Below are 60,725 nucleotides of genomic sequence, written 5' to 3'. Positions count from 1 at the left end.
GTAAGGGAGCATCTCCTGACACATATCAGACAAGGAACTGTGCTGTAGAACTGGTGCCAGATGAGTGAGGTGTGGTGTCTGCCCTCTAGAAGCTTCCAGGGTAGAAGGAGCCGTCAGGTATATAAAAGAATTAATAACAAGAAAACAGTAACAACACCTCTGTGACAGTTAGCTAACACAGAGTTTGTGCCACTCTTTGTTTCCAGACTGCACGTTACCACAGTGGTTACTTGGACAACCCTGTAATTTAAATAAATACCGATCCCTGTTCACAGTTAAGGACGGAAGCACAGGCAGGTTCTGCATTGATGCAGCCAGCCTTGATGTTGCATACAGGAAGATGCCAGAAAAATGGGCAGGGCTGGCACAGGGGCCATCACCACCACTTGGGAAACAGTTCTCATTGTGTGTGCATGGGGAGCCACTGAAGGACATGTAACTCATGTAGGCAGTATAAAGATGAGCAGAAAGAAAGCTTAAATTGTGTGAAAACCTCCGTGTGAAGATAAAATATCACATTAATGGACCAAGTGCTTTGTTGTCTGCTCATCCAGGCTCCTCTCTGTGCAATATCTCTAACCTTGGACCTTGCTGGTTCCCATGAAATAATCACAAATTAAACCATGATAGGCTATGCCCTGTATTTGAACCTTTATAAAGTAGGGCTCCACTGAGGAACTCCATTTAAGCTCCATTTCTCCATAAAAATGCCAAAGCTGTTAGAAAATAAATGAAAACAAATGTGTCACAAAATATTAAGTATATTAGTGAAAGAAGTTTGTGGAAACTGCATTGTAAATGTTTGTTTGGGGGTGTTTTTCTATGTTTTTACATCTGAAGCATCGTCGAGCTTAGCTGGTAATCTCCATTCAACTCATTCAATAAACATTTCTGGAGCATCTTCTGTTCTGTTCAGCTCTGTGCTAGTGCTGGCTGGGCCTTCCTCAGGAAATTGGTACTGGTGGTCTACAGCTGCAACCTCTTACCTGTTTTGTGTGGCCTGTGAAGCTAACGAGGGTTTTTACAGTTTTAAATGGTTTTTAAAAGTTCATAACAACAACAACAAAAAATAATTTAAAAAAAAGTTCATAACACTTGAAAGTTACATGAAATTCAAATTTCAGTGTTCGTAAGTTGTTTTATTGGGACGCAGCCATACTCACTTGGCAACAGGCTGCAAGCCAGGGACTCTTCCTCTCTGTCCCTTGACAGAAAGAGTTTGCAGCCCCCAGAACTGGTGATAACAACACATGTTCTTCACTGCTTGAAGGATGTTTAAACTATGCTGAAATTTAGAGTTATTTCAAAAAATTCCCTTGCCACTAGATGAGACTAAAGGGAAGCCTTGGAAATGATTGTGTGCATGCATGCTCAGTCATGTCTGACTCTTTGTGACCCTGTGAACTGTAGCCTGCCAGGCTTCTGTCCATGGGATTCTCCAGGCAAGAGTACTGGGATGGGCTGCCATGTCCTCCTCCAGGGAATCCTCCCCACCCAGGGATCAAACCTATGGCTCCTTTGTCTCCTGCATTGCAGGTGATTTTTTTTACTGCTGAGCCCTGGATAATATCCACAATAAGTTCGTCACTGTGCCCCTGCCTTCCCATTTGAAGAGGATCATAATTACTGTGTTACTGAAAATAGAATTCTGACAATCCTACCACATCTGCAGGAAATAATCCTGGCTGCTTTCCTATTGATGACTGCAGTAATGAGTTCTACATCAATCAGTTTGGTCCTCACTGAAAAAGCTGCATTTTAGGAAGCTGGACAGAGGGAGGCACATGTAGGTTGAGCATCTCATACACATACACATACTGCACTTGTGAGGGATTTTTCTTTTTATTTTAATAAAACAAAAATGGACTTACATTGGACATATTAATTTTTAACCTACCTGTTTTTAACTTTGATGACAATGTTTCCCTACATTTTTAAGTATTCATTACACACAACCACATGTGTTCTTTTTAACCTATAGCATTCTATAATGTTAGTATATTACAAATCTATTGTTAGATTTATCTTTCTATAGTCTCTGCTGTCATAAACAATGCTGCCTGTATATCTTTGTTATGATTTATTTTTTTCCAATTTCTAAAAGTGTACCCTATTTGATTTTGCTAGTTTACTAGCAACTTAACAGAGACTCTTCCTCTTTTTTTGCCTGGCTGAGGGCACATCTCAGCAGAGATGTCCTTTTCTCTCAGAGGCCTTTGTAGATCTTCCTCCAAAGTCAGATACCCAGTCATTCTGTCAGACACCCTCCTCTTTTCTTTCATTGTACACATATCATCTTGTGGTTGTGTAAATAAATCTGTGTTCATTTATTCAGGACCTGTCTTTCTCATTGGCCTGTGATCTCCACAAGGGCAGGGCCCATGTCTGCTTTGTTTACAGTTAGAAAACATAGCACTTAGTATACAGGCTGGCACATGGAAGGTAGTCAATAAATCCAGAATGAATGAATGAATGACTGTCTATTCACCATCCTCCAACATCTGGACTCCATGTCAAGTCACATAGTATGGAATGATGCAAAAGGCTGGGCTTACTGAAATTATCATTCAATACGCACCTCAGCTAGCTGGGGGTCAGTATCCTGTGTTTTCATAGACTGAGTTTCCTCAGGGCTCCCCAGCTCACATGGTGACAGCAATCACTGATGACTATGACATCCCTTCTTTACTTATATGGCGGGCAATATTCCACTTATCAGCTGTAGTGTGAAAGGATGGTGTTGAAGACCATCCAGAGGCGAGAAGACCCAAAAGAAGGCAAAAGGCTAAAAAAGAGGGAAGGGTGAGCACTTTAACCAGAGCAAAGGCAATGCAGATGTGCTTTCTACTAGAGATGCTCAGGAGTACAGTGTCCCAGGTGTTACAGTGGAGGAAACTGAGAAGGATGAATCTAGGATAGAGCTCTTCTTTTTGCACTGGCCAACTAACCAATTTTATCCAACAGGCCAGAGGTGGTAGTGAAACAGGAGTCCTAAAGAAAACCTGAATTCAGCTTTTAATGAGTAGATCGTGAGGCATGAGCAGGACATCCAGGTGGAAAGCTGTCCACTAGGGCTGTCAGAAGCCTATGGTTTTTGATCAGGACCTGCAAGAGATAAACTTGTTATGTCACTAGCATGAAGGAGAAATGACAAATCTAGGGAATAACATCTATAACACTGAATGTGAAACCAGTGTCAGCTTTACAGTTTTAAAGCGTCTGCCTGTAGTGCGGGAGACCCGGGTTCGATCCCTGGACTGGGAAGATCCCCTGGAGAAGGAAATGGCAACCCACTCCAGTACTCTTGCCTGGAAAATTCATTGGGCTGAGGAGCTTGGTAGGCTACAGTCCATGGGGTCGCAGAGTCGGACATGAATGAGAGACTTCACAGGTCCCTTATTTTGGACCAGGGAATGAACTCTCTTCATTTCCCAAGAGGTTCAGGAAGGACCAGCGTGCCGGGGCTTTGCGTTTCAGCTGCTGGAGGGGCAGTCCCACCCTCCAGACCGGAGAAGACCCCGTGCTTTTCCAGTTTCACTTCCCTGGAAACTCTGGACTCCCCTCCACTGTTCCGCTCCAGGGTCTCTAGCTCAGGTTCCCTCTCAACTTCGAGGGTCCGCAGCTTCCACCACGCCCCACGGCTCGGCGTTCTCCTTGACGTCATCAAAGCGCGCCCCATTCCTGTTTCTCCTGCCGGCCCGGCCAAGCCTCGAGACTCAGCACTGCACCTCCGTCACCACAGCGCACCCTACCACCCAATTGTTCCTGAGGTCTCGACCGCGCCTTGAGGCTCGCGCAGAGCTTGGACGTCAACACAGCGCACCACACAGCCTGGCGCTGCTCTTTGACGTCTTAATCGCGCGCCCTCCCGCCCTTCAGGTGTTGGAGCTCCGCGCGCGGGCTGCGCTCCATCCCCACGGCTGGAACGTGCGCTGTCTGTTGCCTCTCCTTTCGGTCATGTTCCCGGCAGTCTCCTCTCCGCGGACTCCGGGGACTGGGACTCGAAGAGGCCCCCTGGGCGGAGTCGGGCCGGGCTCCACGCCCCGGGCGACCAGCAGGAAGGGTCTGACTCTGGGTTCTTCTCTCAGCTCCCCCGTGCTCTTCTCTCCGACCGGCCGTCGGAGCTCCCTGAGCTCGCGGTGAGTAGTCATTCTGGGTTGGGTTCGGCGACTCACAGGCTCACGGCCCTCCAGAAGCCACGGAACCAGTGGCGGCTAGGGACACCAGAGTGTTGGGAAAATAGACATCCGTCACCCTTGCACCCTTGCGTGTGATTATTTCAGCCTCGCTTTGATTAATTCATCAACTGAATTAATCACAAAGTGTGTGCTTCACACACTTTGCATGGATTTACCTTTGTGTAGAGGTAGAGTAAGCTCCGGGAGTTGGTGATGGACAGGGAAGCCTGGCGTGCTGCAGTCCATGGGGGTGGCAAAGAGTCGGGTACGACTGAGAGACTGAACTGAACTGAACTGAACTGAGAGGGGAAAGGGGGCTTCCCAGGTGGCTCAGTGGGAGAGAGTCTGCCTGCCACGCAGGAGACGCGAGTTCGATCCCTGAGTCAGGAAGATCCCCTGGAGAGGAAATGACAACCCACTCCAGTTTTCTTGCCTGGAGAATTCCATGGACCGAGGAGCGTGGGGGGCCACAGTCCATGGGGTTGCAGAGTCGAGCACGACTTAGCAGCTAAACAACAACAGAGGTGTTGAATTCGAATCTGGTGATTAGAATCAGGTGGTTACCTGCCTTGTTCCTATTACCCCTGTCATCTAGTGTAGGTCACACATGATCTCTTCATCTGCGGAATGGCAGTAATGAACCTAATCTGAGCCTGCCAAAGGAGTCGAAATGAAATGCCACGATGCAGATGTAAAGTGATGGTGGCAATGAAGGCCTCAACCCTGTAGAATCATTATATTTGCCTAACATACTAACTCCCTGTTAACATCTGCTGATTGATAATTAAAGGGATTTTAGCTACAGAGGTTAACCCTGCAGCTAAATTAATAGGGAAGAGACTTTCCATAAGCAACGAAATAAGAATAGTTGTTATGTTACCAAATAAAAGTGTGGCACACCAGTGCACGTCACTTGTGAGACCGTACTCTACATCTCCCCTTTCATAGTTAATCTAGAAAAGAAGCACGTATGTTTCTTGAGTGGTTCCCTTTGAATTCATCTATCAAAATGAATTTGCCTCTGTAAGAAAATGGTAATATTGAGTCTTGAACTTATATTTAAAATTTATGTATAGAAAATTGCAATATTTTAAAGGAGAAATGATTTTTAAAGAATACCTTGTATTCCTTGACTTTTGCAATTTGTAAAGTGCTCTTCAAATGGTGATCTTGTGATTGTTTTCTACTCCTTTTGACAAAAGTCAGTGAATAAGAGTCATACTTTGTTTTCATCTTTTTATTTTAATTTCTTCTTTTGGTGATCAGCTCACAGAAAAACCTTTGTTATATTCAGTCAGAAATAATGCTGTCAACCACTCTGTATGTGCACTCATTTAATGATAAGAGAATCCTATAAGAGAATAACTTTCATGTTGATATATTTATACTTTTTCTGAATATTAAGAAGAAGGTGAGAAGGAAATATAATCTCTACTGCTGTATCTGTTATTGAAGAAGAGGTAACAGCAAATACTCATGACCCTACTTAATTTCTTGATTTTGATTGTATTTCTGGTAAAATATCATATTTCTAGATTTGACGAGAACGTAAAGATAATGTAACCCAATGTCTGTAAAACTTTTTTGACCATAGACTATGATAAACTGTACTCTGTATTTTGTTTTTCAAAAATGTTGAGTGAGAAACCCTCAAATTTGAGAAACCCTCAAAGTGACCTATAATTTGAAAAACACTGATATAGTCCAACCTTCTTATTTCACAGTTAAGGAAACAGAATTGTAAAGAGTTTAAGTGACTGGATCATGCATCTAATTACTGAAGCATGAGAATCGAAGCCAGATTCTGTTAGTTTTTTTTTTTAATGTAAAATACATTTACACAGTATACATGAACCAGAGTTTTTCACTGTTAAGCTTCATCTTTTTGTTTATCAAAGATTTTCTCTTCATTGTGAAAAAATATATATAACATTATAATGAATAATGGAAAAATTTTAAGCTATGAGTAAAATAATATGGTCTCATTTCTTTAGAGGAACACCTACGCGAATATTACCACACCATTGCATAACTGAGTCTGTGAATTATGATGTGAAAACATTTGGATCTTCTCTCCCTGTTAAAGTCATTGAAGCCTTAACATTGACTGAAGGTGGGTGTCATTTTTCATTTGTCTCTATTAGCAATTCAAATGAAGCCTAGGTCTGGCATGAAGATAGAAATTTGTGCTTTCTCTTGCCAGGCTGGTAAAGAATCCATCTGTAATGCAGGAGACCCCGGTTCGATTCCTGAGTTGGGAATATCTGCTGGAGAAGGGATAGGCTACCCATTCCAGTATTCTTGGGCTTCCCTTGTGGCTTTGCTGGTAAAGAATCTGCCTGCAATGCAGGAGACATGGGTTCAATCCCTGGGTTGGGGAGATTCCCTGGAGAAATGAACGGCCACCCACTCCAGTATTCTGACCTGGAGAATTCCATGCACTGTATAGTCTATGGGGTCGCAAAGATCAGACATGACTGAGCGACTTTCACTGTACTTCACTGGTGTGCCTTCACTTCCTTGGGGAGAAATAGGTGACTTACTTGGTTTTTCATTGTGTTTGAGAAATATAACAAATATGGGAAGCAGAATGAGCTCATTTTAGCACAATGAAGTATTTATGGTTGTACATACTGTGTATGCAAAACTCAGTCCAATTTCAAAAGTTGTTTGAGTATATGAAGTTTAGCTTTTTAAAAAAATCCAAAAACTACTGCCTTACATTATTGGGTTTAATAATGCAATAGAATGAAGTCTTACCTCCATTTTGGATCTGTGTAGTACCCCAGAAGCTGTATGCATAATTTTTTTCTTAACCTTTCATGCTCATTTTTATTTTCCCTTTTCCTTCTCACATAAGAACTTTTTCACCCACCAATTTTCTTATAGCTGTAAAGTCATTTGATGTTGGTCAGGTACCATTTTATCCCCTAAAACTTTGGTGGCATCAAAATATGACAGTTAACCAGTGTTAAACCTATAAAATATTTATATAGCTCAGCACTTTAAGCATTAGACACTTGGCAATTAAACCACATAACAATTGGACAAGACCCTTGTCCTACATGTTCAGAATCAGGTGTTCACAGCCCCTATCTGGTGCAGCCCCTGTCTGGTGATTGTACATGATTCAGAAGGCAGCAGAGGCAACAGGCAAGTTACTTTGAAGGGCGTGGAATACCATGATCGGAAGAACATGATGTTGGTACTCCAGGGTCGTGTACCACTCCACCTTTCTCCAGGGTAGTCTCGATGATTCTGGAATGGCAGGTCTGGCTGATACAGAATAAAGACGACAACACAACATTTACCCTGTGGAGATATCCCAACTCCTACTATGCATGTATGGTGATCTTGAATGCAACTCATCTTGAAAACTTGTCATGATCATTCTGGGTTTTTAGGTTGGGTGATGCATCAATCTGGCACTCAACTGTTAACTTCTTTTATGTCATCCTTATTACCAAAGATGAACTAGAGAGAGCTCACCTAGTGGCTGTAGATCACTCCCATGCAGTTTTTTCCTGTAACATGAAAAATATTTTATATCTACCTTTCCACTGGGAAGATAAGTTAATAGAACTGCTGGGCTTTCATTCTTTGCAATATATTCTATCCTTGGTTCTCATTGAGGCTTTAATATAATCATTCTGTTCATTTTCACAAGAGTACAAAGGTTTCCTGTGTTGTGGCCAAACTTGGCATCATCCACATCTCTGCATGCTTCAAGTAAGGCAAAAGGAAACTGACATGCAGTATAATCTGGACCTTTCGGCTCAGAAAAGTTTCCATTGTTACATTTTGTGAGATTCTGTTCTTCTAAGCCATAGGGCTTTAGAAGTTTCTTAAGGTCATCAGTGTACCTTTTATAGGACTCTGGATTAGACATGCTGAATGAAAATCCAATACCATCACTAGTTTTGGAAAAACCATTTAAGTCCTGAACTTGGAATCTGGTCATGATCTTTTGGAATCTCATTGTTCAGAGTCTGAAGTATAGCCCGCATTATGAATGAAGAGAGTGCAGCCAGGAACCCATAAAAGAGTAGGTGGAAGAGCAAGATCAAACCCCAGCTCTTAGCAGTGCACCCCAGTAACTCTCTGGTGGTCAGGTTGTAGATGAAGACCTTCCACTTGGCCAGACTCTGTTTGAAGGACTTCTTGTCTGTCTTTGTCATGGTGTGTGCTGACCGCACGAGGAGTGGCGGCACGGAGGTAGAAGAGGCAAGAAGGGTGGAGGTTTGTCCTGGTTTGAGCAGCAGCAGAAGGCAGTGTGTCCAAGGGATCCTCCTCGCTGTGCTGAGCACTCAGGCCGACTGCTCTGCACCGTGCCGGGCTGGGCTGCCGCGCTGGCCAAATTTATGTTATCAGTTTTGTGCACCATTGGAAGATTCTCTTGGCAGAAAATTATTATTTTCATTTATTTTAAAACACTTGTTTATTTTTGACTATGCTGGGTCTTCATTGCTGCTCCCAGGCTTTCTTTAGCAGCGAGCAGAGGCTACTCTCCAGTTGAAGTGCATGGGCTTCTCATTGCAGTGGCCTCTCTCATTGCAGAGCACAAGCTTTAGGGCATGCTAGCTTCAGTAGTTGTGGAGCATGGGCTCCAGAGTGCAGTCAAAGAGGTGACCCATGGGCTTAGTTGCCCTGCAGCATGTGGGATCTTCCAGAACCAGGGATGGAACCTGTGTCCTTACATTGCAAGGCAGATTCTTAACCAGTGGACCACCAGGGATGCCCCACTGGTAGAGAATTAAAGTGGAAGTGTGGAAGGTGTGGTCAACACGAACTTCAGAAAGATGCCATTAAAGATGAGAAGTTGGGGTGACTCTAAGAGCAAAGTTCAGAGCATCCTTTGATTTCCTGGAACAGTGTTTTTCAAACTGCAGGTAGTGACTGAAATCACTTTAGTGGTTCATGACCAGCATTTTTTTAAAAAATGAAGTAAAGTAGATTCAGAATGTCAGAGTGTATCTCATTTTGTTTTATTTAAATTGTGTATGACTGCATCATGCTGTAAAATGTATTTCATACTGTGAATGACAGTCAAAAAAGTTTAAAGTACTCCATTCCATAAAAAGGAATATTTCTCATCAACTTGAACTAGCACATTTTACCAGTAAGTCCATGGGAGCTTCAGATACAGTTATTTTCAGACAACTAAACTTCTACTAACCTCTGTCATGCATTGTTCCTGGTTTAAATATATATTTTCTTTTCCCTTCTAAAAATTTCAGTTTAAATTGCATTTAAGCCTTTGACACACTCCTGGTTCATGTCATCAGATCATGTTAATAGCAAATAGTACACAGGCTTAGAGGAGAGACTATCTAGAAATCAGGATGTGAAAACTGAAGACTGTGTAAACTTGAGACGATCTCATCCTCACATGGAAATTTCCAAGCCCTAATCAGTTGGTGTACTGAGTCAGGGTCCTCAAGGGTTCACCAGTGGAAGATTTGAAGCTGCCACAGTGCTTTTAGGGAAAGAAAGTACCAGTCAGATATTCCAGTTCAGCAAAAAGCCCACACTCAACCTAGGTATGATTTGATATTTATATTTCAGCTTGTACTTTATTGGTGCCTTTTATTTTGCTCCTCTACCCTGTCTTCAAATGAAGAGCAAAGCTCATATTGATTAAATTTCTAGGGCTGTTAATGCATTTACACAGGTTTAACAGCAACACTTAGAGCAGCAATAGAGTAGTCTTCCCTTAGCCACAGGCATACATTCCAGGACCCCCAGGGGTTGGCTGAAACAGAATAGCACTGAACCCTGTATATACTATGTTTTTCCTCTACATGCCTGTCTGTGATTAAGTTTAATTTGTCAGTTAGGCACAGTAAGAGAATAGCCACAGTGCTGCATTACTTCTCTCTGCTTTGTGGCCTCGTTTAGTAAAACAAGGTTACTTGAACACAAGGACTGCAACACCAAGACAGTTGCTCTGATAACTTAGACTACTACTAAGTGGGTAATGGATGGGTGGTGGGCACAGCGTCCGTACACTGGACAAAGGAATGATTCACGTCCCCATCAGGACAGCGGGACACTGCAAGGTTTCATCACAAACTTGGAAGTGTTATTTCCAGACTTTTCCATGTAATATCTCAGGCCCCAGTGGACTGCAAATAACTGAAGCAACAGGTGAAGCCGAGGAAACCTAAGCCCTTTAGGTTAGCATATAATAAAGTAATTCATCACATTCAAAGAGCTCTTGTTTGAAAATCTTATTCTTTTGCAGGAACATGATTTTTCCTTGAAATGTTTTATGTATTTAATGAGGGGGTTTATTATTTGTGTTGCTTTATCAAAATAAAATTATGAATGTTGCTAAATATTATAAAAAGTGAGATAAGTTTGTAACAAAAAATAAGAAATATTAAACCTAAGACCAGAACATAGTATTTACCTTTCAATATATTTATAAGAGTGGTTGTCAAAGTTAAATGGATCTCTTATTTTGGATATTAAGAACTCTTGAATTATTCAAGAGTATTTTTTGTTGTGAGTTAATCTTGTGTGTGTGGTGGTTACTTTTTTGGGTGAAGAGTATGGCAGTGAGGAGGATTTTGATATGAGACATTTTCTCAGTTTTAATTCATACTGTAAGATTAATTGCATACCTTGTTTTTTTCTTTAGTTGATGATCAGCTGACTGTTCACATAGATGAAGGTGGATGGGCTTGTCTGGTCTGCAAAGAGAAACTCATTATTTGGAAGATTGCTCTGTCCCCTATCACTAAGGTAATGATTCTTTAAAGAGCTGGAGGGAGAGAGAGGAGGAGATTCCTAATTGACTCTTAATTTTTACCCTAACTTTTTAGAGTTGTTGGAAATCTGTAATTTCAATTGACTCAAGCATTATAGATTTGCATTTTTATAGTGATATGAAATACCAAGCATGAATACACATTTGTGTATTGGGAAAAAGGTTTCTCTCCTTATCATGATTTTAAACAAGATATATTTTATTTACATTTAATAAAGTTAGAAACATTGGCATTTTTCATGAATGTCATGCTAGTCCCTCTGTGCAGTGAAGTCTAAGACTAAATGCCATCCACATAAACTAATGTACTAAGTCTCTAAGAGGATAGGAATGTGTTGCACTGAATCTACTGAACCATGTGTAAGAAAATAGGAAAAAATTATACCAATTTTTATAATGCTAATTTAACTCTTCATTGTCAGCTTCTCACATGGGGACTTTAATTTGATGTTCGCTGCTGTACTCTCAGCAGCCTCTTTCTGTCCACTCCAGGTCAGGCATCCTCTCTTGCAATACTCGTGCACACTGGGACTGAGGCTCCAGCTTCCCTAAACTCTTCGTGCCTACTGGCCTCTGTACACCTGCTGTCTAGGAGACCATGACTGTGGTTAGGAGCACAGGTGAGGGAGAGGTCCTGTGGTGGGCATCCTGAGTTAGCAGAGGAAGCCTGATTCTGGCTGAGTCTCAGAAATATTTTCTAGGTGACTTGGAATACATACTCTAGTCATGCCAATTTTCAATGTCAACTCAACACAAGATTAGACTGGGAAAATTCCATAGGAAGTATACACAGCTCTTTCAACCAATAGACTTTTTTTTTGATCTAGGAAGAGATTGGAGTAGTTTGTGTTAAGAGTCTGGTCTAGCTGCTAAGTTTTCCTCATTCTATATCTCTTAAAATATTTTGTTTTAAAATGAGTGAAAATGATGATGGAAGCCTGATCAAAAAGATGTGAGAAGAAAGTATTTCTAGAATAGTATTTCTAGCAGTGAATTAGAATCTAAAGTATGCAGAGAAAGTGAAATCAGGTGCATGTTCAAAAATTGGATTTGAAATGAAAAATTTTTTGTTTGGATTTGTTTTACAGTTATCTGTTTGCAAAGAACTTCAGCTGCCACCTAGTGACTTCCACTGGACTGCCAACTTGGTGGCTCTCTCTTACTCCAATACCTCCGGCGAAGCACATTCCACGCAGGTGGGTGACTTAAATGCTTACTGAAGCACATTTTTTTAAGATAAGGGAGTTCTCAAGTTGGGGGGATCACCGAGTTGGGTTTTGAACCATAACTGTAAAGCTGCAGGAATCAAGACAGAATGGTGCCCCGTGGACACACGGGGCAGTGGGACAGAGCAGTGTGCACTGCAGGCCCACACAGAGATGGTGCGCTGAGCTCTGACGGGTGCGGAGGAAACTCAGTGACGCGAGGGTGGTCTTCTCAGTAAATGGTGTTGGAACCATCGACCATCTTTAGGCAGAAAAAAAATTCCTCCTAAACCTCATGTAAAGATGAACCCCCAGTGGGCCATAGGTCTAAATGTAAATTGTAAAACTAAAAACTTTTAGAAGAAAATAGGAAAAAAAATCATCATGACATGGGGTTAGTTGAAGAGTTCTTAGAAATCACCAAAAATGTGGCTCATAAAAGAAGAAAAATAGATAAATTGGACTTAATCAAAATTTAAAACTTGGCTCTGCCAAAGACCCTGAGAAGAAAATGAAGAGAGAGCTACAGATTGGTAGGAAATACTATAAATCAAACATCCAATAAAAGACTTGTATCCAGAACATAAAATGAACTCTCAAAACTTAGTAAAAAAAAAAACAACCCAATTTAAAAAGTAAGGCATAGGACTTGAACACTTTACCAAAGAGAATATAAGGATGTCAAGCCGTGAAGAGACATTCACACCGTTAGCCATTAGGGGAATGCAAATAAGTGAGATACCAGTTCACTATTACTACGATGGCTGAAATTAAAAGCACTGACACTGCCATCTGCTGGTAAGGATGTGGAGCAACTGGAACCTCATACATTGCTGACAGGCATGCAGAATGGTGCAGCCACTGATTTTCACTTTCTTAGAAAGTTAAAGTGCCCTTGCCATATGACCCAACAGTTCCATTCCTGGCTGTTTGTTTTAGAGAAACTAAAGCTTATGTTCACATACCCACACAGACACACACCCACACACACAATACACTAATGTCATAACACCTTTCTTTATGATAGCCAAAGGTGGAAACAATCTGAATATCCTTTAGCAAGTGAATGGATAAATAAACTGATTCTTCCATAGGATGAAATACTGCCCAGCAGTAAAAAGACATGAGCTATTGATCCATGAAACAACATGGGTGAATCTCAAAGGCATTGTGCTAAACGAGATAAACCATTGTCAGAAGGTTCTATTCTATATGATTTCGTTTGTTTGGCGTTCTCAGAAAGACAGAACTGTAATGATGGAAATGGGGATTGCCGGGGCGAGGGTAGGGGAGGGTGTGACCAAAGGGAAAGTGTTACGGAGCTTTGGTGCTGATGTACTGTCCTATATCCCTACTGTGGGGGGACTTGAGTCTAAAAGTGAAAGTTTTAATCACTTAGTTATATCTGACTCTTTGTGACCCCATGGACTGTAGCCGCCAGGCTCCTCTGTCCGTGGGATTCTCCAGGCAAGAATACTGGAGTGGGTTGCCATTCCCTTCTCCAGGGGATCTTCCCAACCCAGGGATTGAACTTGAGTTTCCCACATTGCAGGTAGATCCTTTACCATCTGATCCACCACGTGTTTTAAATTTCATAGGACTGTAAAAAGCAAAACATTTTGTATGATCTGAAGAGAAACCAGGGTATAAAAATTCATAGAATTATAAAACAGAAGGAGAAAATGTCAGTTTTACTGTATGATAATTTTTTAAATATGGAAAAAAGGAATTTTTTCCCCTGATTTCTGTTAATCAGTAGTACATTGCCCTGGTTTCTTATGTCAGTGTCGTCAGACTACCGCTTTGGGCTCCTTTTCTTGTGTTTGCTGAGTGTTATGATCTTGTTTCGAGGCTGTTGCTGTCATGGTTGCCACCAGAGAAGGATCTGTCCGCTATTGGCCAAGCCTTGCTAGTGAAGACACCTACACAGAGACGTTCATAGATCTGGGAGGCGATAAGACCTACAGTTTCCTAACAGCAGTACAGGTATACGATGGATATTCTTTTATATGTATTGGAGAACTGTCATTTGGCTTAGAAATCAGGTTTGAATGACTAAAAATTTGTGATTTTGAGCAGATCATACAGGTAGGGGTGGGAGGAGATCAAAAAAGAGGCAAGGAAAGAATGTAAGGATCTAGGATTTGAGCACTTACACCGAGGGAAGCCCTTCTTGTAGGACTGTGATCTGTCAGTGGAGCACAGTAGCCAGTGGTGTTTGTTTCTGTCAGAAACATATTTAGAGAGTGATTCAGCAACTTAGAGGAGGAATGATTTGCTTATACATGTTCTCCTGGTTTATCAAAGAAATAAAATCTGATTCTTGATTTGTTGAACCTACATAATGTGAACCTATAACTTAAAAATCAGAATTTAAAAAGAAACAAACATGCAATTAAAAAAATGGCTACGAAGTTTTTATGTGTAGTATTAAGTGAATGGATTCATAAATAAATGATTTTTAAAAAGTAGCACTGTTCGTTTTTTATTCTTTTAGATTTATGTTGAGGTACAGATGATTTCCCTCAAAGTGTGTCAAAGTGATTTGTGTTCATTTTCTTTTCTTAGTCTTAAATGCTTAACTGAACTAATTTCACAACATTTGTTCACAGGGAGGAAGTTTTATTTTATCCTCATCGGGGGGCCAACTAATCCGCCTGATACCTGAAAGTATAGGAAAAATTCATCAGCATATCCTGCCTCAGGGACAAGGCGTGCTTTCAGGAATTGGTCGGAAGGTTTCTTCTCTTTTGGGAATTTTATCTCCTAGTAGTGATCTCATTGTAAGTTGATACAGTAACTTTGTTTTACTAGCTTGTTTCTTAGTGAAATCAGTAATTTGGCAGACTCCTATGACGTTAGCGTTGCCTCTGTATGAACAGTGGTGTACATGAGATGAAAACTTTGATTTATCAGTGAAGCATTTTTATTATGATGATCAGATGAGTTCATACTAACCCTCTTGCATCCTCTGTAACATTGATTATTCTTAAGTTTTATAGATTATCTTATAAGTTCATTTTTTGAATTAAAACTAGGATGTAAAATTATAAATGTGTTTAAGGATTAGTTTTGCTTTCTAGACGTAACCAGAAGTGTGCTTTCCACCCCCGCGCCTCCATTTGTCTGTGTGGATGGCTCAGACCTGTGGCTGCTGGGCTCTGCCTCAGGCTCTGGAATAGTGGGTGAAGATGCTGGGAACTGACATGGGGGGCATCTGCTCTGCCAGCTGCCCTGTGTGTGTCACCTCCTGTTGTTATTGTGGTCTGTAGTGTATGGAGCTTCATGTCCAATTTGTGTTAAATAAATGAGGAAATGGCCTCAGTGAGGCTACTAAAGTTGCCCGAAGTTGAAAACTGCTCAGCGGCAGATGCATGCCCACATCTGTGTGAATTGAGAGCATGTGGCCCCGCCCCCGACTTTTTTAAGCATTGTATTTTACAGGAGGACAACTGAGTAACATTGCTGTGGTTTCAGGTGGACAGTAAAGGGACTCAGCCGACATACACAGGTGTCCGTTCTCCCCCAGACTCCCCCTGCACCCAGCCTGCCACGTGGTGCTGAGCAGAGATCCCGTGCTGTGCATTGGCCGTGTTAAACACTGCACATCCTTTGTCAGATGGTGCTCTTCCCTCTGATTTCAGGCTGCTCTCATTATCTGCTTCCTCAAGTGCTCTTTGAACCTAAACCTTAGCATGTCTAGAAAAGAATTGCTCATGTTCTCTTCTCTCCTACTGTACAAATCTCATTTTTCTTTTGAGCTGTCTATTTCTAATGGCACTGTCGCCTCTTTCAGAGACCCAGGTATAAAGTGCTGGTTGTGTCTGTGTGTGTCTACCTCTCTTTATGGAGCAGATTATTTGCCAGGTTCTCTAGATTTGAGTCATGGTGACCGGACCAGTGGAGACAATGAGGGTTTTAGTTCAGCAGTCAGGTATATGCAATTTTTAAGTTGGATTAGATGTGTTCTTCAGAAGCAAGGAAAATGAAGTGATGTAACCATATGGAACCACACACCCCTCCAGATTCCTTCTCCTGTAACACAGCTCTTGTGCTCACAAGCTATTGATACTATCTCCTTAGCTTACTTGGTTTACAAACTCACATTCAAGACTGTGCTGTGTGTGAACCTTAGTTTTGCTTCTTTCTTAGCTATAATCCACATTCCAGTTTAGCAGGACTGTGTTTTGTTCTCTAAAGAGCCTCTGACTTTCCTGCCTCCCTACTCTGCTCTTCCTGGGCCTTCTGCCTGTGAAAATAAATCCTCCTTATTCTCAAGGTCTATTTCAGGATCACTTCTTCCCTTGAATCCTAAATGAAGAATTCTGCTAGGATTACTAATCAAATAGCTATAAAATATATGATTTTTTAATTTCAGAAAAATCATCATTGACATTAGAATTTAATAATCAATAAACTTTTTTTCTCCTCTCCATACAGCTTTCAAGTGTCCTTTGGGATAGAGAGAGAGCGAGCTTTTATAGCCTGACAAGTTCAAGCATCAGTAAATGGGAATTAGATGATTCTTCAGAAAAACAAGCACATAGCTGGGATATAAATAAAGTCCTGAAGGAAAACATTATTGATGCTATCTGGGTAAGGAATAGTAACATTCATCTCTGTCATTTTTGTTTATATAAGATTGCTAGTTCCTTTAGTTGTATTTATTAGAACACATTTCAGTGTAATACACCAAGTTTAGCTGTCAGATAAGCAGAGATGGAGTATTCAATCTTTACAAATATTGGGACTCACTGGTTTACTTTATTTTTTAAATGCATACGTTATTCATTCATTAAGTTTAACTTACTGTGGATGAGGCAATTTAGTAGGTGCGGGGTATATAAAGGTGAAAAGAAATGATTCCTATACTGAAGGAGCTTACATTGTTGATATTTTCATGTAGGGATCTGAAAGTAACTATGAAGCTATTAAAGAAGGGGTCAACATTCGGTATTTGGATTTGAAGCAAAACTGGTAAGCAGTTCATTTGTCATGAAGAACATAGGTAGTTGTTTGGAAAAAACAGATTGATGATTTTTATAGAATAATAAGCACCCTTGCTATCTGTTCTTCTGATGTCTCTAACCCTGCTGCTGCTGCTAAGTTACTTCAGTCATGTCCAACTCTGTGAGACCCCGTAGATGGCAGCCCACCAGGCTCCCCCGTCCCTGGGATTCTTCAGGCAAGAACACTGGAGTGGGTTGTCATTTCCTTCTCCAATGCATGAAAGTGAAAGTGAAGTCACTCAGTCGTGTCTGACTCTTAGTGACCCCATGGACTGCAGCCCACCAGGCTCCTCCATCCATGGGATTTTCCAGAAAGAGTGGGGTGCCATTGCCTTCTCCATCTCTAACCCTAATCTTCTATTAATTCACCTTCCTGAATTTTTTTATTCTGTCTGGCAGTGCTAATTCATTTCAGAAGTGTGGGCAGTTTTCGGCCTTCTGCTGCGTGTCCCATTAGCTGTCTGCCCTTGTTAGGGATCATCTGTTCTGCTCGCATGGCCAGAGCGTCTGAGAGCTGCCTGCCCCGCTGCTGGGTGTGCACCATGCTGTTGTGTTTGCTGACTCAGTGGAGATTTTGGGGGCTCTTCTCCAGTCCTTTTTTTGTTGCTGAAGGAGCTTCAGCCTGAGTTTGTGGCTGTATTAAATCAAGGAAGGATGCATGAGGTTTTGTCCTGGCAAAGTTACAACTCAAAGTACAAGTTAGGACTCAGTCATGGTCACTCGGAGTGAATTTCCTTTTAGAACCAATGCTCTTAGTGATGCTTAAAATCTCAAGTTAGTCTGATAAAGCTACTTAATCCCATGTTACTGTTTAGCTTTAATATTCTGGTCATATAGAACTGAAAAGCCATTTATAATAGAGCTTCTGTGATAGAGTTTATAATGAGTGCAAACATATGATTTAATTCTTTAAAACACAGCTTACTGGAAGTTAGGATATTTTTTATGTGTTGTAGAGTAGTTTAGTAGAACAAATTCTACTTGTTTCTTGGCTTGAAGTTCTGCCATTTAATTTTTCTCTCATGGACTGTTGAGACTTGTCAGGATCCTTCCTTATAATTTCTGAAAAATTTGTATGTAAAATATCAAAGAAGTAAAAATAATGTATATGCTTAATTTCCAAAAACATTTTAATTAAATAGTGTATCTTGTTTTAATTTATCTTTACTGGACTTCCCTCATAAGTTTAGAACTGGTGTCAGGACGCAGCCAGCTGTGGGGAAGAGGATGTGACACTTTTTCACATGTAATTTTCAGAATGGAGACATAGGTTGAGCACAGAGACGCATGCTTAGGACTTGCTGTGCTGAGGCAGATCCAGAATGCTGCCATGCCAGCAGGACTTGGTTCTCGTGGGGCCGGTGAGATGCAGCTCTCATCCTCCTCCTCGGCCCCTCCCGCCAGTGCTCCGAACGATCCAGTCACCACTCACTATGTCTTCAAGTTCCACTGATCCTTGTAGGCTGTTCCATGTCTGGACAGGTGTCTTCTGTTTAAGAAGCATGTGTCTCCCTGATGCTTATTGCTCTTCCTTGATCAGCTGTTCAAGTTTTTACTGATTTGCAAAATTAATTATCTTTCTATCATCTTTACTACCCAGAATAGCTTCATGTTATTTTAATCATGAAGATTTTTTTTTGGTTAAGATGTCAAATGAAGCTGATCTAAGCACCACTTCCTGAGGAGTTCTTTATTAGCTGTGTCTCTGGGCCTCATTGGCACCTCTCACCCCACGGCAGTCCAGTCTGTGGAGTAACTTCAGTTGACTCACCACGGCATGGCCGTCTCTGCCTCCCTGCTGTGTTCTCTGGGGCCTCACTCACTGCCCGCTTAGCTCTCACCCAGGAGCTGTTTAGGTCACTGCCAGTATGTTCCCCTTTGGACCAGTGTCCTTGAAGTTTTCGAGGGAATTCAGGTAGAAGTGATAAGAGTTGGGAAGCTGGGGAAAGGAAACAGTGAAGAAGGAAAATGAGAGCTGTATCAGGACTACTGGATTTGAGGTGCGTGTCATCTAGTCAGTAGCTTGCTTTGTTATTTTTAGTTGTCAGTAGAGAGTGCTTGCCATCCTGTTAATATTTCTGAAACTTGAATGAAAGTTGATAAAAATGCTACTGAATGTTTTAGGAGTTGAGGTTAGAGACCATTTAATTTTTTTTTATGTTGGGGGCAACAACTTTGATAGATTTAAGAGGACCACATACATTTTTAAGATGGAAAAAAGTTTGTTTTCACATACAGCAGCTTGAATATACAGTAGCAATTCTATGATTGGTTATTAAAGATAAAACCAAAATGTTTTTCTTCTGTACAAAAGTAAACTTTAAAAAGCAGATTAGATCAGGGGTTAGCAACCTTTTCTGTAAAGGGTCCAAAACTATATTTTTAGGCTTTAGGGACCATGTGTTCTTCATTGCAGCTCTTTTACTCTACCAGTGGTAGTATTAAAGCATCCATAGACAGCACACAGACAAGTGGCCATGGCCGTCTTGCAGGACACATTCATTTACAGAAACTCACCTGTGGTCAGTTTGACCTGAGAGCTGCACTTTGCTAATCCCTATGTTTGATGATTTGTTGGTCTTTTAAAGTCAGATTTATTGAGTTATATTTTACATACAGTAAATATTTTGTATCCTTTTTAGTGTATAATTTGGTGAGTTTTGACGAGTGCATAGTCATTTAACTACAGCCACAATCAAGATACAGAACAATTCTATCACTCCGAAAATTCCTTTGTACTCCTTTGTCAGGGGCTTTCTGAGTGTCTCAGTGGTTAAAAAAAAAAAAAAAAAATCCACCTGCCAGTGCAGGAGATGCAGGAGACACGAGTTTGATCCCTGAGTTGGGAAGATCCCCTGGAGGAGGAAATGGCAAGCCACTGCAGTATTCTTGCCTGGAAAATCCCACGAACAGAGGAACCAGATGGGCTATCGTCTGTAGGGTCACAAAGAGTCAAACAGGACTGAGTATGTATGCGCACACTCCTTTTTCAACCCCATCCTTCACTTCCAGCTCCTGGCAACCATTGATGTCTTTTCTGTCCCTTAGTGTAGATGGCGTCATACAGTATAAAGCCTTTGGAGTCTGGTTTCTTTCACTTAGCATAATGAATTTGATATTCATTCAGTGGTTCCTTCCTTTTTACCACTGAGTAGCTTTACCAGGATTTGTTTACTCAGCAGTTGAAGGGATACTGAGTTGTTTCCATTTTTAGGCAATTATGAGTAAAGTCACTATAAACATTTGTACACAGGTTTTTGTGTGAAGATAAGTTTTTATTTCTCTTAGGTAAATACCTAGGACTGAGCTTGCTAGGTCATATGGTAAATGCATGTTTATCTCTTTAAGAAATTGCCAAACTGTTTTCCAAAGAGACAGTATATCTTTCTTTTTCATTGATTAGCGATGGGCTCCTAATTTTGGCAGCAGCATGGCACCTGGCCGACAGCCCCTGCCTTGTCTATTACTCTCTGATAACAGTAGAAGATAATGGCTACCAAATGTCAGATTCAGTGACTGTGGAAGTCACTCAGTATAACCCACCTTTTCAGGTAAGATTTCTGTTTATAAGCTAAATGACCAGTGACAGTAACTTGCTGAGTTTTTTCTCCCTAACAGTTGCGAGGTCAGATTCTTTGAGATATTCTTCTGTAAGGCTTAGAAATACGTTTAATTTAATTTTTAAAAAATCTCTTTATTGGGGAACTTTCTTGGTGGTCCAGTGGCTAAGACTCTGTGCTCCCAATGCAGAGGGCCCGGGTTCAATCCCTGGTCAGGGAACTAGATCCCTCATCCCGCAACTGAGAGTTTGCATGCTGTAATAAAAGATCCCACATGCCCCAACTAAAACCTGGTGCTGTCAAATGTAAATACATTTTCTAAAATAAAATCCCTTTATTTATGTATTGTTAACAGCCATGCCGTGCAACTTGCAGGGTTTTAGTCCCCTGACCATAGATTGAACTCGGGCCCTCAGCAGTTAAAGCAGAGTCCTAGTCCACACTAGACCACCAGGGAGTTCCCAGAAATACATTTTAGATAGCTAGTTTTTAGGCATTGCATTCTGTTTGCCATCTCATACTCATTCCTCTGTTCAGCCTTAGCTAAAGAGAAGTGAGAGTGGGAGCCCTTGACAGCAGCATGTTGCTCCTGCAGTAGCTCTGTGATGGGATTTCCATTTCTGTATTACTGAGTAGAAAGAAAATATTGACAATGAACTGCAGAGTGAAAAATAGGAAGAAACTTGATGGGAATTGGACTTTGGTTTTGAGTGCTGTGTATTACAGAAAAATCCTCTTTTTGCTCAAATACGGTTATATTTGTAGGTAACCGCATTATATATTTATCAAAATTCATGTGAACAGTTAAAAGGCAAGAGTTGTGGACATGAGGGGACAGGGCAGGGCTGGGTAATGAATTGAAAGAATAGCATTAAAGCATATACATTACCATATGTAAAATCAGGTAGTCAGTGGGAATTTGCTGCATACACAGGGAACGCAAATGCTCTGAGACAGCCTAAAGTGGTGGGATTGGCTGAGAGGTGGGAGGGGGCATATGTATACCTCTGACTGATTCATGTTGGTATATGGCAGAATCCAATACAATATTGTAAAGCATTCATCCTCCAATTAAAAACAAGTAAATTTTTAAAAAGACAAGCTGTCTAATTTTAAGCTTCTTGATAGCAATTGAACATTGTTTAATAACTGCTGCTATTTAGGAGAGGCTTAACTTCATTTAACCTTGTATAGTATTTAATTCTTTTGAACTTATTCTTAATACAATTTGCATAACTGACTACTGTAAGGAAATCTTAATTTGATCTTTCATTTCAAACAGAAATAAACCTTATGTGTTCTGATTATACAAGAAAAGTACACTCAGTGTTAAAAATTTTTTCAGACAATGCAAAAGGGATAAAGAAGACAATTTGAGAATTAAAAAATCATGGAATTCCACTTTTATGTTTGTAAAATTCTTTTAATAAACAAAGTACCCTTTTGAGCTTTTCCTTATTTTATGTCTTACTAAATCTTATTTCTATTTCTGTTTCTAATTTCATATATGAACAAATTAACTCAGTTTTCTTATGCTTGACATCTGGACAGTGAAGAAAGAAGCAATATTTATCAGGGATTGTTTTAAAAGTATCTCTAAATTCTAAAATAATGAACTAATTTTGTTTTCTTTCTCATGTTTGTTAATAGGCTTTTTAGTTGAAATCTTACCACCATGGAAACATTTTCAAACTTTGCTAGTTATTTGCAACTCAGCAAATGATTTCTCTAATTGATGTTTATAAACTTATGTCTGTCATGTTTTGTAAATCATGTCAGGTAATTTTCACAAGGATAATCAGTGAATTACTTTGTCATTTTTATGAGATAGTGTACAAAAGTGAATTATAAAGTCATACAAAAGTATTTTTTGTTTCAATTCTTATTAAATATAATCTTTAATTTTCAGTCTGAAGACTTGACTGTATGTCGGTTGATGGTCCCAAACTTTTCAAACCAGACTGCCTGTCTGTATACTGAAAGTGCCGTCTACATGTGCTCCACAGGAACCGGGAAGTTTTCTCTCCCTCAGGAGAAAATTGTTTTCAATGCACAAGGTGGGTCATCGGTTTTAGAAACTAGGATTAGGAACTCATTGGTCATTCTGAGAAGTTTTTGTTCTCTTTCCATAAGCTTTGCTTCAAGCATGATACTTGTGATAATTCAGCACCATACCTACAGTAGCTGAGAAACTGGGGGGGTGGTAGAGCCGAGTTTTACTATAGACAGAAAATAGTAGCATTTTCCCCAGAAGAGGCCAAGAAGGAAAGAACTGATGCTCAGAGAAGTAATTGCTTCTTCCTGGTCAGTAAGAGTGACTTATTCTGAGTTGATATTCTTTAAACAAGTTTGTTCAGACCCCTGAGTGAGAAGAGTCCCAGGCACTGGACTCATGCAATTGGGCTGTGGCAGGGGGAGCAGGGAGCCAACGATGAGTGGGAAAAACAAGCAGATAGTATTTATCTGAAGGGGCAGAGGACAAAATCGAGGTGAGCAGCAGCATGGCTCCTTGATGGTCTGGCCCCAGCCCCAGAGCCTTGACTGGTTGGGGGGGTGCTGTTACGGCTGCAGGCAAGCTTAGACCTTTTCCTTGCCCGGCCGCGGGTTCACTCGGTGAGTCAGAGTGGGGTTGACGAGCTGCTGCTCTGTGTCTTGCGGAAGGGACGGTTTTCTTGTTTGGCTCACTGTGCGCGCTGCTTTTGAGCAGCACCGTGGAGGACTCAGCCTGCCTCTGCAGATAGCAGGGAGCCCTGACTTGATGCAGAATCATAACTGGGTGCAGAGTAGGAGTAGCACGGTAAAGGGCCGTCAGCAGGCTCTTCTGCTTAGGGAAGTAGATTCAGGAGGGGATTGTGTGGTAATATGTATTTGATTGTGTATTTTCCTTTCTCTTAGGAGACAGTATTTTAGGAGCTGGTTCCTGTGGGGGTATACCTATCCTTTTTTCTAGAAACAGTGGATTGGTGTCTATTACTTCAAGGGAAAATGTGTCCATATTAGCAGAAGATCTTGAAGATTCCCTCGCATCTTCAGTTGCTGGACCAGGCAATGAGGTAACATGGTTTCATAATTATTTTTTTAAATATAGTTGATTTTGTTGTAGTTGTGTAGTTGCTAAGTCATGTCAAACTCTTTGCAACCCTATGACTCCGTAACCCTCCAGGCTCCTCTGTCCATGGGATTTCCTAGGCAAGAATACTGGAGTGGGTTGCCATTTCCTTCTCCAGAGGATCTTCTCCACCCTGGGATCAAACCCACGTCTCCTACATTGCAGGCAGATACTTTAGCACTGAGCTACCAAGGAAGCCTGTTACAAAGGATTTAAACATTTTTATTGGGCTGTTTCCCACAAATGTTTGAAAGTCATACAGTTTTGAAAGAGTTATGATGAAGACATTAGTTCTTTTATCTCTCTCGTTTCCTTTGTCCTCTTATTCAGAAGCAACTACTTTTAAATCTTTTAGGGGTTTTTTTTGTGTGTGTTTTCCTCCATATTTCTAAGTAATATGTGTATATTGCTGTCTCTCATTCATTATTTTTCATCATCTGTAGACCTCCTGTTATTGAAGATGAGGACTTGGGGTCACTTCCACGGCTCTGCCTTGCCTTTATCATTCCAATATACATTTTTTCCATTCTAATCACAATGTGAATGTTGTTTTACAGTCCAGAGTGAAGCAGTATGCTGATTATATTTCTTTCATGTGGTGTACAACTTCATGTGATGCTTGGAGTGGACTAATTGTATATTTGCTCACTTTTGTCTGATGCCGGGTTCAGTCTCCAGCACGTTCCAGCAGCTCTGTAGATGACTTTCTCTCTAGCGTTGCCCAGTCACATGCAGAGACCCTATGCCTGCTGTCTGCCTGGAACCACCTGCTCCTGTCCTCAGCATCTGCACACCGCCTGCGTTTGCCTGGTCTCCCCTTCTGTCACTTGCTGCTCTTCCCTCTGCTTTCCTTCTTTGTGTAGCTGGAACCACAGATGTAGGGGGTGGTTGAGTCTCTTTTTCTTCTTGATATTCTGGGATGATTTTTGAGGGGAGAGTGGGGTAAAAACTGTCATTTTTTTCACTGTCATCTTGAAGCTCATTATCTGTGAGATTTTTATCATTCTTTTAAGCATTAATACTATTTTGGGTAATTTCTGTTTGAAGAATATGTAAAGTATATAGACTTTTTGTTTAATTCAAAATGAAAATGATTTAGTAACAGTTTGAACAGAAAGTAACTTTTTAAAAAACTTTCATTCTTTTGTACTCATGTAGTTTTCACAATCCTGCTATGTATTCTGAAGCTATCTTACAGTATTCCATTTCTTTTAGATTTCTCTAAGTTTTTCTTTAAGCTTGAAACCAACCATTATGATTAGAAATATACTCTGTGATATAAGGGTAAACCTATCCAAAGGTTGTGTTGTGATGAAGTCCCCAAATAATTTTACTCACAATATAATTCCTGAATTATATGTACGTTTTCTGTAGGACTGTAATCATTTGATGTTTCCATAAATGTCTTAAGTATATATGTCATTGATACAGAGAATATGGCAAACAGCTTGTGTGTCTGTGTTGTTTTCCTCATAGTTTGGTCTAATTTTTTTTGCAGTAACTAAGAATATTCTTATATACCTTCAACTGTAAACTATAGTTTATTATTTTACAGAGTGTGGTTTTTGATACCTCTACCAAGAATGAAACTATTGCCCAGGAAGATAAAACCAAATTGCTCAAAGCTGCTTTTCTGCAATTCTGCAGGTATAACAAGTTTTTAAAATTATGGCTCTTTTGATGTCCAAGGACACTTTACTGACATTTGCTGCTTATTTGTTGACTAGTGGGAGTGAGTTGAAGGAATGACGCCATCACCGAGATGTTTTTCTGAGCTTAGTACTTTGACAACCTCTTGTTCTGATTTGGGTAGCCAGGGGAGGATTCCACCCAGGCTGGGAAGAACATGATGTAACACAGCCCTTGCTCTTGTTGCAACAGTGCAGCACTAGAAATTGTAGTTGTAAGGTGGCTTGTGAGCATCTGTTCTGTGTGATGTGAAGGCAGTGAAGTTGCGTACAGACTGTCATCCCAGCTGTTGTAAAGTGTTGGCCTGTTGGTCGAGTTTTGTACTGTTGCAGTTACCGCAGGACTCACTGGCTTACTTAATACAGCTCCTGGTCCTGCAGTTGGGCTGTTTGGGGTTACGCTGGGGGTGCCAGTTTTCCTGGTCCTGCCTGAGCTCGTGCATGGTCTGTGGTCAGTAGCCAGCTGTCTGGCTACACTTGCCCACATTTTGGGGCCCGGTGTCTCTTCATCTAGCAGGCTGCCCTGGCCTCTCTCAAGCCTCAGGGTTCCGGGAGCAGGAGAGAGCAAACATCGCTACGTGAGCGCTCCTCAAGTCTCCGTCTGGTCATGTTTGCTAATATCCCAGGGGCCCTGGCGAGGTCCGGGGGAGGGCGCTCACAAGAGGGTATGCACAGGGTGGGGCAGACAACTGCTCTCGCTCCGTCACACTTGCTGACTGGGTACAGTCATCTCTGCTTGTCCCCCACACACATTCTGCATGGTATGTGTCTGGTACCTTCCTTAAATGGTGTGCATTCCATTAATGTTGGAATTAACACTCAGGAACATTGTGATCCAGCCTTTGCTCTGCCCCTAGTTAGCTGTGTGAGACTGGACAGACCGCTTATCGTTTCTGGAGTTCTGGTTCAGCAGATCTTTGCTTTGAAGAGATATTCATACTGTACTGCCTCCATTTCCCTCACTCTCAGCTCATGGTCCTGTAATTCCACTCCTAGTGGTGTCTGGTGCATGGAGCCTCCCTCTCACCAAAGGGGCACACAGCTTAAAAGGGGCGGTGCGTTTACATGTTGAAAATTCTGGGCCATTGTAGTGATGGTCTATGGAACTTAGTTTCTTGTCCAGAGGAGGGCACCATTAGATCAGCTTTCGGTTTCTGTTTTTATATAATAATCTTTTAATCTTGTTTTATTGCATGGTGTTCAATCTGACTGCCAAGATTTGGATTAATACTATGATTTTATCTTGTAAAATTTTATACTTTAATTAACAATTCTGACAGTCTTGTCACATCTCAACATTTATATGGTAATAGAGTCATTGTACTAGTTTCCTATGCCTGCTGTAATAAATTGCCACAAACTAGGTGGCTTAAAGCAATAGAAATCTATTCTGTCACAGGTCTGGAGTCCTGGGGTTCAAGATCGAGGTACCAGCGGGGCCAGCTCTGAGACCCTGGGCCAGGACCGTTGCTTGCGTCTCCCTGGCTCCTGGTGGCCGCTGGTCCCTGGCTGTCTGGGCTGCCCCTGCGCCCCTCCACTTGTGGCCAGTGTCACCCGTGGCTGTCTTCCCTGTGCGCCCTTCCTCACATGTCCTGGTAACGACACCAGTCATTGGAGTTAGGGCCCACCCTAACCCAATGTGACCTCACCGTTACTCACCTGACCACATCTTCAGAAATGTTATATCCCAATAAGGTTACATGCTGAGTTTCTGAGTGTGCTTGGCTTTGGAGGAAACACCATTCTACCCAGCATAGTCATTTCTAAACGTTTTGCTGGAGAAGATGATTAAGTACAGAAGGGGTCCCTGACCTTAAGTGCTGAGAGCATTAGTAACCTTCGGACTGGTGTTATTGAGCTTCTAACACAACTGTGCCTTCTACTTATACTGTTTAGCATGAAGTACCATGAGGTGAACAAGTAATCATTTCTGGGATGGTATCAGCCAATAGTCTTTAAAAAATTAAGACTTTTCACAAATGAAATTATGATACCTTTAAAGCAGTGTTTCTCAGTCTTCTCACTATTAACCTTTGAGGCCAGATAATTTTTGTTGTGGGGCTATCCTGTGAATTGTAGAGTGTTTAGCAGCATCTCTGGCCTCTTCCCTTTTGATGCTGGTAGCATCCTTTTCCCCCAGCCTTGCGACAACCAGGATTATTTCCATAGGGCCCAAGTTGGTGGGTAGAACTTTAAACTATTGTTTAGTTTTTATGTGAAGGTAATATTACTATTTTTTTAGTATGGTTTCTTTGAAATTAATTTTCTTTTGATTTTCATTTTGCTGAACTCAGTATAAATATAAAATCTTGTTCGTGAGAATTTTAAGAAACTTCGTCTTTTGAGTAAAGCATTTCATTACTGAGTGATCTTGCTGTAGTACACTTTGTATTCCCGTAACCTGTAGCACAACTAGATTTCCAGCTTCAACCTTGCCTTTAACACTTTTTGGCAGTTCCTCTGTGTTTCTCTGATCAGCTCTGTCTCCTGTTCTGCCCAGAGACCATTTCAACCCTTTCTTCACCTCCTCTGTCCCCATCTCCTCTACCCTTCCACCCCGCCACAGCCCAGCAGTTGCTTCAGCCTCCTGTTCCACAGAGATAACAGAAGCCATTGAGACAGCTCCCTGTACTTAGCACGCACAGACTTCCCTGCATCCCAGCTCCTCTTCCTCCTTACCTCCCTGGAGAGCAGGAAGAAGTATTCTTCCTGAGGCCAGTCTCCGTCTTTGTTCTGAGTGCCACTGGGTCCTGCTTCCCTTAAGACTGTACTCTCTTAGTTAGCCTGTCCTGTATCTCTGACATGCCATTTTTTAAAAAGACCAGGTCTTTGTGTCCCCCTTTGAGCTATCAGTGCTTTTGTTTGTTCCTGTTTATAGCTAAACTATCTGAGAAGCTGTCTCCAGTTGTTATTGTCTTCCATATTTTCCTCTTTCTACTCCCTGCACAACCTTTTCTCCTTCCCAGGCTTCATTTGCTGAAGAAACACAAATCTACCTTTCTCTGGGCTGGTACGTATAATGATGAATGTTCAAAAGCAGTTATGTGTTCCACAGGCAGCTGGTTGTAACGCATCTGAAACTGCTTGCCGTCTCCAAAGATTATTCTTTCTTTCCCAGCCTATGTTCCAGCCACATTCAGTTGTTGAGACTCATCTTTACATGTCAGATCTAACCAATGGCCAGAGTTTCCCTCTTGTATCTCTTTCTCAAAGCTGTCTACTTGTCTCCTCCTCTGCTGCAGCTCCTGCTGGTGGAATTCCTATCCTCTCTTGCCTGGATAAATTTCTGCAGTAACTTCCTCTCTGGATTTTTACCCCTCATGTCTGATCTCCCATCTCCATAGCGTAGTTAGAATGATCTTTTAACACTAGAACAGATCACATTTCCTTCTGAGCTCACACTTTGTCACATTTTCTGAGACCTTCTGTACACTGTCCTTGCTGGTGTTCCTAGGAGGTCTGCCTAGGACCCCTCTTCCCTCTCTCCTCTCTGGGTGGTCGCCATTCCCCAGGCCTTCGCCTCTCTTGCCACAGGTGTGCCAGGAGCTGTCTCTGCTGCTGTGCATCCCTCCTTCAGTCCCCGAGCCTCCGCACCTTCTCCTCCGAGAAGGCCCTGCCCCCTGGCGGGTCCTGTTTCTCCTCTGTGTGCTCGCGGCCCGCTGCTAGCTTCCGTGTGTGCGCGTCACTGCCACTGTCTCACCCCTCCTGCCACCGTAGCCTTTGCGACGTCGTGGGGCGGGCTTCTGATGCTTTGTTTATTGTCCTGTCTCCAGAGCCTGCATATTGTAAATGTTCATCATATATTTGTTGAATTAAGGAATGGATGATTGTTGTCTCCCTTTTAAATAAATGTTATTAGAAGTGATAAACATTGGGCGAACATATGGGATTTTAGCTTCACAATTAACTTTCATGGTGAATTTAGTACTTTGAATTGTAATGCTTTTGTTTTCTAATTTTATTTCAGGAAAGATTTAGGTCATGCTCAAATGATAGTTGATGAGCTGTTTTGCTCTCACGCTGATTTGGACTCCGACTGTGAGCTAGACAGAGCTGTCACCCAAATCAGCGTGGACCTGCTGGACGACTACCCGGCTTCCGACCCGCGCTGGGCTGAGTCTGTGCCCGAGGGTGAGAGCATCCGAAGTGTAATGCTACAGGGAGGTCTGTTGCGACAAGAATATTCTGGTTCTTTTGTTTAAGCATTTCTCGGTGCATATTTTTTTATTTTCTGAAACCATTTAGTATTAATTCAGCATTTTGTGAAAGGTTGTAACTTTCCTTACAGCAGATTTTTAAAAGGGCTCAGTGCAGGTAGTTCCCTGGTGGTCTAGTGGTTAGAGTTCAAGAGCGTTCACTTCCATGGCCTCATTTAGCTCCTGGTCAGGAAACTGAGATCCTGCCAGCCTTGCAGCACACCCAAAATAAGGAACAGCAACAACAAAAACCCTACCTCACCTATTTTACTTACACACACACACACACATACACACACATAGAAAGGGCTCAGAACAGAGCTGCACAGAACAGAAACCGAGGAAACGTTGGAGCAAATCCTACATGTTGTCAGCATTTTATTTCTAAAAGGAAATTGCTGGCATAGGTAAACATTTGGCACTTAATAGCCCCAAATTAAATGATAATTTTAGTGTAACTCCTGAATTTGGCCAGTAGAAATTATGTTTTTCTAACAGCAGCAGTGATCAAACCTCGGCCTCTAGAAGTGGGCACGTGTTCTCCTCTCTGCCCTGGGTCGTCTCCTGATTGTTTCTCTTACCCTCCAGGCAGCATTGGGCTAGGGTGCTTCCCAAGGACCATGGAACTGTCTCAAGCTTCCTTTCTCTTCCTAATTTCCTACCTAGCAAGTAGCAATAGGCTCCTTGGAGACTTGGGAAGGAAACAGCAGTGCTCACCTTCTTTCTTTGACTGTTTTGAACTGTCAGGCTTAGAATGATACGAAGTGATGAAGCTAGTAGTAATATATTTGTGTTTTGAATAACTGTGGTGTGAATTTTATCAAAGCCCCAAAGGTTTCCTGTAAATTTTGAACCTCTTGGGTAATGTAATTAATAATTGCATGGAAAGGCTAGTTCTTCCCTTTTGTGTAGATTTTTCTCAACTTTTAGTGGCAGCAGTTGTTGTCAAGCCAGCCTGTCTTGTGTTTGTCTTGTTGTTGTTTCACCAGAAGCACCTGGGTTCAGCAACACGTCCTTGATTATTCTCCACCAGCTGGAAGACAAGATGAAAGCCCACTCTTTCCTCATGGACTTCATCCACCAAGTAAGCATCCCAGTCGCTGTGAACCCGCATGGCTGGACTCCTGACTTTGCTGTGCTTCTGTGGCTCTCTCATGGCAGCGGGAGACCCTTCCTTGCTAATTCTGAGGTGTTTCATTGGGTGGGACATGACTGCTGTTGTCCATTTTCTTTGCTGACTTAAGTAAATAATTCCAGGGCTGGTAGGAACCTGTTACTACAAGAACCAAAGCTGCATTGAAAATAAGATGAAAAGGAGAAAAATAGTATACTTTAGCAAAAATGTTCAGAGAAGGCAATGGCAACCCACTCCAGTACTCTTGCCTGGAAAATCTCATGGATAGAGGAGCCTGGTAGGCTGCAGTCGACGGGGTCGCTAAGAGTCGGACACGACTGAGCGACTTCACTTTCACACATTGGGGAAAGAAATGGCAACCCACTCCAGTGTTTTTTCCTGGAGAATCCCAGGGATGGGGGAGCCTGGTAGGCAGTCTATGTCGTCGCACACAGTCAGACACGCAGCAAAAATACTATTTTAACTTTTCTTGTTACATTTTGTGACACCCTGCTTTTCATTCAGATGTACTGTGTGCTTTTTAAAACTTAGGTTTTCCTGAGTTGATTTTGTATCATTAGACAGTGAAGACTCTGAAGGTGATGACAGGTTTTTCTAATATGTAGATGTTTAATTTTGATGTGCCATTAGCATCAAGTACTCAAAGTATCCCTTTTTTTTTAAGGGATAAGGAAATTCCCATTTATATCATGCCTAAAATTAGACAGTGTTTTTGTTGCTAGACAGAATTGTTACATAAAATCACCCATCCTTGCCTTGTTGATCAGTTGTATCCCAGGCATAATCCAGAGGAGTTAGGTTATTCCCATTTTCTGTGTTTTTCTCCCAAATTAGAAAAGCCTCTGTTAAAAAGACTGAAGCCAGTGCCGTGTAACAGAGCAGTCTGCAGCAGTAGACTGGCCTGTGTCTGGGCTGCCCAGCGTGGCAGCCTCTGTCCCCAGCAACTGCTGAGGAACTGGAATTGCTGCTGCGGCTGAGGGACTGAAGTTTTTCTTTTTAATTGACTAACATTTCAGTCACCACTTTGTTGGATAGTGGCTATCTTATTGGACAGTGTGATTCTAGACTATTCCAGAAATGTCTTGGTGGTTTCTAATCCTGCATACTGCTTCAATTTTAATGCATGGTTTGGCTCCTGTCTACTCTTATTGTTGTGACAAGACAACTTTATTTATTCATTGAGTTCTTCCTTTTTTTAGTATTTTAGGTGGGCTACAGATCAATGGGGAAAAACACATTTTCTCCTGATGTAATTGTTAAGTGTATCACTTAACTATTAATACAAAACAAACACCCCAGGATGTACTAAGCTGAAACAACTCAGTGGGTTTGACGGGTAGTCCTGCTGACTTCCCCTGGGCCCCCTCCTTGAACCACATTTGGGGTTGGCTGGCTGAGCTGGCACGTCCCCGGGTGTCTTGCCTGACTGGCAGGCGGTGCTGTCCAATCTGCTGGGGCCTCTTGGTTCCCTCCTACCTAGTTCATCCTCCTATGCCCGTGCTCTCCTCCAGGGAGCACTCTGAGGAGGTGAACTTAAGGCTGTAGACTTCAGACATCACATAGTGTCATTTCCACCAAAGTGCCATTGATTGAAATAAATCACAAGGCTAGGCCAGATGAAAGGGATTGGGGAATTGATTCTGCTTCTAGATGGGAGAAGTGGCAAGGTCATGATGCCAGAGGGTGGGCGTGTTGGGATGGGAGAGTCCGTAGCCCTCACACGCCACCCTAAGGGAACGCGTAGTTCCTGGGGGGTGAGAGCCGTGGAGCTGGAGCTGTTGCAGCATCTCTTGTCACAGCCTCCCTGGGCTCAGACCTCGTGGAGTCACACAGCTGCTGGCAGCAGTGTCTGTTGCAAAGGAATGTCTATCCAGATCTAAAAGTCCCACTCTGCCTACGCCTCTATATTTCCTTTAATATTTGGAGCTTATTTCGTTGAAAGATTTGCATTAATAATCAGGGGAAATGTACAACTACATACTTGTATCTACGGAAATAGCTTTAAATATAAACTCTCCTTCTCGAGGCAGAAATGGGCATCAAGTAAAGAGGCAGCTGATGCAGAGGGTTAGAGACCCCATCCTCCCCCTGGCTTTAGTATTCTGGAACATGAGGACTGCTGAGCTTCTAGTTCCAAAGGTCTGGAGTTGAGGGGAGTTGATTAATGTAGGTAGAAAAGAGCAATTTTATAATTCTTTGATAACCATAGACAATAATTTGGGGAGTAAGGCAGGCAGAGACAACAGTAGTTGACAGAATCTCTGGGGTCAGTGTAACCTTAGAAAATAAGCACCTATACTTCCCTGTAATGTGTGTGTGCGTGTGTGTGTAACAGCCTCAAAGACAGCAGCCGGACATCTTTCTGGGGGAGACTGGGGCCAGCCTCTCTCTGCCCAGTGTGCTTCTGGTGGAGATACGACCGCATCCTCCTGTGTTTTACTTTGAATGCTCTCTAAGAACACGTGTTCGTCTTTCCACAAGGTCGGCCTCTTTAGACGCCTCGGCACTTTTCCAGTGAGAGGGACGCCGATGGCCACACGGCTGCTGCTCTGTGAGCACGCTGAGAAGCTGGCTGCCGCCATCATCCTCAAGAACCACCACTCGAGGCTTCCTGACCTCATGAACACAGCGATCCTGATGGCTTTGAACAAGAGGGACTGTGATGTCCCATCCAACCTGACCCCAGCAGACGTCTTCTTCAGAGAGGTGAGCTGAGCACCCTCCTCCCCTTAGCATGACTCTGGAGCACTGCCATTTACTGAATGGACCCCCAGCAAGGGGAGCGCTGAGGACAGAAGATCTCGTTGAGTTTTGCGTTGAACTCCATGTTTTCTGGGTAAATTATCACTCAGAAGCATCACTCACTGATCACTCCCTGTGGGTGAGAGCGTGGGAAGCTGACGATGTGTCTGATGTTTCCTTGTGCTTCTCCGCAGCCCTCTTGTCCCCATCGGGGACATCTCCACAGTGGGCTCCCCGGCCCCTCCGTTCCTGTTGGTCTGATGGAGCCTTGTCCCCACCTTCCTCCCTTGCTGCTTCTGCCTGTTTGCTGTGCCTGCTGTTGGACCGGCCTCCTCTTTGGCTGCCCTCTCTGTACGTCCAGCAGCTGCTCCATCCCAGCGCCCCTTCAGGCCTGGAGTCAGTCGTGGCTCCCCGCCGCTTGTAGCTCGAGGCTACGCCGTCCTGTCCGGGTGCGCTTACTCCTGCCCACAGCTTTGTAGACAGTCCCTTCTCTCAACTCTTCTCGGCTGCCTGCTAGGATCCTGCTCTGCATCTTTCTTTAAAAATTATTTATTTTTTACTGTGCTGAGTCTTCATTGCTGTGTGTGAGCTTTTTCTTGTTGTGGAGCACAGGTGCTAGGAGTGAGGGCTTCAGTAGTTGCCCCATGGCATGTGGAATCCTCCTGGACCAGGGATCGACCTTGTCCCTTCCATTGGTAGGTGAAGTCTTAACCACTGGGCCACCTGGGAGGACCCTCCACTTCACTTTTTTTTTTTTTTTTCCCCACTTCACTTTTAAAGTCAGATTTATTTTCAGAGAAAAGGAAAACCTACTGTAAACTTGGGAGGGAGAAGAGATGAAGGTGCTGGAAATCAGCCCACAGCTCTGGTGCTTGAGTGACCCTCGCAGCCTTGTGAAGGACGGGGCTGCCTTCCTGTCTCCATGAGTAAGGACTCATACCACGACCCAAGGGCCACTTGTCTCAGTGGGGACCACAGACCCTGCTCGGAGTCACGTACAGCAGTGTTTTGGGCATGCTAATAGGTTGCTTCTGGAGTTCATAGTCAATCCCTGGAACTGCCCCTCCTACCTTTGTGGCATTACCTGAGTTTAGAAACAGTGCTAGCTTCCCCCAACTCTGTGGAATGTGGAATTGTTTCTTGCATTTGGGAAACTTCTCTGTTTGATGTTTCTAATTTTGTTTCCTTCCTCTTACAATTTAACTATAATCTAGCAACTAGTAGCCTCTGCCAAGAGTCTCTTTTATTCTAAATATTTGATATACTGTAACCTGAAAATAATTTGACACTGAACTATGTTCAGATCTGTTGACTCCATAAATGTATCTAGTTTGAAGAAGACATCATTTTTATATGTTTGGGCTTGTTTTCTAGGGAATGTAAGGCAAAACACTTTTCTGTTTTATTTTGTTTTTTAATCAAGGAAGTATGCCTGAAATCTGAATTAAAGCAAAGAAAGACAATTCACCTCAGATTTCATTATCTAACCAAACTATTGTCATTTTTTGTATCCCTTTTTGTCTTTTTTCCCCCATGTTCACCATTTTATTTGAATATTGGATTTAATAAGGAAAAAGATGCACTGAAAATATGTTACAGAAAAAAATACACAAAGCAAGGTCATTTTTTAAAGTATAATCACCAAAGAGAAGGGTAGTTCCGGGTCCTGTGGCACCACAGGACATCACATGTCCCATAACTGCTCCTCATACCCCACTGAGGATGGGACAGGAGAAGGCTGATTTGTCCTCCAGATACAATGTCCTAATTGTCCTTTCCTGCCTTCGCCACATGGCAGGGTTGGTGCATTTGCACAGATCTTCTATTGTGAGGGGAGGGAGAGTGGCTTGTGAGCACAGTTCAGCTCAGATCAGGCAGAAACAGTGCGCCTGACCAGTTTCTGTTTTATTGGGAAGGTGCACTCAGTAATTCAACAAATTATCAAATCACTTATGTTCATAATATTCTGAAGGGACAGCACTATTTAGGTGGACTTGGATAAGATAAGCATAACAGTGGTAAATTAGCCAGAACTGGACATTTTCCTATTTAGGGCATGACGGAATTGTCACCAGAGAAAGTAAACAGAAGTAAAATAATTTAAGGGCTCATCCCCTGGATTTTAAGATTTTGAACTATGGAAAATGGAAATTAAGCTTTGGTAATCAATGCTAGCATCTAGAATGTGCTATGTGTTAAGTTGCTTCAGTCATGTCCAACCCCGGACTGTAGCTCACCAGGTTCCTCTGTCCATGGGATTCTCCAGGCAAGAATACTGGAGTGGGTTGCCATTTCCTTCTCCACATTTTTGTCTTTATTCATACATAATTTTACATGATAAAACAAAAGTTTTTATTTTAATGATTAATGGCAGATTGAATTGAGTAAGAGCCTGATTCCTTTTTCTACTTTTAGATCAAAGTACAGAACATACTGGTTAATTGAGTGTGTGTCCATTTCCCAGTTAACTGGGGAGAAAAAGAAGAGTCTGAGACTTATCAGTTAGATGGATGCATAATCGATGAGTAGCACTGTAGGACATGACAGGAGAAGAAAACTAAAATATGATTGCTTCCTCAAAAGAGCGCTCCATGTAGAAAATGATAGTAGTTAAGATTGTTTACATCACCATTTATCTTCACTTCTCTTTGCATTTACTAGTCTTTAGGTAAAGTTCTAAAGGTCCTCCCACACAGCATAATCATAACAAAAAAACAGAATTCAAGAGAACTGAAGAAGGAACACATAAGTTTACCATGTATCAAGTTTTTTTCTTTTTACCTGTCCATCCACTTGGAAGTGCTAAATTACATTACAAACAGGTATTAGCATTTTAAGAGACTGGTTAACCCAAGTCAGGGTCTAATTAGTGGGCAATGTGATCTCGCAGTCCAGGTGAAAGATAAAATAATACAGACGCTGCTTGAAGATGCACCCTCCACCTTGCCTCCAGTCTGGGAAGGGGCCCCACACCTCCTGGGGCTTTAAAAAGCGAGTTCACAACTTCAGAACAGGCCTTCCAACTGTGTTGGTACAGCTTATGAGCAGTGTTTGAAACCACTGAACATGTAACATGTGTAGGGTATTTAGCAAATGTTTTGGCATTTCATTTGCTTTTGTGTCGTTTTCTGCCTTTATGTCACATTTGCTTTCATTATCTTTCTCACAGTAACAGTGTAAAAAACTCACAAATTCAGTGTGCCAGAGGTGTCTTGCTTGGGCTGTTAGGATGACTTTGAGTGACATCAGAAAGACATTAAGACTTGTAAGACAGTGATTTTACTTGGGCTGCATTGTGCATATGTTTGTCTTGTTCCTTCATCTGGTTAGTAAGCTCCTTGAGGGCAGCAAATCTGATTTCCATTTCTTCTTATCTTTGCGTGCCCAATGCTATGCCAACTCTAACTACCAAGCAGATAGCCACTTGATAAATAAAGGGGGATGAAAGCTTAACTTCTGAGCTGAAACTGGAAGCAAATGTTTCCGTGCTTAACATTTTTCCTCAGTTACCTTTATGTGTTAATAATTAATAATAAAAAAGAAAAGAACAGTTACAAGTTATATATTTAGTTTTTATGTAGCTACTACTATTCTACAAACATCTCTATTATGTCTAAAGAAAATAAATTCCTCAAAGAAAGAAATTAGCCAGTTCATTAGCCAGTTGAATCACTATTTTAATCTGTTGATTCATTTGTTTAATTCAGTAGTTTAGGGTCTTACATTGTAATGTGACATTATTTGTAACCTAATACTATTTAAAGGTGGCATTGAGCCTTCATAACTCTAATAAATATTTCAGTTACTTGATATTTAAATAAGTCTACCTGCTAACAGTTCAGAATTTGCTTATTTATCAGACTGTTATTTGGGCTCGCTACCTTTTAAAAGTTAAGAGAGTCTAACTTTCCTTGGTTTTAAAATTTGTTTTTATCACTGACTACACCCCTGACTACTAAGCAGAGGATGTAACTTAGTGAAAAAAGCCTGCTGGGTCGATTCCAGGCAGTTGTGATTGTCACCTGTCAGCATGATTTCTCTTACTAGTGGGTGCGGTCTCTGTCCTCTGCAGGTGTCCCAGGTAGATACCATCTGTGAGTGTTTACTGGAGCATGAGGAACAAGTCTTGAAGGACACATCCATGGAATCAGTTGAGTGGGCGGAAGTGGTGATCAATGTGAACGGTATTCTCAAGGTACAAACATATGAAGATTCTAGCAAATCAAAGCCCAAACCATGGACAGAGGAGAAAGTGGTTTCCATATTCCTACTCTGCATCACCAGCAATCCATAATGGGTTAGCCATTAGTTAATTCCAAAAAGTTAGGAAAACATCAGTAATTTTATCAGTCAGTTAGACATTTTGAGTGTGTGCCTTTTGCATATTAAAAGTTTCTGTTTGGTAAAATAAGCCTTTTATTTTGGAGAAGGACATATATATCATTGTAAATGTATCAATTTTATTGTAATTATCTAAATAATTGTCAGACACCGCTTAGCAGATGAGCAACAACAAATAAGTTTCTTTTTTTTAATCACTCAAAAGCTTACTGAAAACATTCCATTTAATTTTACCTCATGGACATTGTAGTGATGATTTTCCTACTTTGGTTACCATAATTTTCTATAATTGAAGTTAGATTGTGGAGTAAAACAAATTTCAAATGCAGAAAGAATCAAAAAGTAATACTACAGGCCTGTGCTGAGTAATGTTTTGTAATAATAGAGGTTGATGTTTCAGATAATCTCAGAGATCCTGGGATCCCTCATTTCCTGCATGTGATAAAACATTTCATTTTCCAGGACATGCTGCAAGCTGCTAGTCACTATCGACAAAATAGAAACTCCTTGTATAAAAGAGAAGAGCCAGGAGATAAAGAACCTGAGTATGTTCCATGGACAGGTGAGATTGCAAGCACCGATCCCAATTTTCAGATTCATTAGCAGTTGTTCAGTTTATATATGTTTTTCTTTGTTTTGGTTGCACTGGTTCTTTGTTGCACACCAGGACACAGGGCTCTTCTCGGTTGTGCCGAGCAGGGCTCCTCCCCATTGCCGTTTACTGGCTTCTCCCGTTGTGGAGCACGGACTCTAGGCGCACAGGCTTCAGCAGCCGCAGCATGTGGGCTTAGTGGTAGTGGCACGTGGGCTGTTGCTCTCTGGCATGTGGAATCTTCCTAGACCAAGGATTGAACCTGTGTCCCTGCCTTAGCAGGTGAATTCTTAACCACTAGGATGTCCCAAAATATATTTCTAATGGTCTATTATTTTAGGAAGTCATATTATTCTCCTAGTACAAGTTTGTAAGTGAAATAAAAAATAATATAAGTGACATCTCCAAAATGAGCAGTTCTTATGAAAAATCACTTTATTCCTTTGAAATAATTTGCAGCTGTCTCTATAGCTTAATTTTTTAACTGATACTTGTGCATCTACTAGGTTTTAGTATGTATAGTTATTCATAGAAGCAGGCCCTGAAAGTAGTGACTACATTTTATGTTAATTTAACGCACAGAAGTAAGTGGAGTAGCTTTAAAGGAATTTAGAAGGAAGAAGAGTCAGGTTTACTTGACTTTGCCGAGGCCATCTCCATAGAGAAGATGGTTTTGAGCAGTACATAGACAAGTGTCTACTGACCCCCTGTTTGATTTCTTTTTCCATCAAAGGTGACAGGATGTAATTTTTAGGCAGTTGATCTTCTCTGTAGCCATTATGGAACCCTTACTTGTCCTTTTATTTTGTGTGATTTCACAGCAACCAGTGGTCCTGCTGGCATCCGAACAGCAATAGTGCGCCAGCATAGGACTGTCCTGAAGATGGTTTATCCTCAGGCAGACAGCAACCTCCGAAACGTTCTAACAGAGCAGTTAGTAGCACTGATTGATGGCTTCCTGGATGGTTATGTTTCTCAGCTCAAGTCTGTGGACAAATCCAATGATCAAGAGAGATATAGCAATCTGGAAATGGAATACCTACAGAAAAGATCAGATCTCTTATCTCCGCTTCGTAAGTGCATGATATTTAATAGTGAGGGCAGTGGGTCTTTGCATCTACAGAATGAATGGAGGAGTCAGATCATTCAGGCAGTGGTTTTCAGTACAACATTGTTAACCCAGTTGTAGGTCAGAACTTAAGCAACTCTTCATATGTATGGCTTTCTGTGTTCATCTCTTCAGCCTCATTGTCATTACTTACCTGGTAAAAGTATCGTAGACAATGCTGAAGATGATTTACAAAGGAGTAAATTATCAGCGTGTGGAGACTGCCCTCAAAGAACTTGTTACGGTCTGAGACCTTCATAGGAATGGCTTAACCACCGGGCAGAGCAGATGAGGGCCATTTGAGGGTGTGGATGGGTGATGAGGCTGCAGCAGAGGATGCAGCCAGACTGTCACAGCCAAGACACAGAGGAGGAGCTTGTCTTGCTCCATGAAGCAGGAGAGTAGCATCTTAGGTGGGCAGTGATGGAGGAAGGGCTGAATGTACATCTTTAATGAGTTTATATGGATTATGAAACTAAGTGCCAATAACTAGAAAGCTTTCCATTAATTACTTTTAGTATGTAATAGGAATAAAGGCAAAATTTCAAGGAATATTATTTTTTATTACGTACTAAGTTTTCGCTAACAGGATTTTTTTTTCCATCTGTTCTCATTCCCACAGTCACACTAGGCCAGTACCCATGGGCTGCTTCATTGGCAGAAAAATACTGTGACTTTGATATCTTGGTACAAATGTGTGAGCAGACTGACAACCAGACCAGACTGCAGCGCTACATGACCCAGTTTGCTGATCAGGTAATGAGCACAAAGGTGTAGGCAGTGAATCCTGTATGTAAGTCTTTACCATTTTACATCTTAGTTTTTTTTTTTTTTTTTATGTGTAATTTTATTAATTATTTATTTTTGGTTGCACTGAGTCTCTGTTACTGCATGCAGGCTTTCTCCAGCTTTGGTGAGTGGGAGCTACTCTTGGTTGCAGCCTGTGGTGTCTCCTTGCAGTGGCTTCTCTTGTCGGAGAGCACAGACCCTAGGCATATGGGCTTCAGTAGTTGCAGGTTTTGGGCCCTAGAGCACAGGCTCAGTTGTGACACTTGGGCTTAGTTGGTTCATGGCATGTGGAATCTTCACAAATCAGAGATCAAACCCATACCCCCTGCACTGGCAGGCAGATTCTCATCCATAGTACCACCAGGGAAGTTCTTACTTGGTGTTTTTGGAAGATGATGCAGTCCTTTTGCAGTTTACTGGATACTAATTTGTACATTATGTTTCTTTGTAAATTGTCAGACAATTTTTTATATATAAATATTACAGAAGGATTCTTTGACCTTTGAAAAATAGGTCAAGACTTTTATTTCTATTTTTATATTTTCAAAGTACTTAGATGTAGTAATATTGGTAGAGTTCCACAGTTTGAATGGACGATCCTGGGAGCATAGGATGCTACTGTTAAGAGAGCTCAAATTCCCATTTACCTAAGACTCTTGTTTTCCTTCTTTGACATCATGCTTCCTTTTTTGTAAATTTCTAATATTTTTTTTAAAGTTCCCATTATGACACTATGTAAATTTAAGTTGTTCCTTAAAGCCAGTTTATTTAGCCAGTTGATCTTTCTGTAAAAACTGATTTTTATAAACATAACATTGTATAAAATTCAGGAAACCACCATAAAGAAAAAAGAAGATAAAAAATCATTCATAATTCTACACCAGAGAGAACTCTTTTTTAAACATTTGGTTTATAGTCTTTTTAATCTATGAAGCATGTTTTATTAACTGCTTATTTCACTTAATACATAACAGACATTTGTCCATATCATTGAATATCACACAACCACATTTTAAATGGTGTTATGGTATTTCGTTGACTGGATATAACTTATTTGATCACTACCTGATTTCTGGACCTGACTTATCTTGTATTTCATAATAGTGCTAAAGTAAGTACTTTGTGCTTATCATAATTTTTATTCTTTTTAAGGATTCTTATTCTCTGTTGATGCTGTCCATGCATTCTACTTTGTTTCTTTTACTTTTTTAAAAAAAATTTGTTTACTAGTTAAAGTTCTTTTGTGCTAATTCCAAGATGATCGTTCTTAAGTCTGCTTCTGTTATCTACATATTCATATTTTTCTGCTTCCTATATCTAACAATTTTTAAGTTGTATTTTGGACTTTGTGTGTGTGAACCATAAAGATGGAAATCAGTACTGGTTTTTCCCCCTGGAAGGCAGATAAAATGAAAGGCAGATCACTCAATTCATCAAGAATAGAGGTAGGCCAGGGCTTCATTGCTGCCTCTGTTACATTCATTCATTCCAATGAATTAATTGGTTTCAAATGTCTAATGGGACTGGTGGTTCCTTGTAGAATTCCCCCTTTTGTGGAAACATCTCATAAGTAATGTGTGAGCCTGCAGGACACTTGTCTTCTTTTCCAACCCAACCTCTTACTCTACTACCGGATCCAGCAAATGTCCTGGAAGGGAAATTGCCTGGGCATTTGGAGCCTCGATAAATTCTGATTTATCATGCCAGTCACATCAATGCCTGACACACAGTTCTACCCTGGAATCTTTCATCCTGGAAGGATGGAGTCCCAGCAGTGTCCAGTAGACCTTCCTGGTAATGAGATCTTGCTCATGTGTGCTGTCCAAAATGGGAGTCTCCGGCCACAGATGGACTTTTGAGTACTTGAAATGTGACTGATGTCTCTGAGGAATTGATTTTTACATTTTAGATTAAGTTTAAACAGCTGCATGTGAGCAGTGACTACCATATTGGACAGAGCACATCTAGATTCTGGGTGATGTTGAGCAAGATCCCCATTCTGAATCTGAATGTCCTCCTTTGTCAGATGAAGTCATTTGAGGACCCTACAATTAGGAACTTGGTGTTTAAAAACAGGATTTCCATGCTGGAGTCTAAGACCTTTGGGAAAAAACTTAATACTTTTTCATCAGAAATGTATTTTTTGAAACTGTATTACTAAATACTATTGGATTCTTGCTTTGTTCTTTACAGAATTTTTCAGACTTTCTCTTCCGTTGGTATCTGGAGAAAGGAAAGCGAGGCAAATTATTATCTCAGCCCATTTCTCAGCATGGACAGTTGGCGAATTTTTTACAAGCTCATGAACATCTCAGCTGGTTACATGAAATTAATAGCCAAGAATTAGAAAAGGTAAGGTTTCAGCTGTATGGATCACATTTAGGCGATTTTTTATTTAGTTTGTAGCCAGGTGTTTTTGGAGTTAAATACTACAGATTTTTTTAAAATGTGTATCTTTCACATAACTTGATAAAAGTATTTTTCATTTATGATGGTATTGACGTTACTTGTTATATCTCAGTTAAAAGAAATGGAGCCTATTATAATTTGACTGCTATTACAGTAAAATAAAGCACAAAACTTCAACACATAAATAGCAGTCATTGGCCGTTTTTTGTAATGAGTATTTTCTTATAATAGAAATGTTCAAATTATCAGTAAAGACATTAAATAAATTCAAGTTTCTCATTGACAAAGTGTTGTAGTGAACATATAATTATTATAGAGCAAACGTTTTATACATGTCTCTTTTCCCAGTGACTAGTATGAGTGGCTGATAATTCATTGTGTAATTACTCTCAAAGTAGGCTGCTGATCTGTTTTAAGTTTTGCTAATAGTGACTTGATCTTTCATTGATATAGCTTGAAGGGGGGAAACCAAGTTTGGGTTTTACTTAATCATTATTTTAACTTGAATTAATACCGAGAATTTTACCACAATTTTCATATTTTGTTATTGTAGGCTCATGCAACACTTCTGGGTTTGGCAAATAGGGAAACTCGTTACTTTGCAAAGAAAAAAACCCTTCTTGGCTTGAGTAAATTGGCGGCATTAGCTTCAGACTTTTCAGAAGATACACTGCAAGAAAAAATTGAAGGTAAAAGGCAGTATTTGAACAAGAAGACGTACAATCAGTTATGCAGTCAGTGTAATCTTAGAATGCATTCCTATTATCAGTTAATGGGATCCTCTAGAGACAGGAGCCATCCCCTTTCTATTCAGTGTTCTTAGACAATTACTCAGTTATATAATTGGAATTCTCTTTTTATAGAAAAGTAGTTTGTGCTTTAAATAAGAATTCCTAAAGAATAAATTCAAATGACTTGGACAGAGTACTCTGATTACACACTTAGCGAATCACATGCTAAGAACGAACGGCCATGCCAAGAAACATGTTTATTCAGTGGGTTTGCTGTAGGTGGTGGTAATTCTGAAGCTCTTGATTTCAGAATTCAAAAATTGTTGACGTCATAGTAGTGAAACTATTCTGTTTCACAATCTGTATATTGTAGACTGAGAAAATGATTGAGAATATTATTTTTGAGAACCAAAGGGAATGGAGGTATAAATATAGAAGGAAGGTGAGGAAGAACCCTGTATTATTGCATTTGAATTTTATGTATCACATGGAGTCATGGTTGTTCTCTGAATGTATTTCTTGGCTGTCCCCTGAAAAGTCCTAAGAGCAGTATCTTCCCGGATAGCGTGAATATACCTAATCCCATACTTCGGGGAGGTGTCTTGCCATGTGGTTCAGGGTGAAGTATATGTAAATAGGGGTATTGGCGACAGGAGTAGTCTGTCTGGGGTCTGAGTTTACATTCCACTGCTGTCACTTTCTTCTTCCAAGGAGTAGATGTAGTGGAAGGAATCTGAACAGAAATTAGACCAATCTTGTTTTACATGTTTTTTCCAACTGACTAGCTTTGTGACCTGGAAAGAAAGTGAAAGTGAAAGTTGATCAGTTGTGTCGACTCCTTGCGACCCCATGGACTATAGAGTCCATGGAATTCTCCAGGCCAGAATACTGGAGTGGGTAGCCGTTCCCTTCTCCAGGGGATTTTCCCAACCCAGGGATTGAACCCAGGTCTCCAGCATTGCAGGCAGGTTCTTTACCAACTGAGCTATGAGGGAAGCCCATAGTAGTGACCCAGGGTACACTACAAAATGCGTAGTTCTAACAATCAGAGACACTGGGTGTTCCTTGAGAAAAATGTTCTACTTTTTGTAAAATTGAGTACTCACATCATAGGATTAGCATTTAACTTTTTTTTTTTTTTTTTTTTTTTTAAATATTATTTTATTAGTTGGAGGCCAATCACTTTACAACATTTCAGTGGGTTTTGTCATACATTGACATGAATCAGCCATACAGTTACACGTATTCCCCATCCCGATCCCCCCTCCCACCTCCCTCTCCACCCGACTCCTCAGGGAGCATTTAACTTTTATTACTGAAATTATTTTTCACTGTCTTTTATTTTTAAATGCTAATGGTACCTGTTCTACAGAAGTGTGTATATATTTTGCAAGACTGGTTAGTAGTCTGCAGGGGGAGCCATATTTTAACCTGTCCGTCAGAGAGAGAGCATGTTAATCAAAATATTAAAAAAATTTTTTTTTAATTTATTTTTATTATTTTTGGCTGTGCTGGGTCTTTGTTGCTGCATGCAAGCTTCCTCTAGTTGCAGTGAGTGGGAGCTACTCTCTAATTGCGGTGCCCAGGCTCCTCATTATGGAAGCACCTCTTGTTGTGAAGCACGGGCTCTAGGGTATGCAGGTTCTAGCAGTCGTGGTGCACGGGCCCAGCTGCCCTGCAGCATGTGGAATCCTGGACCAAGGATCAAACCCATGTGCCCTGCTTTAACAGGTGGACTCCCAATCCCTGGACCAGCAGGGAAGTCCCTAATGAAAACATTTTAACACGAGGTTTTGCTTCTGTTTTTCCCGCTTACATCTGGCTATTGTTTTGCATCTGATCGCTTCTTCTTAGTTTTTGCTTTCTTAGTACAATGAGAGTATTTTCAAGCCTCAATAATTTCCCGCAGACTATTATCACATTATGTCTAGTTGAAGGGAATAGATTTTTAAAAGGTAACTTTATATTGGTTATATAAAAATTTCCTTATGGAAATTTGTAAAGTATAGAAAAATAACAACAAGAAAATAATAGAATAATATAATCCCTCTACCCTAGAGATAACTACTGTGACTTTTTTCTGTATCCTTCCGGTCTGTTTTCTTAGGTATGGAAATTGCACAAAACAATTCCATTTAGTTTTTACAAGACTGGGATCATATGGAATGATGCCAGTATTTAAATGAGCATATCTGTGCTTTAGTCATTCCATTTTGCTGTAACTGCTGTTAGCAAACAGTTCTCAGCCCTTTTTTCCTGCAACCCAGCTTGTTCTCATGGGTGAAGCCAGGTCATGATGGTTTATGCAGACCCAAGGCCCTGTTACCTCATCATACGGAGATAAATAACCTTTGCTGGGTAATAGGATTGGTGCAGTCCTCTGGGTGGTGTTCTCCTGGAAAGTTCTCATCATGTCCCTTAGTGAATGAGATTATTCGAGACACTTTCATAAGGTAAAAAGAGGTACTTTACAGAGCAACCTTAAAACAGACACTTCAGGTTTGGGGGGCTTCTGTCTCTGAAATTGCCATCTGCTCTACAGTCGCTTTGATCAGGTTTGTTTTCTTAGCTCTTCTCTCCCTGATATTTCTGGTTGCTGGGACAATCCATATGACTTGGATAAGACCATGAGTATTTATAACATAGGGATCAAGAATAAGCAGAATTAATAACATTCTCAGATCGTTGAATAGTGATGGGATTACCTTCAGAGCTGTTCCTTTTTCTTTTTAAATTTATGTTTGTTGATGACAGAGCAATAGTGAATGTTCATACCTCTCCCTGTGTTGTCTTCTAGAAATGGCTGAGCAAGAGCGCTTTCTGCTGCACCAGGAGACGCTGCCTGAACAGCTGCTAGCTGAGAAACAGCTGAGTCTCAGTGCCATGCCTGTGCTGACCGCATCGCAACTCATTGGCGTATGAGCTTTTCACAGTCCTACACCGTCTTAGTCTCAGAGCAGCCTGTGTTTCCGTGGCCCCTTAGTACAGTCTCTCAGAGTAGACATCTCCATTTCCTGTTCTCCCGGTCACTGTCCTCTGGAGTCTGGTGTCAGTGCTGCTTAGGAGCAGGACGCCCGTTAACAGAAGGCAGAGGGTCAGCCCCCAGCAGCTCTCTGTCTGTTCTTGAAGATGCTTGCCCAGGTGGCCAGAAGACGTTGCTTCCATTGTGCTTTTCTAGCATAAGACAGACATGTACGAAGAGATATAGTTCCTGTTCTTTAAAAGAAGGATGGTTTTAGGAACTGGATTTGCACAGCTTCTAAGTGCCATCCGCATCGTTGCTCTGCAGCATAGCAGGCTCCTGAGGACATAGCTAGATTAGGGGCTGCAGCCCAGAATAAGGCAGTTTTATTGCATACAGCTACACCCTTAATTCTTCTTCTCTCTTTTCCTTTCAAGAAAGTATTTCAAATGTAAGAGCAATGTCTTACAGTCACCTTGAGTTTACACTAATTACGTTACTAAGGAAGCAAGCAATTCAAAAACTTTGGTATTTTAGCCATTATTAGTATTAATAACAGATTTGCTATTGAGCTCACATTGAGCTCATAGCAGCTTCTCCTGATAGAACATATCTAATTTAAAAAACCTGAGGAACTGTTGCCTGTAACACCATTGTTTTATATACTGTTAGGATGGAAAAAGTTTTACCAGCTTTACTCTGATACATTATCAATTTTAGTACTGCATCCCAATTTCAAAGATGTTGACACTGGGGAAGAAAGGAGGTTCAGAAACAAATAAAATATTGTTTAAAGTGTTGTAACACAATGACAACAAATGGGTAGCTTTTTTTCTGAAATGGTTTGAATATTGTCTTGCTGTTAAAGGCTTTTGTGCAGTATTTTAAAAAGCAGTGTTAATAGTAGGACATTTATGACGTGAACAGGACATTAGTGATTGTATAGTTAGCTGTGATCTAACTAGCCAGGGATAACTGTTGGTAACATGCTGATGTGTTTTCTTGTCTTCTGAGTAAACTGTGGGCCAACTGCATGCTTTCTCATCAGTCTCAGTGTTCAAAAAATTATTGAATGAGAACATTTCAAAAGCATTATCGCCAACTTTAAAAATGCAAGAGCAATTTACTGATATTTTAAAGCTATATATACACCAACTTATACAAGTTAATTACTGAATGAACATAGGTGTATTTTAAAAGACAGTTTGTTGTGAGGTTGATGTAGTTTAATTTCCAAATGCGCCACTGTTCTTTTCTATAAAGATACCTGTAAATGTGATAATTTCTCTGTAAATCTCTCTAGTCTTGTTTATAGGATGAGTTACAATAATTCTCCCTTTGTTTTAACTTGCTACAGCTGTATATCTGTGAAGAAAACAGAAGAGCTAATGAGTATGATTTCAAGAAGGCTTTGGACTTGCTGGAATATATTGATGAGGTATGTAAAGTCACTTGATAATCTCAGGTAAGGATCACAATTTGTGTATAGTTTTCTGAAGAACTGAGTACATCTTGAAAATGTCTTAATTTTAAAAGACTACCTGGTTCAGCTACCTGTAACTCTTGGAGTACATAAAAGTCTTTAGAAACGTTGTCAAAAGAGCTCACCTCCTGATAATTCTCACACATTTCCAGGTATCTTTTTCGCTGCAAAAATAAAAACTGCTTTTCAAGGTCCTGACATTTTTTCTCTTGTATTTAATAAGTCATTGTTAGTTTCTCAAACTGATAGTCTGCTTTTGTCAATTTATTCTTCATAGTACTCACCCTAAGAGAAGCTGTTTCTCAGCCTGCTTTGAAAAAAAAGATTGTAATGATAATTTTGTAGGGTAAATAGTAAGCCCTGCAACTGCAAGTAGTTTGGTAGATTATAAAGACATAATATGTTACTCTGTTTAAAATTATGTTATGTTATGTTATGTTATGTTACTCTGTTTAAAATCTTGACTCTCTCGTGCTTCCTGATAAAATCTGGTTATCTCAGAATAATCGGAAACAATTTCACATAAAATTATTGATAGTCTTACTCTCCTGAGTCAGCTTTAACATCTTATAGAAAGGGAAATTTGCCAGGTTCCCCTCTCCATGGAATTCTTCGGGCAAGAATAGTGCAGTGAGTAGCTGTTCCCTTCTCCCAGGGATCTTCCTGACCCAGGTATCGAACTGGAATATCCTGAATTGCAGGCAATTCTTTACCAGCTGAGCTACCAGGGAAACTCTTAAAATTATAAAGTAAAGCTTAATAATATTTATATAGTATTAGGAGCTGACATAACTAAAATTGAAGCATATATTTTTTAAAATCAGGATTTAATGAGGATTTTTTTTGTTTTGCTGTGAAGGAGGAAGATGTAAATATAAATGATCTAAAACTGGAAATCCTTTGCAAAGCTCTTCAGAGAGATAAGTAAGTTCCCATAGTGTGAATCTAACACATGATTTTGGGAAAGGACTCTTTAGGAAGATTGTGATATCATGCATCAAGTCATTTTGTAACCTAACTGTATGGTAAAATTTATTATGAAAATGTTAATAGTTTCATTAGCAATCCTGAGTTTTTTTATTCAGCAATTAAGGAATTGCTTAAGGATTTAAGACCACTGGAGTCATGATTCTCTACTTTTGATTTTAAATTTTGCACTGTCAATTTGCACAGAAATATATATATGTTCCTTATTTTCTCAGAAATTGGGCTAGTTCTTCATAGGAAGACTTGAGGCTACTTTTTTTATTAATAAGAGATTAGTACAGTTTGACAATCAATATTGTCTTCTAAGTTACTGAGACCTCTTTTTCACTGTAATCTCCCTGCAGAGAAGGTGTTCTGTCCACTGGAATGGTGGTGGTAAGATTCATTGGCAAAGAGAGACTGAGAATAATCAGTTGTAGAGATGGATTTCTCCCAGGGAAAGAATTTTTTTAAAAATTTTGGCCACACTGTACAGGATACAGCATCTTAGTTCCCCAAGCAGGACTCAAACCCACGCTTCCTGCAGTGAAAGTGTGGAATTTTAACTACTGGACCGCCAGGGGAAGTCCATGCTTTTTTTAAAAAAATGTTTGGCCCAGAAAAGAATTTTAAAGAGAGCATGACTTGAGTACTAAAGGCCTTCTCTACTCAGTTTTCCTTTTTCTTGTGGCTTTGAGAAATTGCAGTGGAACTATTTTTACTAAAGCATTTCTTCCTGTGATCACTCATAGATAGTTTAAATTGTTGTCAGATATGGTCTTGGAGGTCATCCTCTGAAGCATCTAGCTCTGCCTGTTGGGTTCTCCTTCCCAGTTGTAAAAAGCTTACTATGTCATTTGACTGGAATTCCTTGTCTTGGCTTCAAAGTGTGAGGGATGTAGCCATTGAATACTACAGAGCATGGTTCTGTGGGTTTGTATTTCAGTAGCAGATAATCTCAACCAGATAAAGAAAATTTAGTTTACATGAGACACTGCTTGTCATTTTATAAAAAACAGAATATATTATAATATATTTAAACTATGTGTAAACTATTGCCTGTGCTCTGAAAAGTCATACTTTGGGGTCATTACTAGGTTTGTTACTTACTTACAAAATTTTCTTGGGAAAAATACCTTACTACTTAGTTTGGACATTAAATATATGCTACCTGGCTGTAGCATCTTATATCTAATATAGAGACTCTGGGTATATCTAGAGACTGGGTATATCTAATTTGAAGCTCCTTTATTTAAGCAGTTTTCAATAGTGTCACAAAATTCAAGATTCTTTACCCCTGTTGTTGCTGTTGTTGTTTAGTCGCTAAGTTGTGTCTGACTCTTGCAACGCCATGGACTGTAGCTCACCAAGCTCCTCTGTCGATGGGGTTTCCCAGGCAAGGATACTGGAGTGGGTAGCCATTTCCTTCTCCAGGGCATCTTACCAACCCAGGGACTGAACCAAAGTCCCTGCACTGGAGGCAGGTTCTTTACCTCTAAGTCACCAGGGAAGCCCACTACAAATATCAAAAGAAATCCACAACAGCAAACAAGTCATTTATTTCAGATTATGGCCATGGTTTCATTTTCTCCTCACAGTGGTTTTGTTTTCTAGCTGGTCCAGTTCGGATGGTAAAGATGATCCAATTGAAGTATCTAAAGACAGTATATTTGTGAAAATCTTACAGAAACTTTTAAAAGATGGTAAGTGGTTGGTTAATATTGGAAATTACAGTGTCACTCTTTGGTTTGAAGTCTTAGAATAATGGAGATTTGTCCAGATATCAAATACCAGAAGGTTACAATTAAATGGTATTAAAATAAATAAATAAATAAATAAATGGTATTGTACTTAGCTTTGTTTAAAATAAAGGAAGGGAGCTGTGTCATGGTAGAGTTGCCATCTGCTTGGCCAGTTAACTCTTGTGAAGGTTGAAAATCTGAAATGCAGTTTTTTTGGTGTGTCCCACACTAAACTGGCCATACCATGCTTGAGAACAAACCACAAAATATTCTACCAATTCATTTTGGATATTAAAATTAGTTTTAAGGACAAAATAAATAAGAAGGTGGGGAATTCGTGTAACTCTATGGCTGATTCACATCAGTGTATGACAAAACCCCCTGAAAAATAAACAAGAAGGGAGTATCTTTTGTTTATGTTTATACCTGAGACAGAGAACAAAACTTCTATTTCCCGATCAAGATCCAAATAAGTAAAAAGGCTTTTATGGTTAAATGTTTGTTATGAAGGGAGATGAAGCAGAGGACACTTAACTTTTACTTCCTTTCATATAACTAATATATGGAGAATATTAGACTAGAGGTGAGATATTTTGTGCATTTTATACACAAAGACAAGTATAGCTCATTTATTATAGAATTATTCAATCAAAACAGATGATGTTAAATCCAGGCAATGTGCAAAATAGGCTAACGTAATATTTACCAATCTTTTAAGATATAAGGACATTCTCTTTAAACCACCTGGAAAAAAGTACACAATGACAGAAACTATTGTAAACTCAGCAGCCCTTCTAGATGGATGTGAATTTTATTAATGATGCTGACATTTACATACAGTTGGAAATGTTCTATACCTATGTCTGCAGGACACATTATTTGATCTGTATAAGACATGCCCAGCCCAGTGCCTGGTACATAGTAGACACTCATTAAACTGTTGTTCTTTGAAAGGCTAGAATTATTTTACAGATTCACATTTGCAGTACTTCTGTAGTAGATTCCACTCTGCGGTCCTCTGATTGAGAATCCCTGGTTAAACTGAAATGACGAGGGCCTCAGAGGAGAACTGTGGAGCTCACCACACCAGCCAACATGTGAGTGAGGTGAAAGAGCAGCAAATTCTTGGTGCTTACATGCGACAAGTTTCACTCTGGATCAAACTTTTGACCTCAGTACTGACCTGGAGGTTTATTTATGAAAAATAGACTCTTGACTACCCCACATTGACAGTAGGTTTAATGAACACTTTTATTTTCAAAGATGAATAAATAACACAAAGGCAGTTAAGCCATTTCATTGTCAAAAAATAAAAATTTTAAATTAAATAATGGAGATAACAAAAGAAAATATCTTTTGCTTAAAAATACTTGAAATTCAAACAGTTAAAATATATCTCCTAAGCTTTCTCTTTTCTATATTTGGACTTGAAGAAATAACTGGATATGGTTGATTTCTTTGTGCTGTCAAAGAGATTCATTTGGATCCAAATCTGATGCTTTCCATGAAGTTAGTTCTTGTAAAGGTGCCACTGAACCGAATTGTGGCTAATTAAGTTTATGGTACTATTTAAAGTTCACCTTGCAGTTTCTGCTACCTTTAGATTATATATTGTAGATTGAAAATGAATAGAAACCTATAATTTTACAAAAAGGATTATTAAGTTTTGACCAAAGGACAAACCAAGTGGAAACTGTTATATGTATTACATAGTGATATATATAATAATATATATTTATTATATATATATAAAATAATACCAAGCCGAAGGCATTTATCTTTGGAATCTTTTTAATAATATGACTTCCATATTATTTACATTTACAAGAGTAAATGTTTTTAAAGGGCAGATTCTGAAGGTAGATATAGATAGCTTCCATTATATTTCATAGTCTTAGGCGGCCTAACAATTACTTCAGCTTGTGGGATGAATTTAGGCTGTAGATATATTTAAGTTACCCACCTGGAGCTATTCAGTTTTTTTTGTTGTTTTTTTTTTTTTTTTTAATATTTATATGCTTCCTTAATATGCTTTTCAGTTTTAAAGTATATTATAGTGAGTGAAGTCATTCAGTCATATTCGACTCTTTGCAACACCATGAACCCTGCCGGGCTGCTCCATCCATGGGATTTTCCAGGCAAGAATACTGGAGTAGGTTGCCATAGAGGAAAAAAATGCATGTCATTGCATGGAATTTAACATCTTTCCTAATTAGTCTCTGGCATTTAATAATTGAGAAGAGCTCTTACAAAAGTCTTATTTTCTATGAGAGAACAGAAAGAGATATTAAGGAAACAATTCCATTCACCATTGCAATGAAAATAATCAAATACTTAGGAATAAATCTACCTAAAGAAACAAAAGACCTATATATAGAAAACTGTAAAAGACTGATGAAAGAAATCAAAGAGGACACAAATAGATAGAGAAATATACCATGTTCACAGATTGGAAGAATCAATATAGTGAAAGTGAGTATACTACCCAAAGCAACCTATAGATTCAATGCAATCCCTATTAAGCTACCAATGGTATTTTTCAGAGAACTAGAACAAATAATTTCACAATTTGTATGGAAATACAAAAGACCTCAAATAGCCAAAGCAATCTTGAGGAAGAAGAATGGAACTGGAGGAATTAACCTGCCTGACTTCAGGCTCTACTACAAAGCCATAGTCATCAAGACAGTATGGTACTGACACAAGACAAATATAGATCAATGGAACAAAATAGAAAACTCAAGAGATAAATCCACACACCTATGGACACCTTATCTTTGGCAAACGAGGCAAGAATATACAATGGAGAAAAGACAATCTCTTTAACAAGTGGTGGCTGGGAAAACTGGTCAACCACTTGTAAAAGAATGAAACTAGAACACTTTCTAACACCACACACAAAAATAAACTCAAAATAGATTAAAGATCTAAATGTAAGACCAGAAACTATAAAACTCCTAGAAGAAAACATAGGCAAAACACTCTTCAACATAAATCACAGCAGGATCCTCTATGACCCACCTCCCCAGAATATTGGAAATAAAAGCAAAAATAAACAAATGGGACCTAATTAAACTTAAAAGCTTTTGCACAACAAACAAAACTATAAGCAAGGTGAAAAGACAGCCTTCAGAATGGGAGAAAATAATAGCAAATGAAGCAACTGACAAAGGATTAATCTCAAAAATATACAAGCAACCCCTGCAGCTCAATACCAGAAAAATAAATGACCCAGTCAAAAAATGGGCCAAAGAACTGAACAGACATTTCTCCAAAGAAGACATACAGATGGCTAACAAACAACATGAAAAGATGCTTAAAATCACTCATTATCAGAGAAATGCAAATCAAAACCACAATGAGGTACCTACATCTCACACTGGTCAGAATGGCTACTATCAAAAGGTCTACAAACAATAAATGCTGGAGAGGGTGTGGAGAAAAGGGAGCCCTCTTACACTGTTGCTGGGAATGCAAACTAGTACAGCCACCATGGAGAACAGTGTGGAGATTCCTTAAAAAACTGGAAATAGAACTGCCATATGACCCAGCAATCCCACTTCTGGGCATACACACCAAGGAAACCAGAATTGAAAGAGACACATGTACCCCAATGTTCATCGCAGCACTATTTATAATAGCCAGGACATGGAAGCAATCTAGATGTTCATCAACAGATGAATAGTTAAGAAAGCTGTGGTACATATACACGATGAAATATTACTCAGCTATTAAAAAGAATGCATTTGAATGAGTTCTAATGAGGTGGATGAAACTGGAGCCTATTAGACAGAGTGAAGTAAGTCAGAAAGAAAAAAACCAATACAATATACTAATGCATATATATGGAATTTAGAAAGATGGTAACAATGACCCTATTGTGAGACAGCAAAAGAGACACAGATGCAAAGAACAGACTTTTAGACTCTGTGGGAGAAGGCAAGGGTGGGATGATCTGAGAGAATAGCATTGAAACATGTATATTGTCATATGTGAAATAGATCACCAGTCCAGGTTGGATGCATGAGACAGGGTGCTCAGGGCTGGTGCGCTGGGAAGACCCAGAAGGATGGGATGGGGAGGGAGGTGGGAGGGGGGATCAGGATGGGGGACACATGTAAACCCATGGCTGATTCATGTCAATGTATGGCAAAAACCACCACAATATTGTAAAGTAATTAGCCTCCAATTGAAATAAATGAATTTTTTTAAATGTCTTGTTTTCTTCTCTTAAAATTCCAAAGATTTGCTACACTAGACTGAAATATTAACCTGGTGGCCATCACCTAGAGCCAATGAATACTTCCCACTTAGAATGGGGTCCTAAGTTTTTAAGAGAATTGATCTTTAGGAAATTGATATTTTCACAAGTGTAATACTGTTTCGCAGAGAAAAAGTCTTTATTGACAGTGTGTTGATTGTAATGAATGATAACTATTGCAGATTAAGTCTCATAACATTTATCATAAGATTTTTATTGTATACTAAGTACCAAAAATGGCACTATGCACTTAGATGATGTTAAAAATAAACAGTATTTGATTTTGAGAAACTTGTGGTAATATGACAGGTTATAAAATATTACCTTATTAATTTAAAATGTTTTTTTCCAATTTCCTTTATTTATCAAATGAGAAAATTGTATATACTGTTATGTAACTACACAGATGCTTGTTGGCTTTCCAGCCCCATCAAGGACTGACGAAGGCATGGTTTCCTGCTTCTAATCTCAGAAACCGTCAGTGTGTTAGGTAGGAGATGCTGCAGATAGCATTCATCTCCGTGTTCTACTAGATTATTTCCTTAATAGGAGAATACAGAATTGTTGGAAATACTTGTTTTTCTTTTTTTTTTTTAATTTTTAAAGAATTTTATGTCTTTTCAAAAATAAACTTGAAATACAAAAGAAAGCTGATCAAAGTCAAGGAAAATATTTATTACCAAAGTTGACTGGAAATTAATTTTTAAAAAATTAAGTGAACCAATCACCCTAGGAAAAAAACATTAAAAACCAGTTCTCAAATAAGCGCCTCTGCATTCAGGCATTTCTGGAGTGTGGGGAGACCACCCATCCAGGTAAAACAGTGGGTCTTTGATCTGGGGGACAGATAAATGTCTGAAAGTCTTTAAAGAAGATGTGGTATAACTTTGTCTTCCTTGATAATTCAGGATTCCTGTCTTGCAAATTTTGCAGCTGGTTTATAAGCAATTTTTCACTGATACCTTCTACTACTTTTACTGTATAGCTGCTTAGAATACTGTTTGCTTGGTCTTGAAATACTTGTGTTTCAAGTGATTATTAACTTAAAACTTCCACCCTGAAGGAATGGCTTAAACTATGGAGAAAAATGAAAATATTGCAGATTGTCATAAAGACTTTAAATAGAGTGGCTGTTTTGATGGCTCTTTTGACCACTAGAGTCAAACATGTAGCCCGAATATGTAGAACAGTCATGTAGCCCCTACTAAGTGAAGAATGTCATATTGTCAGGCCTGTAAGTATGCTTGGCAGATGGAAGGAATTTAGAACAGAGTGTTTTCCAACAGCAGAGTGACATTATATTTTAAATAGAAGCACAGGTGTTTCTATCATCCGTCATCTTGATTCATTTGAGAATTATGTGAAAATTAAAAAAAAAAAAACCCACCAACTTTCTGTGTTTGTGTTTTTAGGCATTCAGCTCAGTGAGTACCTCCCCGAGGTGAAGGAGCTGCTGCAGTCTGACCAGCTGGGAAGTTTGAAGTCCAGCCCTTACTTTGAGTTTGTTTTGAAAGCCAATTATGAATACTATGTCCAGGGACAAATGTGACTGTTTATAAAAATGGTTGTTTTTCCTGAAAATTTGTATAAGTGTGTCCTTATAAAAAGTTTGGACCTTAAACATCTAGAAGTTTGTACAGTTTTTTAACACATATTTCTGACTTTTTTATACTTTATTTGTAAGCTACTACAAAATAGTTGTATGACTATACTTTTGGTTTTCAGTTACATGATATTATTTTTTCTTTCTCTTTTCCATTGAGGTTTATCAGTTTTCATACCTACTACCGTTCCTTTTTATCTCACTCCATCCAGGGTCCTGGTTCCAGCTTCCTGTATGCAAAGACCACTTCTAGGCTTTAGCTTCTATAACTCTAAAAACAGCAAGATTGCACTAAGTCGTCTCTGAAATTGCTGTGAATCATAGATGCCACGTACTGGAAAGTGTCTGGAATCTTTGTTTTGATTTTGATTAGGGCTGGGAGCAGAATGTCTAGTGGGATAAGTGTCACAATTTGCTAACTTATGAAACAGAGTGGGGCAATCCAGTGTGAGCATGATAACTTTACTTCATTGGGAAATGTCAGTTTTTTCCACATGAATAATAGAGTATTAATAAATATATTTTGGTGAATAAAGCATATTCATGTGGCCTTCTAGTATTCTTGCCTGGGAAATCCCATGGACAGAGAAGCCTGGTGGGCTACAGTCCATAAGGTCACAAAGCGTCTGATATGACTTAGCAATTAAACCACCACAACCTATTCAGTCAGCTTCATGCATTTCAGAATGATTTACACTGAATTCCAGCTTCACCTCAGTCTGTCTAGCTAATGTAACGGGTGAAACCTTTATAGAAACCTTTATAGGTTTTCTTCATATGGCAACTGATTTAAGTGAAAAGTAGTTGTTCTCAAAGCTTTGTCCTGGCCAATGTCATCGTGCAGTTTCTAATCTGTCTTTAAATAAAGACGGAGTTGCTGGCATATTCAGGCTTTGGCCCAGTTGAGTACTCACTATACAACTTGCTCCAGCAGCTGAAAAGGTCAGAAGTTAAATGTGGTGCAGAGAGTCCGGTTCTGGCTTCGCAGAGCTCAGCCCTCATGCGGGCCCCACTGCAGGCTGCAGAGGGGGCCTCTGGGCGCTCGCAGTGCTAACCAGAGGGCAGGAGGGGCCTGCCTGGCCCCTGGCCTCTGCCTGCATTGCCATGGTGAGGCAGCGTGAGGTCAGGGAGAGAGAGGTGTCAGAGGGCATAAGAAATGGTTGGATTCTTGTGTTAAAGGATGTTGGTTTCAGAGGGACTTAGTTCTTACCTGTGAGATCCTGTCATGTGACACTGAGCTCTGGGGACCCAGGACCGTGCCGCCTCCTTGAGTGCCACAAACCCAGTTACCCCGTGTGAGGGGAGGCGGTGACGGTGACCCTGGCCCGCTGACCACGGGGTGAAGTGCTGCTTTCATGGCATGACAGCTGATTGTCTCATTTTCACAGAGAAAGAGACTCTGTCACCTCTGTTAGGGATGGCCGTAGCTCTAAGATGGTTGGGGCTTTTAAAAAACAAACATTTTAACAGTAATAGCGTAATTAAAGCCTAAAGATATTGAGTACTTTTTTTCTTCTAAATTTTAAAAAATTTCCACAACATAGTCTTCATCAGAAAATAACTGATTCTTTTACAAACTGAGTAGTTGATAATGATAAATTATGAAAGTACTATAAAGGTGAGCGTGTTTATTAAGGAGATTGAAACGGTTCTGACTTGGAAAAGGTTTTCTTTGCTCCTGTCTTTGAATGCTACTCAGAAAGTCACAGCTTTTGGCCCCAGTCAAACAACAAGGTTGTGGGTTTGATTGTGAGGAGCGGGCCTTGTGTATTCTCCTGTTTTAGGAATTTGTGAATGTGTCAAGGATTAAGACAGAATTTGAGAATCACACAGCAAGAGACATGCTGGAATTCTTGGTGAGGTAGAAGGCGACTGATACTGATGCCCTTTGTTTTGGGATTTTGTTTTTGAAGAACATTTTTTAGAAATTGGATTGTGCTTTTTATCTTTGGAGTCTGAATCATACTTTTCTTGAATCATCCATCACCCTCCAAGTACTGAGGGGCTGTCTGGGGGAATTAGGGTGTGTGGCACAGTCCTCCACGTAACTAGACCTGGAGGAAAGCCACACTGTGATGACCTTAGCCTTTCTCCCCATGCATGGGTATATTTGATAATTACAGAAGTATCAGTGTAGTCCACCTACCTTTTCCTGGACAGTTTATTCAAGGAATACTTCTAGAGAAAACAGCTGTCTATATTCTTATGTAAACTTAACTCATTGAATCCCAAAGTATATTTTTTACATAGACTTATGTAATTCTGAAAGTTAAAGAATACTGTAGGAAATGTGAAACCTCTTAAAAATGTATGGAGGAAAATAAACCCCTGTAATCCCACTAGCCAGAAATAACTTCAGTTACCATTTTGAAATAGTCCTAGATTGTACATGTATCACAATTTTATAACCTATATATTTTGATGTGAGGTATTATGACCAACCAAGACAGCATACTAAAAAGCAGAGACATTATTTTGCCAACAAAGGTCCATCGCATCAAGGCTATGGTTTTTCCAATAGTCATGTATGGATATGAGAGTTGGTCTGTAAAGAAAGCTGAGCACTGAAGAACTGATGCTTTTGAACTGTGGTGTTGGAGATGACTCTTGAGAGTCCCTTCGACAGCAAGGAGATCCAACCAGTCCATCCTAAAGGAAATCAGTCCTAAATATTCATTGGAAGGACTGATGCTGAAGCTGAAACTCCGATACTTTGGCCACTTGATGTGAAGAGCTGACTCATTTGGAAAGACCCTGACGCTGGGAAAGATTGAAGGTGGGAGAAGAAGAGGACGACAGAGGATGAGATGGTTGGATGGCATCACCGACTCCATGGAGATGAGTTTGCGTAAACTCCGGGAGTTGGTGATGGACAGGGAGGCCTGGCGTGGTCCATGGGGTCGTAAAGAATCAAGACATGACTGAGCGACTGAACTGACTGATTATGAGCAGTTCTATGTATCTTTAGTCCAGTATTTCTCAACCTTCTTTTTCATTATCATTCCTCCTAAGGAGACTTTTAAAGACAATTTTCTTTAGTCACTTTTTTCCCTTCACTCCCACCTCCATGAAAATTTATACCACAGGTATATTGTATATCTTTTTTATGTACCACAGCCTTTGGAGCCACAAATCATTGTAATATCTAAGATTCTTTTAACCTCCTGAGAACTAACTTTCCCCCCTTCAAGAATGCGTGTCTTCAATATTCCTCAAGATACATTTTTTTTAATGACTGCCTGACACTTTACCATATGACTGTATTATAATTTATTTAACAGATCTGTCTCTCTTCTCAACAGTCTTAAAACACTGGGCTATTTGTCTTGGGTTGGTTTGTTTATTTTTTACCATTTTAAATAAATACTGGAGTAAATCTCTGTACAAAAATGTTTGTGCACTCCAGATATATTTAGAATGCATTGACTTTTCCTGTCTAAGTGCTCAGTGAACAGTTGTAATGGTTTTTAGTGTCCTTTGCTCACTCTTAACACCTCATCCCTCTCACCACCTCCAAACCCTTTTAGAAGAAAGATAGTGTACCATTGTTTTTTGTGTGTGTATTCCATGCACTTACCTAGTTTCAACCTTCAAGTCAGTCTTAAAGAGTAGGTGGCATCCTCAGTTGAGAAGGCTGATTGTCTCTGGAAGCCACCTGCCCCAGGTCACATAGCCCATCAGAGGACAGGTACACTCAAATGGGCTTTACTGAAGGGCAACTTTTTAACTGATTTCACGACAGCTGACGTGGGAAGCAGCAAAGGGAGAAGCGGCAAGTAGAGGGAAGGGGCAGGAATGGCTCCAGTGGAGTCATGAGTCCCTTAGAGATGACCAAGCAGAGCAAGTCTTGGGCTGAGAAAGCCACCAGTAGAAGATCGAGGTCCTCTCTTCCTGATTGCTGCAGTTGCCTGCACATTTTTAGAGGTATGGTTTAGGAGGACAGCGAATTTGGGTTTTTTCCTTTACCCACTTGGTTGCTGGACTGTTTCTGACTTTGTGTTGCCAGGCAGCAAACCCCCCCCCCCCAACTATTCTTTTTTTGAGATGACAGGATGGCCGTGTGTGAAGCCGTGACTTGAAGATGTCTTTGGTACTTCATTGAAGAAGATCCCTTGAGGATCTGTTAAGTTCCAGAACATACCAA

At 40.3% G+C, this 60,725-nt stretch overlaps 1 protein-coding gene and 1 pseudogene across 1 annotated transcript; one reads left to right on the top strand and one right to left on the bottom strand.

Annotated features, from left to right (window-relative positions):
* The first annotated feature begins 3,847 nt into the window (after positions 1-3,847).
* On the top strand, positions 3,848-57,119 carry NUP133 (nucleoporin 133). The gene is made up of 26 exons (XM_065922330.1): positions 3,848-4,139; positions 6,173-6,291; positions 10,822-10,925; positions 12,039-12,146; positions 14,007-14,141; positions 14,768-14,938; positions 16,596-16,751; positions 17,062-17,132; positions 20,568-20,715; positions 22,634-22,781; positions 23,620-23,777; positions 25,389-25,480; positions 29,489-29,652; positions 30,707-30,801; positions 33,334-33,558; positions 37,667-37,789; positions 38,398-38,497; positions 39,349-39,600; positions 40,258-40,391; positions 42,618-42,776; positions 43,387-43,522; positions 46,362-46,480; positions 47,884-47,964; positions 48,869-48,933; positions 50,590-50,678; positions 56,391-57,119. The coding sequence occupies exons 1-26, from the start codon at positions 3,958-3,960 to the stop codon at positions 56,525-56,527; spliced, it is 3,471 nt and encodes a 1,156-aa protein (XP_065778402.1). The 5' UTR covers positions 3,848-3,957; the 3' UTR covers positions 56,528-57,119.
* On the bottom strand, positions 7,514-8,356 carry LOC136158352 (sodium/potassium-transporting ATPase subunit beta-3-like; annotated as a pseudogene).
* Positions 57,120-60,725: the final 3,606 nt, after the last annotated feature.

Source organism: Muntiacus reevesi, chromosome 2 (genome assembly GCF_963930625.1).
Source record: "Muntiacus reevesi chromosome 2, mMunRee1.1, whole genome shotgun sequence".
NCBI classification, from domain to species: Eukaryota; Metazoa; Chordata; class Mammalia; order Artiodactyla; family Cervidae; genus Muntiacus; species Muntiacus reevesi.
The sequence above is the reverse complement of the archived record's forward strand: the minus strand, read 5'-3'. Positions and strand labels throughout refer to the sequence as shown.

Excerpts from the sequence above, each read along its gene's own strand:
- NUP133 (XM_065922330.1), top strand. The coding sequence starts at position 3,958 with ATGTTCCCGGCAGTCTCCTCTCCGCGGACTCCGGGGACTGGGACTCGA. Across the intron at positions 47,965-48,868 it reads TGCTGGAATATATTGATGAG|GAGGAAGATGTAAATATAAA; the intron begins GTATGTAAAGTC and ends TTTGCTGTGAAG. Across the intron at positions 50,679-56,390 it reads ACAGAAACTTTTAAAAGATG|GCATTCAGCTCAGTGAGTAC; the intron begins GTAAGTGGTTGG and ends TTGTGTTTTTAG.